This window comes from Parasteatoda tepidariorum, chromosome 5, assembly GCF_982258835.1.
Source record: "Parasteatoda tepidariorum strain Cologne lab strain chromosome 5, Ptep-v5.0, whole genome shotgun sequence".
Lineage (NCBI taxonomy): Eukaryota > Metazoa > Arthropoda > Arachnida > Araneae > Theridiidae > Parasteatoda > Parasteatoda tepidariorum.
In genome coordinates this window covers 36,970,553-37,042,641 of record NC_141759.1, presented here as the reverse complement: position 1 = coordinate 37,042,641, position 72,089 = coordinate 36,970,553, and the positions used below count along the sequence as shown (strand labels likewise).

Sequence of the window (72,089 nt, the reverse complement as noted above, 5' to 3'; positions counted from 1 at the left end):
GAACATACGAGAGACACCTCAAGTGACCACTTGCAAAGCGAGATAAACAAGTCTGCTGGCTTCTAGGTCCCTCAAAAAGCAAGGCACTTCCAGGTCGTTTTCTGAAATACCAACTATGCGGAAGAGGAACCCTCCAGAGGTCCATAAACATTTTTTTGCACTCTGAAAAGACCTCGTTGAAAGTGGAAGGTAGATCTGGCTGTAGAGGTTCCAAAGAAGCATCCTTAGCCAGTGAGTCCGCCATCTCGTTACCTTTGATTCCAACGTGTGATGGAATCCATTGGAAGTGTACTCCAAAGTCCGCAGAGAGCCTGAAGAGCATCCCCAAAATTGAAGCCGCAGCCCTGTCTCCAACATTCCTCCAGTTGCTAAGGTGTTGGATTGAAGATTTGCTATCCGTCAGTATCCATATATGCTTAAAGTCAGGCTCAGCAATATTCTCAACATGTCTTAGGCCATTTTCAATCGCAATAAGCTCAGATTTGAAAACTGAGCAAAATTCAGAATTTCTAATTTTGAGACTCAATGTGTACGTGGGTGTTTTAATAAAAACCCCACTACCTGAATGACCTTCGTCGCTCTTGCTGCCATCTGTGTATAGTTGTAAAGCATCTGATGATATTTGGCTAATAGTTTCAAGAGCCATTTGTTTCATAAATTCTGGGTTGTCTTTACTTTTATAGGCCGGGTACAACAGCTCCGTATGGAAATGGATACCTGAAAAATCAGTAACAGGGCTAAAACATGATCTCAAGGAGTGAGGCTCAATTCGGCAGGGATATTGCAAGTCTACAAGATGAATTGAAACAGCCAAAGAGAAGGGACTGTTTCTCTTCAGTCTATGGTTATTTTTCCAATTTTTGAGATAGTAAGAGGTTCTGTTCTGGTCACCAAAACTGATGAGCTTATTGTAGTATTTCTTGAGACTGGAGTTCCTTCTCATGTATAACGGTTGGAGGTCAGATTCAAACAGAACAATTTTATCTGGACAGCTACGCCTCAAACCTGTAATAATTTTTGCAGCACTAATTTGGACTCTTTCCAATCTATTCAGGTTTGTCTCTGAAGCACAGGAATAAATAGGTGCCCCATATTCCAGTATGGGTCTAATAAGTGCAGTGTATGTTAATTTCAAAGTTGTAGCATCTGCTCCCCAGTCTTGCCCAGAAATATATTTTAGGATACTTAACCTCTTTCTACACCTCGATTCCAGCAGTTCGATGTGCTTATTGCCAAGAATCTCTTGGTCCATAATAAAACCCAAATATTTTGCATTCTTTTCGTAAGGCAAATTTTGACCGTTAAAACAAATAGTAGGTTTATAATTGTATATGTGCCTATTGGTAGTATAAAAACTAACAACAGATTTAGATGAGTTAAAAACCAGTTTGTGTTTATGAGCAAAGTCACTCACATCTTTTAGAGTGAGGTTGATATTGTCTTCAATAGTCTTAATGTCAGCGCCAGAGTGCCAGAGGACGACATCATCGGTGAAAATACCAACATTACATCTCTTAGATATCACCTTTTCGATGCCAGCAAAAAATAGGCAAAAGAGCAGAGGCCCCAAGACGGAACCCTGGGGGACTCCCTGGCTGAGTCTAAAATTTCTTGAGAGGGTCTGATTGAATTTAATTCTGATGGTTCTGGCCCTTAAATAATCAGAAATCCAAGGGAGAGCGTTACCTCTAATTCTAAAGTCATCAAAAAGCTTGATTATTAGCTTATTTCGCCACACTCGGTCAAAAGCCTTTGTTAAATCCAAGAATGCAGCCACAGTATGATTAGTGGGCCGCATGTTCTGAGCGTCTCTTACACTCTGGCAAAAATATAAGATTTGGTCAATCGTACTATGGCCTTTTCTAAAACCGTACTGCTCTTTTGGGAGCAAGTCGTTTGTTTCGAGATAAAAAATAAGCCTATTTAATACCATTTTCTCCATTATTTTACACGGGATGCTAGTCAAGGAAATGGGACGATAACTCTCAGGAGATCCAGCATCTTTGTCCATCTTCCTTATTGGGATGACAATCGCCTTTTTCCAGTCAAGTGGTATACGACCTCTTTTCCATGACTGATTAATTATATCCAATAATTTGAGTTTGCTATTGGGTCCAAGATGCAGAATCATATGAGCATGTATATTATCGGGACCAGGGTTATTTCTTTGGATTGACATCACTCAAAACAGAGTCAAGTTCATGCATAGTAAAAGCAGTAATAAAGATCGAGGCTCCAAGGTTTGAACTGCGACATTTATGAACCTTATTTCTCGCATTTGTTTCAATTGGTTTATCATTTTCATTGAATGCCAATTTACTCACTTGCGTGTAGTAATCACCCAAACAGTCTGCAGCAGCCTTATCATTGAGGGGAACATAATCGACCTGGCTCACAATTGTATTGCATTTTTCTATTTGAGGATGCTGTTTACCCAGAGCCTTGGCAAGTTTCCACAGTTTTGTGCTGGGAGTTCTAGCATCAATTTTACTGCACATATCAATTCAAGTTTTCCTCTTATTGTGAGCATAGGCTCGTTTAATCTCAGCATTAGTTTTCTTGAGGCCAATTCTTAGTTCAGGTTTGTTAGAGTTTTTAAGCTCCCGAATCAACGAGTCCCTTTTTTCAAATAAGGCAGTAATCGTAGGAATATTAAAAGAGTGTAAGGTCCTGGGTCGTTTGAAGTTTCCCCTTGGTATACTTTGTTTAGCAGCATGGATAATAGAGTTTTTGAATGAATTCCAGTTATATTCGAGGTCGTCACTAAGGCTCTCATCACAAAATTTCCGTTTGGTTAACTCAGTAAAAGTATTCCAGTCAGCTTTACGAAAATTCCAAAAGTTCTCTCTAACAGTTGGAGTCGAAAGTTTGTCGTTAAATTCAATCAAGATTGGCAGATGATCACTGCCCACACTATTTAAAACAGTCCATTGGCACGATGCATACAACTCAGCACTAACAATAGAGATATCGAGAGCTTCAGCAGAGTTATAGCTGAATGAGTAATGTGTACAAGATCCATCATTAAGAAACATAAGGGATCTGTCATCCACGGCTTCTAGGAGATCATTTCCTCTGCTATTATTAGCTGAGCACCCCCATTGAGTGTGTTTAGCGTTAATGTCTCCCAAAAAGATACTTGGGAAGTTGACAGGATCTTGATCAAGGAAAATATCAGGCAGACAATTTGTGCTTGGTGGCTGGTAGAGATTAAAAATTTTTAACTTTCTGTTGTGCCAATTAATCAGAATACCCTGCATCTCAAGATCAGAATTCATTGAAGAGATATCTATATGCCTGTAGTTCACATTTCTAATTAACAGTGCTAGACCACCTCCGCCTCTATTGGGCCTGTCACATCTATAGGTGTGAAATCCCCTGATATTCAGTTGAGAAGACTCTCTAAGCCTTGTCTCCTGCAAGGCAATAATCTGCGCGTCATGGGATTCAGCCAAGTCCAGAATCTGGTTCAGCTTCACTCTCATGGCAACAGTAGTTAGGCCATTAATATTACATTGAATAATCTTAAGAGATTTTCCCTTAGAAGATAGAGACTGTAGTGTACTTGTCGAACCTGGCCCTCTGCTTAAACCAGGAACGCGCCTCTGATTAACCTGCGCGACAGGCGATGCAGTATGAGAACTGGATTGAACTAGACTCATGGTACAGGGTAAAGTGTTACAGCTTCTGTTGGCCGAAAGTGACCTGGAGCACCAAAGGTAGAAGACTGATTTAGCTCCATAGTTTCACCTGCTAGCATTAGCTGGGCATAATGGAATGGCCTTCACGCCTAGGGTGGCCCTACCAGGAGCTAAACTCCCGACGTACTTCGCCCATTCCGCCCAGTGGCACCCCCTCGCCACGGTGAGGCAGCTAGCAGGATTTGAGGGGGACTTACAAATGTACTTGATAGATTTCACCGAACTGCATAACTCAACGTTTATGTGTGCTTTATAGGCTTTGCACAGCAATGGTGAGTATGGAACCACCCAGCAATTATCGATGTCAACTCTTACACCGTTTGATAGACACAATTCATATGATTGACCGCCATTGTCTACATCTCTACGACGGTGAGATAGGATAACCATCGATATTGGTGATAGTGTCAGTTTGACATGGTTTAGGAAAACGTTTCGTACATTTTCCATTATCCATATTAGGCATTGGAAGCAATGAACCAATTAGGTGGTACACTTGACCTTGAATCTTAAATGTAGATTCAAAATTACGACCATCCTCATTATGAACAATTTTTGTTGCTCCAAATGATGTTATTTGAAAGCAAGAATTGAATTTATGAATTTCGATTGAGATGCGGTTCCAGCTAATAATGTTTTCAAAGGTTCCGGTGATGGATTTAACGGTGGAAGTGAAATTTTTCCAGATGCGCAACATAAACCAGCTGATTCACCTTTGTACTTTAAAGCATGACAATATTGACACTTGTTGTCCATACTACCGATTAAGAGTAATGCATGTGACGGTCATATTCAAACGCAAGACGATTAAGTGAGCTCGATTATCTTGCATACGCCATTGGTTACGCTCTCTGTTTTCGTTGGTCGCTTGTTGGCGTGTCTCTTGTTGTCTTAATGCATTTGCACGAAGACGTTGATTGTGTTGCTCTGAATTTTCGTTTTCACGTGAAGATGCAACTTGATTTCTTGAATTCACATTATCCGTCAAGTGCTCTTCAACTGTTCTATTCAATCGATGATCATGGACCAATTGTGCGTTTCGAGTACGTCGACCAATATTTCTTGCTCTTCCACGAAGACGTGGCATTTCTTTGTAAAACAAAATACTGTAAAATAGTACATAAAAAATATGAGTAATTTATTGAAAATGATATTTTAATTAAGTAACAGGACTAAAAAGATTTATTGTACCGAATTTTAGATAAAAAAATGCGTAATTTTATTTTTTTGCTTTTTTTTTATTTAATATTTCAAATAAGAAATGTTAAATAAAAACAATTGAAAAAGTTTTATATGAAATCAATTAGCTTCACAAATGAATTTATAGGTTAGAGTGGTTGTTAACCAACGCACGTATAAATTCAATCTAAAATTATACAAAATACTCACTTCAATTCCGCACTGAATCTACAAAATGTGTAGTTTTTTACATTTTTAAAATGCACACTTCAAAACTCTTCAAACACAATAATAACACGAAATTACAAATTCTATTCAACGACTCTTTTTCCTGCTCCCTGTTAAATTATATGTGTATCAAAACAAACTAAAAAAATATTTACAGAAAGACAAAAGTTTTATGACTTTTATTATTTTTATGCTAGTGAGAACCAAAACAATATGGAAATGAATGAGGGAAAACTGGATCGTGATTTCCCGGCCAATAAAAATGTAGCGTTAAACGTTTAACGCTTTCTTGTTGGAAGTCGCATAAGAAGTATAACTTTTAAGAAGTAAAATTTTTCCCACTCAATAAAAAATTAATTAAAAAAACAATTGAAATTGGACCGAATTGTGAATCTAAACCGTTCTCGAATCCTTCTGAAGGTATACAGAAAATTTCATTTAAATTTGTCCAGTCGTTTAGGAGGAGTTCAGTGACAAACACACGCACAGAAGAAATATATATATATATATATATATATATATATATATATATATATATATATATATATATATATATCCTATTGTGTGAAACAGAAAATAATAGATATATCACTGTACGTATACGTTGTATTTTAGTTCAATAATTATAAGACCAATACAGGATTATATATCTTGATACATAATCCGGTATCCATTATATATAATCCTGTAGGAAAATAAATAATTTCATAAATATTTTTTTGAAATATTTTTTTCAAGCAGTAGAGAATAAAAGAGAAGTTTTAATATGTTTTGAATTTTTGCTTCCCTTTTCCGATCTTGAATATAAATTTATATTTTGTAAATACATTTTTATTTATTTATTATGTAATGGTGGACAAAATATTTCTAATTCATTAACCGTTTACATGTCGGGCTCTTTATTTTGTAGTACCGGGTAAAGTGCCTTTATTAAAAAAAGTTATAGCTGGCTTTCATGTAAAATAAAATAGAAATTTTATACAATTAATGACTAATTTTGTAATAAACAGTGTTCCCATTGTCTGGAAAATGTCTTAAGTGAGAAATAATTAAATGGTTTAAGCTATCTATAAATGTTTAATTTAAAAGAAATATATATTGATGCAAAAAACATCTAGGAATTAATTCCGTAATTCAGAAATGAACAATGAATTTAAGCAGTTTTCAGCAGTCTTGAAATATCCCAGCTACCACTCATTTATTTTTCCAAGACGTGTGAACTCTGAATAAAACACAACTATTGATTCCAGAACGAAATAAATATCAAGATATATAATTTTTCATTATTATTATTACATCTTGGTTAATAGAAATGTTCAGCTTCTCCAAGTGTAAGCGCTAGGAATGAAAGATTTCAGTTAACAGGCTTAAATATTTTGAAAAAGTGGCTTGATCCAAAAATGTCATTTTGTGTTTAAACGGTTAAAATATTACTGCCTTATTTTTACTATCAATAGAAAAGAAATATTTTCTCTAAATGAGTTAGTCTCCGAAGAGGATAGTGATATGTAATTGTTACAATCTTACAAATATTCTCTTCGTTTTATTGCTCTTCTAAGATTTACACTCATATCTATAAATTAGGCATATTACCATCTCCAGCAAAACGAGTTTCAGGTACAGAACAAATGGGACTTATTCAGAAGCCCCATTTATTAAACAAAAGATAAATAACAAAAAATATGATGTATGTATCAAAAATCATAAAAACTATGATTTTTGCTGACTGGAATGCAAAATATCTCCTTTACAAATACTTAATATTACATGGTTGGAATGATGGTGAATAGAATGTTTGTCTTCCATACGATGAAATATAGTCCATAGAACGCCTAGGTATGGTGAGTATCAAATTATCGAGCTGATCTTGGGGAAGATTACTCCACTCAGCATGCATTGCTCTCCGAAGTTCGGGTACACATGTAGTAGGTGACTGATGGGCGGACACCCATCAGCCAAGCATGCCCCACACATGTTCCATTAGATTCAAGTCAGATGAAAAGGATAATCCTTCCAAGCGGATGATATCCTCAGTTTGAAGGCATCCGTTTACAACGATTACTTGGTTAGGACGAGTGTTGTCCTCCACATACTGAAATTTTACACGCACGTAAGTACTTGTTCCAAAAGGATCTCTCGATAAATTTGGCTTGTCATGATAGATCTTGCAGATCTGTTCTGGATCCCTGTATAATTCCTTCTCAAATTACCAATCCTACAAAACCGCAACTATGTTTTCCAATGTTGCCTTGGAAGAAAGGTTGAAAAATTTGTTTACTTCATAAGTTCAACATGAATCAGATTGCATGCTGACACTGGACTCGTCGGAAAAAATCACACAAGCCCGTTATGATGATTTCCATATTGCATGTTCGCTACTGCAGTTTAATCGCTGGTGTCAGTGAGTAGCCCTGAGCCATCGCCTCCTTCATCAGAAAGCCTCCACACGGTCTTTTGTAAGTAGTCCGCGCAGACTATTTCGAAAGTGAAACAGTTGTGCGCATGAACCCAAGACCTTTTATAAAAGTAATTGAGAGAAATTTATCATATATATTTGAGAATTGAATCTGTAGTGGTTGACAAGTGAAAAAGGCAAACGAATAATATTCATAAATAAATCAAATTTTTAGTCATATATTTGCTACCGCTTTCTTATTTTAACTAGATTTTGTTTTAAATGACGCGTTTGAAAGTGGATATCCTCCAAAGTGGTCTGATCGGACTACTAATTAAAAAAACCGTGTGGAGGCTTTCAATTAACGCCTCCTATAACTGAAAGCCTCCACACGTTTTTTTTTGTAGGTAGTCCGATCAGACCACTATGAAGGTTAATCAAGTAGTGAAAGAACCATTTAATATATCTATTAAAAATTAGAAAGTGGTAGCAAATATATTTCTAAAAATTTGTTTAATTTATGAATATAATTGGCTTGTTTTATTTACTTGTCAACCACAACAGATTCAACTGTCAAATATATATGACAAATTTCTCTCAAGTACTTTCAAAATAAATTGCCATTCTACATTAAATGTCAAATTAAAATGAAGAATAAATTAAGGAAACTTTATCAGAGAACTCTGGATCCAAACATTAAAAATCAGCTAAATAACTTTAGCAAAAGCATAAAGAAACAAATCGACGAATTTAAAAAAGAAACCTGGAACGAAAAAGTCGAGAGTCTTACCACTCTGGACAAAACCGCTTGGAACATGGTACGATCTCTAAAGGCGAATAACACCACTAACATGCCACTAAATGGCCCAAATGGCAAGACTTATTCCGATAGTGATAAATGCGAGATTTTCGCAGACACAATGGAAAGACAATTTTCGCTCAATAATGATCATATTGATGCAAATTCCGATGACATTATCAGCAAGGTCGTCAAAAATTTCTTAAAAAATGACTATCATTTAACATCAGATCTAGCCACTGTGGAAGAGATCACCAGTATTATCACCAATTTTCAGAATAAGAAAGCTCCCGGTGCTGATAATATAAATAACCTCATGATTAAAAACCTCCCTCCCAACATCATCGAGCAGCTGCTAAACATCATCAATGCTTGCCTGAAACTGAAATATTTCCCACCAAAATGGAAACATGCTCAGGTTGTGCTCTTCCCTAAGCAGGGGAAAAATCTTCTAAATCCTGAAAGCTACAGACCTATTAGTTTGCTGACCGTATTTTCAAAAATTTTTGAGAAGATAATCCTCAACAGACTAAAGCCCCATCTCAGTTTTATCCCGGATGAACAATTCGGTTTTCGAGAACATTTATCCACCACTAAACAACTAGTGAGAATCATTGAGAATATTAACCAAGGATTCTTCAAAAAAGAAACAACAGCGCTCCTGATGTTGGATGTGGCCAAAGCTTTTGACCGAGTCTGGCATCAGGGCCTCGTATACAAGCTCATAAATTTCAATATCCCCAAAGATCTAATACTACTAATTAATAATTATCTGACAAACAGAACTTTTCATATTAAGATCAATACAGCATTTTCTTCCGCTAGAAACATTAAAGCAGGAGTTCCGCAAGGTTCAATTCTCGGCCCTGTGCTCTACCTAATTTATTCAGCAGACTTTCCAAATTTTAATAATATGAGAAACATCACCTCAGCCTTCTACGCAGATGATACAGCACTTATGAGCAGATCAATAAATCCCAAGAAGTCTGTTACTAATCTCAGTAATATCATACCTCATATCGAAGCCTGGTGCACAAAATGGAAGGTAGCCATCAACACCACTAAATCTTCACTACTAATTATTAGGAAATCAAGTAAAAAGAAAGTCATTTATCCAAATATTACTCTTTTCAATGATGAAATACCACTAGTTCGAAAGGCCACCTACCTAGGCGTCACTCTTACTAGTTCTTTAAACTGGAATACCCATATTGAAAATATTATTAGCAAAGCGCAAGGAGCCTATAGATCTCTGAAACCAATATTAAACTATAATTCAAAACTATCTCTCAAAACAAAACGAACCCTATACCTCCAATGTATTCGACCGATCATCAGCTACGCAGCCCCTGCATGGAGCACAACCACTGTTAGTCAAAAAAAGAAACTGGAGATCACTCAAAATAAATTCCTCAGATATATCACAGGAGCCCCCAGATCCATGAGAATGAAAGATCTAAGACGAGAGTTAAAAATCAACAAAATAGATGAGCACATAGCTGAACTATGTGCAAGTTTCTTCAGAGATGCACTCTCTTGTCATACGTGCAATTACTTCAAAAATTTTGATTTTGAGCTCATCAAAGACAACATAAAATATAGCCCGGCAACCGCCTTTTTCCTATCCGACGGAGTTTTGTCCCGTAAATTTTGTAAATAGCTGTAAATACTTGTAAATAATTTTGCGCATTTATTATGTATTTCCCCTTTTCCCTGGGGCTATGTGGCTACTGTGCACCTGTGAAGCTCGGGGTAATACCTCGAAGGGAGGCGAGGCAGTCTGCCACAAAACCTCTTCTCTCTCTCTCAAACTTGTTTGTTCAATCTCACTACTTCATTTTAATTTTCTCTCAGTAAAAGATACTGAACCCCAACTTTCACCTCTCAGTTGCGCTTCGGCGATTTATTATTTATTTCCACTCAGATGAATTAGTTGGAGCCCCTAGCGGGGCTGATGCTAAGATAACCAACACATATGAGTAGACATATGAGTACTTTCAAAATAGAATTTGGGTTCATGCGAACAAGTGGTTCACTTTTTAAATGATCTGAGCAAATTACTTATAAGAAACCGTGTGGAGACTTTCTGATGTAGGCGGTGATGCCTGAGCGCGGCATATCTGACAGGCCTGCGAAAATATAGACCAATATTTCCCAAACGTTTTGCTTTGAAATTGTGGTATCCGTGACAGCAGACGAGTTGATAATCGTATATAGATCGAGTAAATTTCCCCGTCATGCGGGAATCGGCATTATGTGGTATCCGTGACAGCATACGAGTTGATAATCGTACATTGATCGAGTACATTTCCCCGTCATGCGGGAATCGGCATTATTTCCTTTGGCATACTCTCCGTTAAAAGAATGATTTAGAGAAATTGCAATCTTTTAAAAAAAAATTTCAAAGGATAAATTAAATTTATCAATCATGCATTTCTTGTTTGAAAATTTTTATCTTTTCTTGTTTAACCCTCTCGCACCGGTCGGGACATGTGCTGTCTCAGTCTGGTAAATTTTTGATATTACGGTTGGGACAACATATGTCCCAGTTACTGAAAAATATCTAGGACAGAAAATAACGCCCACTTTGGTCTCCGAACCGATTTTAAGGCCGTCTCATCGTTCTGAGTCCATGAATTTCCTACGTCAATCGTTCCAGGTCTAATCGAGCAAGCGACAACTTGCTCCGGACAGCGAATAAATATTTTAGAGTGGTAGTTCATAAATTGTGATTTTAGTTTTAATGAATTCAATTTATTAGGTTTTCAGCCACCACTATTTCTAAATAATTCGAAGGCTAGGCTCCTCCCTCTGATGAAGGGTCGAAATGAGTCGAAAGAGAATTTACCCTGATAACAAGTTGCGACAACTCGCTTACATTAGTGAGTCTTCTGAAACTGAAAACACTGAAGAGGAGACCGACAATGAAGTCGTTTCACCCAATCACAATGATTTGTTTGGTGATGAAGTTGAGCTCCAGAACCAGAATCCACCAGCATTTCCATGGTCCCATCCAACTAACTTTACACCACGAATGCCACTAGTTACTTACATCAAGGGTCAAACAAATTTCTCGATTGGCAACGAAGCCACCGAAGTAGATTATTTCTTCAAGATCTTTCCCAAAAGCTTATTAATTTACATTGCCCAATGTACGAACGAAAGTACAGAAATGAAAAGAAAAAACAATTGGAAATGCGAGCAAGGAAGTCAATAAGCAAAGGCCCTCTTTCTCCAAAACTATATCATCATCATCAACAACAGCGAGACTTTTCATTGTTGGAAACCGTTTCCCAATTGAGGAAAAAAACGCGTAGAAGATGTCCATGGTGCGCAAAAATGAATAAAGAGGCACGCTCGAAAATAGTGTGCATCTCTTGCAACGTAGCACTGTGCAAGAACTGTTTCCAGCCCTAACACATCCTCAAGAAACCCAGACTTTAGATACTGTTGTTCCTCCACTACTTTCAATTTTTTACCTTTCTTATTTTATAACTGTTAATTTCGAAAACTGTTTATAAATAAATATGTTAGTAAAAATGTTAACGCAAATGCACATGAAAATGTTAATAAAAAAAACGTTGCCTGAAATAATCGTCAAAATTTAAAGTAAAATGTCAATAAAAATGAGTTATTGACATTATTTTATAGAATTCTGGCCGGGACATACCCCGTCTCGGGGTTTAGATGCTTTGGGCTTACGGCGGGACATATGCTGCCCCATCAATGAAGCTTGTGAAATAATTTTTATTGATGGTGCGCTGTTATGGGGACGTTTATGCGTCTCCAAGACCTTCAACCTTTTAGGCATAAAAGTTATTTTATCTAGTAATAGCTTGGAGGAGAAATACCTGATCCCGGCAATGGGGCGCACTTGGACTGATTTTTCACCGTATTGAAGGGGTTAAAAGTTAAATACCTCCTGTGTTGTTTATTTTCGAGCTTAAACATATGTTATTCACATTTCATATGCTGGATTTTATTTTTGTTTCGACTCTGTTGTTATCTAGGCTAATATTATTTATCAAAAATATTTTTACATTTAATGTTTATCCATGTAAATTGATATATAAATAATATCATTATTGAATATATTGTTAAGCAACGTTTTATTTTTTATGGAATTTTTTTTCTATAATGTATTATTTGAAACGTTTATCATAAAAAGTGGACGAGGTGTGTTATTATTCTGTTTGTTTTCTAATTCTTTTTATTATATATTCATGAAATAAAATTTATAAAATATATTCGATGAAATACATAAAATATGTTTCATTGTTATGTGTAAATTCTAATATTTTCAAACATTAGAAAATAATAATAATGATAATTATTGAAGTTATACTTCTTATGCGACTTCCAACAAGGAAGCGTTAAACGTTTAACGTTACATTTTTATTGGCCGGGAAATCACGTGGTAGGATCCAGTTTTCCCTCATTCTTTTCCATATTATTTTGGTTCTCACTAGCATAAAAAAAATAAAAGTCATAAAAGTATTCGCGATCACAACGCTCGAGTACGCCGTCTAGCGGGAGCCTGTAAATATCAGACATTAATTTATCACGTTTTCATTTAGTTCCATCAAAATCATTGACTGAATCAGACGCCATTTTTAGCAGCAAATAAGAAACAAAATTTCCCTAAGGAAAAGGCCGAAGAACTTGAAAAAAATCTCCAGAATATTAGTAAATCTTTCAGGAACAGAACACGCCAAACATTTGAAGAAAAATTCCTCAATAATTTTTCACTTCTATTATCAACAAACTTGCAACTGATGACTTCCGATTTCGGATACTGTTACAGATGTGTGTATTAAGGTAAAATGCATTTCTTCTGTCTTCAATTCATTACGAATTAAAGTGAAGTCAACATTGCTTTCGTCATTCCAGTGAATAAATATGAATTCAGAACATACAGAATTGTAATAGTTATAGCATATTCTTCTTCGTTATGGAATAGTATATATTTCTGTATCCATATAATTCGGAAAACAACAATAAAAAATTATCCAAGTTACTTGAAATAGTGCCATTTGTGCTGATTCTTAATTAATTTTAATCGTTTTCCTGGTAAGTATTTTTTAGTTTTGAAAGAATAAGTTCAACTAGAATTCAGCTATTCTGTTTTTAGCTACATATTCAAATTCATATCAATTATAAAATTTTGCTGTGTAGAATGTTATCTAAAAGTAATGAAGGGATAAACTATGTATCTATTATTTGAGAATAAAGTTTTCAAACAAGGAACTTATCATTTTGGAATTCTCCGGGAATTATAAATCAGGTAAGTGCAATGATTTTTACAATAAAAAATTTGCTTGTAAATATTTTTTTTTTCATTTGATGATGGTTCTCTACAGAATGGTTTTTTACGTCTGATTAAGAACTATAAGAATAGTAAAAAAAAGGAACAATATGAAAGTTTTTATTTCAATGTAAAGAATTCTTAAAATCGTTTTTTTATCCTAAGAATTCTTTATTTTCCGTTCTTAGTTTATAATTTTTTGATAAAAAATTGTTCTCAAAATTATTTTTTTTGAAAAATTAAATGTTATAACATTATGTGTATATGTATACTTCTTGTATATTCCAATGTTTGAAGTAATATGATTCAGAAAAGTATGGAATAAAAATTCGGTATTTACGTATTAACGCCACCGCCGCTACAGATTTGGCGGTTTTTAAGTGCCGCCAATCTACACTTAAAATTTTTGCGACAATTCATAAAATAAAACACTTTATTTAAAATCAAAATAGTCAATCGGATTTCGGTGGAAAATGAGCCGATATAGAGTTTAGCATAGATTCAAAACAATAATATCGCCATATGAACTCTGATAAATAAGATTCCAAATGAAATAACATTTCCAAACCGTACGTTTACCAAGATAAAATTTCATGTTGTGGGAATCGGTACATTTTCGTTTTTTCGGTAAAATATTTCCCTCCTGAAAAAATAAAATTGCATCTTGTTTTGTTTTTGGCAAATCCCAAAGACGAATTTTCGTAGCACTAAAAATGGCGACAAAAAAGAATTGTTTTTTTGTTTTTGTTTTGTCAGCATTCTTTATTTTACGTTTCTTAGTTTCTAAATAATGATTTTCATTAAAACTTGAAATTTTTTGATAAAAATTGTTGTCAAAAAACTTAGTTTACAAAATTAAATTTCATTAAATTATGAGGCTTATGTATACTTTTTGTTCATTTTAATTTTTGAAGTAATATGATTCTTAAAACTATAGAATGTAAAGTTCAAATGGGCCTTTCATGTTATAAGTTAATAGTTGTTGCATTAAATTCAGTAAAATTATTTCTCGGGCATTAGGTTTTAAATCTTATAAGAATATACATATTTTTTTCTGTTAATGTACAAATATTTTTTCGATGTGTTCTGTATATTCCTTCTCTAATAAAAAGAGATACCATTTTGTTTTCGTTTGCATAAGAAAGAATATCAAGCATTTTTCTTTTTTAAATTTAATTAGCCACAATAAAGAAGGAACGTTGCAATGCTACGTGCTACATTAACGACGTCTCAAGAGTAACTGTATGACTGTTCATATAGAAATCGCAGGTATTAGTCTCATACAACAACGCCCCCTATAGTTCGTTGCGATCTCGAATAGGGGGCGTTGTTGTATGAGACTAATACCTGCGATTTCTATATGAACAGTCATTCAGTTACTCTAGAGACGTCGTTAATGTAGCACGTAGCATTGCAACGTTCCTTCTTTATTGTGGCTAATTAAATTTAAAAAAGAAAAATGCTTGACATTCTTTCTTATGCAAACGAAAACAAAATGGTATCTCTTTTTATTAGAGAAAGAATATCCAAAACACATCGGAAAAATATTCGTACATTAACAGAAAAAAATATGTATATTCTTATAAGAGTTAAAACCTAATGCCCGAGAAATAGTATTACTAAATTTAATGATATAACATGAAAGGCCCATTTAAACTTTACATTCTATAGTTTTAAGAATCATATTACTTCAAAAATTAAAATGAACAAAAAATATACATAAGCCTCATAATTTTATGAAATTTAATTTTGTAAACAAAGTTTTTTGACAACAATTTTTAGCAAAAAATTTCAAGTTTCAATAAAAATCATTATTTAGAAACTAAGAAACGTAAAATAAAGAATGCTGACGAAACAAAAACAAAACAAAAAAACAATTCTCTTTTGTCGCCATTTTTAGTGCTACGAAAATTCGTCTTTGGGATTTGCCAAGAACAAAACAAGATGCAATTTTATTTTTTCAGGAGGAAAATATTTTACCGAAAAAACGAAAATTTGCCAATTTTCACAACATAAAACTTTATCTTGGTAAACGTACGTTTTGGAAATGTTACTTCATTTGGAATCTTATTTATCAGGGCTCATATGGCGATATGATTGTTTTGAATCTATGCTAAACTCTATATCGGCTCATTTTCCACCGAAATCCGATTGACTATTTTGATTTTAAATAAAGTGTTTTATTTTATGAACTGTCGCAAAAATTTTAAGTGTAGATAAGCGGCACTTAAAAACCGCCAAATCTGTAGCGGCGGTGGCGTTAATATGTAAGTACCGAATTTTTATTCCATACTTTTCTGAATCATATTACTTCAAACATTGGAATATACAAGAAGTATACATAAACACATAATGTTATACCATTTAATTTTTCAAAAAAAGTATTTTGAGAACAATTCTTATCAAAAAATTATAAAGTAAAAAATGGAAAATAAAGAATTCTTAGGATAAAAAAACGATTTTAAGGATTCTTTACATTGAAATAAAAACTTTCATATTGTTTCTTTTTTTATTATTCTTATAGTTCTTAATCAGACGAAAAAAATCATTCTGTAGAGAACCATCATTAAATGAAAAAAAAATATTTACAAGCAAATTTTTTATTGTAAAAATCATTGCACTTACCTGATTTATAATTCCCGGAGAATTCCAAAATGATAAGTTCCTTGTTTGAAAACTTTATTCTCAAATAATAGATACATAGTTTATCCCTTCATTAGTTTTAGATAACATACTACACAGCAAAATTTTATAATTGATATGAATTTGAATATGTAGCTAAAAACAGAATAGCTGAATTCTAGTTGAACTTATTCTTTCAAAACTAAAAAATACTTACCAGGAAAACGATTAAAATTAATTAAGAATCAGCAGAAATGGCACTATTTCAAGTATCTTGGATAATTTTTTATTGTTGTTTTCCGAATTATATGGATACAGAAATATATACTATTCCATAACGAAGAAGAATATGCTATAACTATTACAATTCTGAATGTTCTGAATTCATATTTATTCACTGGAATGACGAAAGCAATGTTGACTTCACTTTAATTCGTAATGAATTGAAGACAGAAGAAATGCATTTTACCTTAATACACACACCTGTAACAGTATCCGAAATCGGAAGTCATCAGTCATCAGACACAAGTTTGTTGATAATAAAAATTAAAAATTATTGAGGAATTTTTCTTCAAATGTTTGGCGTGTTCTGTTCCTGAAAGATTTACTAATATTCTGGAGATTTTTTTCAAGTTCTTCGGCCTTTTCCTTAGGGAAATTTTGTTTCTTATTTGCTGCTAAAAAATGGCGTCTGATTCAGTCAATGATTTTGATGGAACTAAATGAAAACGTGATAAATTAATGTCTGATATTTACAGGCTCCCGCTAGACGGCGTACTCGAGCGTTGCGATCGCGAATTGTTTTTCTATAAATATTTTTGAAGTTATACTTCGTATGCGACTTCCAACAAGGAAGCGTTAAACGTTTAACGCTACATTTTTATTGGCCGGGAAATCACGTGGTAGGATCCAGTTTTCCCTCATTCATTTCCATATTGTTTTGGTTCTCACTAACATAAAAATAATAAAAGTCATAAATTTTTGTTTTTCTCTAAATATTTTTTTAGTTTGTTTTGATACACATATAATTTACTAGGGAGCAGGAAAAAGAGTCGTTGAATGGAACTAGTGATCCTTCTACGACTGCTGATTCTTCTACAATTAGCGTTGCAGGTTACGAAGTTTAACTTCTTCCGCACGGAGGGACTCCACGCACTTTTTTTTTTTTTTTGCACTTATTATGTAACTTCCTATGATTACAAAACCTATTTTCATTTTATCGAGTTTTAACTATAGAAACCTGTCCAAAGCAAAACTTTTACCCGTTAGGCTAAATTCGTGAATCCCCGCAGGATGGCGTATTGAAGCTCTAGAATAGTGCATAAACCTGCAGAATTTTTTTAAAACTTTTTATCTTAAAAGTATAACTTCTAACTTGAGTTTTCAATATTAATTATTAATTATAAGTTTGATCGAACAAAGGTCTCCACGACGCTAGTGCGGACACAAAAGTACTGCAATCATGTGTTCTCATGAAACTTATAGTGGTTGTTAATTTATATTAATGGGACTTTCTTTTTTTAAAATACCATTTGAAGAGTCAGAGCAGTTCTTTCCAAATTAACATTTAGTGCTGGTCACAAATGCATTAAAACTTTTTTTTTCATTTAAATCTCCGACGTCATATAAAATAATACATTTTGTGAATAAAAATATATATTAATAACTGCTGTGAATTTGCAACAGTTACTCAGGACTGTTAGTTCAAGTTCAGTCTGTCTAAAGACAGCGCTGTCTATGCTTATATACTTATTCTAAAAATGGCACAAAACGTTCATATTTAGAAAAGCCCCATTTTGGGGGAAATTAAAAGCGTGTGTACTCTAATTTAAGAAACTTACTGGATTGCTGCATTATCTGGGCTCATAAAAATATGCAATAAAAAAGGAGTAAGGTAATGATTTTGATAATTTTCATCTATGTGGAAAATATAAGTTAAATATATAATATAGAAGTTAAAATATAAGTTATTTACCCGTTCTTAAAGTTACCTGGGACCTTAAAAATTTGCAAAAGTTTTGAATTAATCATCAATTTTGCGTATAAGTGGAAATATCTCGCCAAATCAGCGACTTTTGGCGAACACATAATTTTGGAAGGGGGAAAATCTTATTTTGCGAAAGAAAATTCGAGTATGACAGAATTATAAATAAGCATGTAATTCTATAATTTCAATAAAAAAGTTTTGTCGCTAATATTTTCGCAATATATTTTTTTCCTCCGCTGAGGATCAAAACTGTGATGCGGATCATTCTCAGGAATGTTTCCCAGACTGTCGTTTATAGCTCTAGTAGAGCAACGGAAATAAATTGCTACTACTATTCCATCAATATAATGCTATTTTACAATTTTATACTTAGTTATTCTCGTCAAGGAGTCTGGAATGGTCAATGGGTAAGGCACTGAACAATTGTGAAGAGCTTGAGTTTGATCCCCAAAGTTAGCTTGAAGCCCACCGTGCTTCAGATCGATGGGTACCAGTTTGTCTGAAAAATCAAGAGTACCCGTACGCAACGCACGCCATAATCAGCTATCACCACATTGTAGAGTCTTAACATCCATGAATCATTTGGCACACAATGGGCTCTCATGGGAACTTTTATTCTAAGCAATAAATGAAAAAATTAACCATTTGAGGATTAATGAATTTAAACACTGTATATTTGGGTGCTATTAAACAGAATTATTTTCACGAGAAATGTTATTATCAATGGTCATTCAATACAGTAGCTTTGACATAGTTTCCCCCCCCCCATGCTTTATGCCTAATTTTTCTAGTCAATTAATTAAATAAATCCAGCATATAAACAGACGATAGAAAAATAATTATCTTAAAATTACTATTGATAATTCGAAGTTTGAACTAATCTGTACTTCTGCAAGGGCTTCCCCTCAATTTAATGAACACGTAATTTTTATCGTCTCAAAGCTCTTAATGTTTTCTCTTATAATCGCAAGCGAGCTCGAATTCTGTTCGGTAGTTCCCAAAAACTCTGATGCAGTTTCTTTTAAGCGAGCTTCTCAATTTTTTATTTAAAGCTTTATTTAAATTCTCAGTTTTTATACCTTGATGTTTCTTAAAGTTTATTTTACTTACATTAAAGGCTACGCCCTCTGCTAATTAATGCTCGCGAATTCTCGGAGCTTTACAATTTTATTTCTCCAAATAAATTAGAAACTTAATAATCTAATTCTAACTCTTCTAAACAGTTGAAATTGTAAAATTGTTTCTAACAACAGTTGAAATTCTAATCACAAGTTTAAATTTTCTTCCCCTTAAATCATTCAACACTGCTTTTCACCTTCCAAACTCTATTCAGTCATTCAAGTAGTCATTGTATGTTTTGAAAAGCTTTAAAAATCCAGTTAATGATTTTTCTGGAGTACCACCTTTTCCCAACATTCGGAAGTCCAACATTCATTTTCCCAACATTTGGAATTTTAATTAATTCTGTTGCACCCTTGTGTTCCAGCCAAGTCCCGTCACTCTTATTTCTTATCTCTATCTTTTTATTTATTTGTTCAAACTAGTTCTTCTGTCCTTACTGGTTAAACCAATATGCAAGTGCTTGCCTATTTACTTCTCAACCACCATTTGACGTTTAGACAAGGGGTAATTTATAGAACTGAAACTATAGTATCTCCATTTATATGTACTTTCATTTGTGCTTTATTCATGTTGTTTCTCGCTTTAAACTGCTATTAGTCTGTTCTAAAACTCATATAATTCTTTATATTAAGATAGTAGTTTAAAATGATAGCTTTGAACCCCATGTAAGGCACTCAAACCATCGCTTATTTTTATTTTTCTTGGCGAGAGAGTTTCGAAAAACACTGTTAAATGCCCTCATGTTAATACCCTTTATATTTATCTACGATACACTGATTCTATCTTCCTTTTAACACGTTGAGTGCCACGCTAATTTTACATGGCTTGCCCACCATAAATAACTACCACACCATAAATAATTGCCACAGTAAATAACTACAAACTAAATTCGCAAATATTAGACGAATTTTGCTATTTTTTTAGAAGGTTTATCATGATTTAACTGACAAAAGTTGTGAACTATATAAGCCTACGAATTATGTAGAAATAGTGGTGGATAAGAATCTATTAAATTGAATTTATTAAGCCAAGAATCACAATAATTAAGTAAATTTTGTATAAATTTCCAGCAATTCCATAAAAGAGTGCAAATTTTATAGTTCTATATCATGTTATACGCTGTCAGCCAGCTGTTTTTCGCTGCCTATGTTAAAGGTCTGCGCCAGCAAGCGGTGGTTGACGCAGCCTAAATGTAATTTCAGTGACAGCCACCGGTAGTTGACGCTGTCTAAATGTAATTTCAGTGTCAGCCACCGGTGGTTGACGCCGCCTAAATGTAATTTCAGTGTCAGCCACCGTTGGCTGACGCTGCGCTCAACGTGTTAAACAGCTATTTTCCTTTTTTATGCTGCTATCGTTGCTGTGTTTCCATAGCAGCCCACTTCTTATGTGAGAAGCAAAACATAAATTTAATTAACAATACATAAATTTAAAAATTCTTGATCAAAAATAAAACTTGCTTACAGTACATATTTTATTTTATTTTAATACAATTAAGAAGCATTTTGAAATACAATTAACGTTTTTTTTTATTTCTAATTCTAAATTGTGAAATTACAACAACCAAAAATTTCATGCATGCTCCAGAGAGAAATTCCATTTCCTTCTACTTCACTGTTTGTCCATTTCTACGGAAAGAAAAAAAAACAATATTGTTAATTACTAAATTCAGTAATAAAGAACATTTATTTAAGGACACATTAACAAGTTTCGAAAATGATCTTCGAAAATTCTATTAGAATAGAAAATAGGATTAGAATAGAAAATTAGAATAGAAAATTCTATTCAAGTTATTGAAATACTTGCAAAATAAATTTTTAAGTTAAAGATAACGCTATAAAAAGCTGATTTAATTATTTTCCTACATCTAGTTACCCGAAAATGATCGACAATTCGGCAAATCAGTTTAAGAAAACGAAGATGACAGAAATGTACGGTTTGCTGCATTCTCCTTAGGAAACGAGTTATATTTATTTCCGTCAAGTTTCAAAATTAGTTATTAAAATTGTCAACCGAAGAACTGCAAGCTGCTAACAGCCATGAATGATGCAATAACAGAATATTTCAGAGGGATTAGACTGACATGTATCACACATTTTCTTGTTAGCAGTGCCATCTGTCGACACATTTTATATCTTAATTTAAAAACCTTGTGAAAAAAATTAAAATTTCGAAATGTATGTGCTTACTTGTCTAAGAAAATGTTTGAAGTATATCATTTAAATAGATAGGAAAGACCAAATTGGTTAAAAAAGTTTTTTAATAAGCACCGTTTATTTATTTTTTTATTTGCGCTACATAATCAAAATTCTCATGGGTGTTAAAATTTTTGAAAAGCAAAGGTAACAATAAGAAAAAACGAATCTCGATCATTTAATATATTTGTGGCAAATGATATGAGTTATTCTTCCAGCAAAATGTTTAACTTCGTCTTTCTTGACCTCTAAATGCTTAAGGGGTAAATTTAAAAAAAAAAAAAAAAAAAAAAAAAAAAGAGGCAAATTTTCTGTTAGCAATAGCGTAATTTTTAGAATTTTTAAGCCCGTTTTAAACAACTCCAATTCTGGTCTGACAATATTTAAACATGATCTCCATATTTCCTATTGCAATTTTAAAATTAATGTTGTACTGGAAAAAAAATTATGTGCGTTTAATTACTACATAAATATTTCGCATGTATTTATTTTTAAATTTTTTTGCTATTTTTTGACTTATTTTACTCTTATCTCTGCTACTCTTTCTCTCTAACTTTGTCTATATACATATATACTTACTTTTGCCTAGTTTTTTAACTCCTAAAATAAAAATGTTTAAATAATAATTAATATGTCGCAATATCATATTTAGAATCAATTTGAATACAGAACTTTGAGCAATATGAAAACTAAATTCATCGTAATCAATTAATTTTAAAGCATTTTTTTTTACTATATTTAAATTATTTTAAATTCATCTAAACAATTTTTTAATTTTAAATAATATTTTAAATATTTCGAGTATAAATACAAGTATTAAAAGCATCATGTAAAAAATTAAGCCGAGAAATTAAACCGAGAGGCAACGTTAGCCTTTATCATCTTCCGTATATAAATTTAAAATTTAAATTGATCGCTTGATTGATTGGTTTTAAAAATACGAATTATACCAAGATGCTGCTTCATGAAAATATTGACTGCTTTAATATTTTCCATATTTCGAGTATGCATACAAATATGAAAAAATTCGTCTACATTAAAAAAAAAATTCAGCCGAAAAGCAGTTTTCAAATTTTACTTCATTTCATTATTTCTCATTAGTTCCTTTCCTTGCCTCCATATCCTAGTCATCAAGACTCAATTCTTTGTACGAAACATATAGTTTTAACATAACGCATTCGATAAATAACCTGCGTTTGCGAATCTAAAACATATGTTATGATTACATGGTTTACTAATTAATTGTGTTGCAACTGATGAAATTGTTCTCAATTTTTTCATAAATTTTTAAAGCATTTCAAAATCATAAATATTTTCCAATATTTTAAATAGTTATTGCACATAAATAAACATTACCTTTCATGGCTAAAAGGAAAATATAATGTAACAAATTAAAAAATTTATAAACGCATCCATAATTTATCATTTTTAAATAAAATCATATATTTTCAAATATATAATTTTATAAGCGATTTAAAAAAATTTCACTGTATTTAAGAAAATATTATAAAAGTTTCGTTAGCAGTTTGGAACAAATTGAGTTATTGGTAATTTGTAATTATCACGAACTTCCAACTACTTGTACTAAAACACGTAGATATACATCGAAGAGCCATTACATTATGGCTACTCTGCTAATAACATGTAGGACCACCTTTAGCCCTCAAAACTGCTAGCACCCGCTGTGGCATTGATTCCACAAGGTGCTGATAGTCTGAGGTATCTGGTACCAAGAGCTCACCAACTGGTCCTGCTAGGGGGTAGCGTGGCAGCGCGAATTTGGTTTTCCAAGTAGGACCACAAATGCTCTATTGGATTAAGGTCAGATGAATTTGGGGGCCAAGACATAACTTGAAAGTCACTGGAATGTTCCTCGATGATTCGACCCTTATGACATGGTGCATTATCCTGTTGGCAAACACCATCCCCCGCAGGAAAAACTGTTGCAGGAATATGTAAACCTGGTCTGCAACTATGCTCAAGTAGCTTACAGACGTCAAGGATTGTTCTATGAATATTATGGGTCCTAATGTGTCCCAAGAAAACATTGTTCCTGGGCGAGAAACCATGAAAATCTGGGCGAGCCCATTGTTATAGATGAAGGGTGGTCATAATGTAATGGCTCTTCGGTGAATTTCAATAAAATATTAGCAATGTTAGCATGAAAACTATGAGGTCCAAAGTTTTCCTGTTTAAAGTTTCAAATTACGATTCGCAATTTTCGTACAGCTTTTGTGAATTATTCATAAAACTAAAATTCTTCATTATCATGACATGGAAAATGTCATGAATTTTTTTTTATTAATTCTCTTTCAATTAAGCAAAATTTTATTCATCTTGAATCAAATAAGGAAATATAGAACATAATTAGCTGAAACAAATAATTTAAGCTAAATGAATTCAATTACTTTAGTCAAAATTAGAATAATTTTAGGTATTTTCAAAAGAGAAGAAAATAATTTTTAGATTATCAATAAATATCTAGTACATAAGATTTTTAAGAGCTCGGTGATTATTTTTTTACTTTTAGTATGAGGTCTATTTTAAATTTCACCGTATTTAAAAACATATTATAAAAGTTTCGTTAACAGTTTGGAAAAAATTGAGTTATAGGTAATATGTAATTATCTCGAACTTCCAACTACTTGTACTAAAACAAGTAAATATATTTCAATAAAATATTAGCAATGTTAGCACGAAAACCACGAGATCCGAAGCTTTTTTGTAAAAAACACATTAAAGTTTCAAATTAAGATTCGCAATTTTCGTACAGCTTTTGTGAATTATTCATAAAACTAAAATTCTTCATTATGATGACATGGAAAATATCATGAATTCTTTTTTAAATTCTCTTTCAATTAAACGAAATTTTATTCATCATAAATCAAATAATGAAATATCGAACACAATTAGCTGAAACAATTATTAAGCTAAATGAATTCAATTACTATAGTCAAAATTAGAATAATTTTAGGTATTTTCAAAAGAAAAGAAAATAATTTTTAGAATATCAATAAATATCCAGTACATAATATTTTCAAAAGCTCGGTGGTTATTTTTTTACTTTAAGTATGAGGTCTATTTTAAATTCCAAATATAAAGCCTAGCTCTAGTGTAAAAATTATTTTAATTTTTTCATACTTTGTATGACTTTGTATTTTCATAAAAAATAATTTTATAAATAAATATTGCTGCAAATATATCAGTTACATATAAAATGCAACCTTCTCTTTTAGCGTTCTAACTGAAAGACAGAAACAAATTTCTTAGCGTTTTAAAAATTCAAAAATTTTTGAATTTCTTTAGAAATTGAAATTCTGAACAAAAACTTTCCAAAATAAATGTACTAAAATTGCAAAAAATAATTTTATTTTCATCAAAGTTTGTTTAAAAAATTATAACTGTCAAGCATTTCAACAGTTAATTGTTAATGTGAAGAAGAAAAAAACTTAATAATAAGAAATAATTGAAATAATTAAGAACAATAATTTGTACATAAAATCGAATTAAAAGTTCTGTTAATAAAACTGATTATGTATCTTACCTCCTTTTCTGGCAGCTGTAAATAAAATGAATTAAATGTAAGCAACAAATTAAAATATAAAAATATATCAGTAAATCTTCTAAATTTAAATTTTTTTTTAAATAAAACTAAATCTCATTACCGCTTAATACGTCGATAATATAAAATATATACTTATTGTTTGCAGATTATATATGATCAATCCGAACAAATATTTGCTTGATTGTTTTTAATTATAATCTTGAAATTAAACTTTCTAAAAAATTTATAGTCCGGGATAGCCCAACACCTCCTATAACTGAAAGAAATTTAGTTAAAATAGGAAAGTGGCAGCAAATACATGACTAAAAATTTGTTTTACATATGAATATTATTAGTTTGCCTTATTCACTTGTCAACCACTACAGATTCAATTCTCAAATATATACGATAAATTTCTCTCAATTACTTTTATAAAAGGTTTTGGGTTCATGCGCACAACTGGTTTACTTTTTAAGCAGTCTGCGCGGACTACTTATAAAAGACCGTATGGAGGCTTTTTGATGTAGGAGGTGATAGATAGCCTGGTCGGTAGAGAGCTGGGCCCATGTCCGAGAGTTCGCGGGTTCGAACCCCGCCGACCGAAGACTCCCCGTGTAGTTGGTGACTGATGTACGTTAAAATTCTGTCGAGTCGTAAAGGGCCTCCATGTTCCCATAGCAAATCCAAACCTCTGGAGGTACTGGATTGGAGACCGATCGTTCTCTCATTCAGGTCAAAATTACGATCTGTAGATGAATGAATGGATCCGCCTTATAAGCAGGTGGGACGTATGATGTGGCAGAAGTCGAATTCTTGGCCATAGATGGCGCCACTGAAAAACAAGTATCGCACACTTTGCCTTAAATTTGCTCGGTTTCACCAAGCAGGCTTACCCGTGTGGCAAGTGGCATTAGAACCAACCAACCAAAAAATTTATTCTTACAATTAATTTTAAAACAGTCAGTTTTAATCTTACAATTAATTATTAAAAAAAATACAATAGCACGTGTTTTTTCTTTGTCTATCTGTTTATGAGTAAAAACTATTACCATTATTTTAATAAAAATACCATTATTTTAATGTCAATATAACGTTAAAAAAATATTTTATAAACCACTAAAAAACCAAAAGTAATTTCTCAAATAATCAGTGAATTTACTCTTACTGGCGAGATTATGCGCATTATGCGCGCACACTATCATCTTTTATGTTTATGCAATAATCACAAAGTAAATGGGATGTCCTTGTAAAATAATATTTATATGATTCTTGCAACGTCCCAGTAACGTTAAAAAGTGCTAAAATTTGATTATGTAAAATTGGCGTTAACATTGCTTTTCAAGGTCAGTGTTCATTGTCAGAAATGTCTATGTTACCGGCAAAGTATGAAATCCGGCATTATATATAATGCCTAAAACTAGCCGGCAAAGTATGAAATGATTCATATTTCACACATTGCCTAAACATTATATTTAATGCCGGATGCTATCTGGGCAAAGTATGAAATAAACGTCCAGATGAGGTTATAATGTAAATGATGAGGTTTCTTAAGATCAAGTGCCATTGCCTGGTATACATTTGCCCGGTATACCCTACACTGATGTTTTTTTAAGGTTCAGTGCCACTGCCCGGTATACTTTTGCCCGATACTCCAAACACTCATGTTTCTTCTAATCTATCGTCAGTAAGTATTAAAATATCGAATAAATGTAATTATATCCATGAATAAATTAATATCAAATCGGATGTAATAAATATTTCGGACATTCACCAAAGCGACTATGAGATTGTCAACATTCACCGGTGAAAGTCAACAACCACCGATTTCGGTCATTCACAGTAACATGCACATCATTTACATAATAACCTCATCAGGGAGTTTATTTCATACTTTGCCTAAATAGCATCCGGCATTATATATAATGCCTAGGCAAAGTATGTAATACTTCTCATATTTCATACTTTGCCTAAAAACGTCAGGCATTATATATAATGTCGGCATTTCATACTTTGCCGGTCACATCTACAACAACTGCTTTCAACTTAAAGTTAATACTTTTTCGAATATCATTTTTTTGTAACCTTTCTCAACTTGTATGGCAATGACTTAACTAATTAAGAAGTTTCTTCTCTGTTTCCAGCTTTCTATTCTGACACAATCATTTTTTCAGTTATTCCAGTCAAATATTTCATTCTCTCTGATTCTCCGTTCGAGTAAGTCATAAAAATGCTCTTTTGTATTAAGTTTGGAGGCAGGAGTGATTTACGGAGTTGGATTGGTTAATTAAAAAAGGACCATAGTTGTGTGCTTGGTATCGTTGTCCTTTAAAAACATAAATAGTAGCTCAACTAAAGATAAACCACAATTTTCACAAGTTTAAGTAATGAGTTTTGTTCATTTTTGAATCTATATTCTTCATATTATCACCCACACCTCAGATCTTAACACCACCTTTTCTATACTTAGAAGTAGGAAAGATAGCATCTAATTTAAGCTCTCTTCTTTCATCCTAACGTGCCAAAAAATACAAAATATAATTGCATCCAAAAAATAAGGTTGGCCACAAACAATTAGAAAAAAAAATTTTGATTTTTCAAGATAGATTTTATAAAATTTTTCTGATTTTCGTAAAAATTTGCATAAATTTTATTAATAATTTTTAAAATATGTCCTATTCTTATACATACTATATGTAACAAAACACGTATATTGAATTAAAAATGAACAATTCGTTTAAAAGAAATGTTATAAAACCAGATTTTTTGGTGAAAAAATATTGGAGTTTTAAAACTTCAAGTGATTTTTTTTTTGGTATCTTGGATTATTTTAATTATATCATCTGACTCTTCCCTGTTCACTCAAGAACTCAGTTAAAACTTAAAGTATATTTCCGACTGTTAAACATAGAATGTTATTTTCTTGAGATTCATTTAGGATAAGTTGAGTTAGTAATCTGGAATTTATTGACTTAAAAAAAGAGCAAAACTGATTACTTAAACAAGCTGGGGAAAAAATCTTGTGCCTAGGGTCGAGTAGTTTTACAAGCCTAAGCAAACGATATACATTGTGAGGCTACGGATGATTTTTGTATAAGCCATAGCATCCACTCGATACACCATCAGAGCAAAGAAAGCGTGTAACCGTACGGCAACTTTGCGCCGGAATTTTCTTTTTGTTATCACGAAAATGTATGTTCTAAAAACCTTTTTTCAATAAAGAAAAAATGTTGCCGTTTCCAATTTTTCATCCTCAATGGATTAAAACTTATTTTTTAAAGCTTTTTTAAGAAGTATTATTGTTGTTGACGTATGCCTGTTTAGGCAGAGGGGGTGCGATTGTTCTTGTTTTCCAGTGGCGCCATCTATGGCCAAGAAAGAAGTATTGTTACTTAGGTAAAATGGTCACTCAGGTCCATAATGACGTTTTAGCTAACGTCACACTAGCAATAGGACCAAATTGCATTGTCCATTAAAATTTCACGACAAGTTGGATTTTAGCTCAGCATGCAAAACTTTACGAAAAGAAACTTTATAATTATCTAGATTTAAGATTATTTTCACCTTGAGACTAGTTTTATTTAAGGATTTTTTCGCGCTTGAAAGCACTAAATCGACCTCGATTTAAGGTTTTTATATAGAAGGTTGTTTTCCAAGGTTTTGGATGAGGGTAATGTGCGTAGAATAGAGAAGATTGTCACAGATCTAGCTTTAAGGTTAGAAGGTTTATACGCAAACCGCTTTACAAACCTTTTTAGGTTTACATTAAAAGGTTTTTGCTGAATGGAAATAAACCTTATTTTGCTATCTGAGGAGTATCTTTCATCCAACAAAAAATTTTGTGGGATTTGCTTGAACGGAGAATCACGGAATATAAAATAACCATTGGAAAATAGTTAAATGTGCTATACTTAAGGACTGGAATGAAATAGTCTCAGAAGATAAATTAGTAAAATCAATGTCCATTAGGCAAATTAAAATATACCTAATTAGTGAATATATTTGATGTCACCCCTTCAGACCATTAATATTGAGTCCTAGAAAGTGAAAATCCTATCATTATATCAAAAGTTATTCAAGGTGGTCTGCTCTTTTTCGAAATTATTTATCCTATGAGCACATATATGAGTATTTAGTGCATATAAATGTATAGATTAATCCCAATTTTTTTATTCTTCCTGTTTCAGATGATAAATTTCAATTTAAATTAGATTGATTTTTTGACTATTTGATTTTGAAACTAATTTAAACACAACAAAAAAGTAGTAGTTTCAATTGTTTGCAGATCTAAAATCTAAACGAGTGAGATTTAGTGTCATTTAAAGAATTTCAATATTGACTTTACTTACCTTTAAAAACGATTCGAACTGAAATAAAAGTAAGTAATGTTAGAAAAATTAAAAATGTTCATTTTCTAAGTATTTCTATACAATGTAAGAACTCGTAATTCTTAAAACTGCTCAGAGAAGTAAGAAAAATGTTTTAAAAAATGCTTATGTTCATTATAAATCATATAATCATTATAAACAATTTTTTATTTCTAAATCTGAATTAAAAGTTCAATCATAAATACTGCTAAATATACTACGCGAGTGGAAAACCTAACTTTAACTCAAATAAAAGTAATTATGATTAGGAAAATTAAACACTTGCGTTTTCTGCTTCTATATTTATTTCCATGATACAAAATTTCGTATTGTTTGCTCAGTACTTTAATGTTAAAAAAGGTACCTCTTCAACAACAAAAAATAAGAAGAAATCAGCAGTAAAGCAACCAAACTATAAGTACTTATTAATATATATTTTGCTGAGTTATTTCGGTGAACACAAATGCGATTCTTAAGTATAAGTAAATTGAAAAAAATGCTATTAATTTACAAATGTTTGTCTTTTTGAAAAATGAACGAGATCTTTGAACGATTTTTGAGTGAGAATTTTTGGCAACAGACGGGTTAAAATGAAATTTTTATCAACTAATTAGCAATAATGCAGCCATTTTTAATACAGGTGTAACTAAAACTTTTTTTTCCACAATTTAAACAGTTAAAAATAATTTATTTTATGCATAGACAATGCATTATTAAATCTATATTAATGATGCAAATTTAATAATGCATGCTTGATTTTATAGAAAATAATTTATGGAAAATAGTTTAGTCTTATATGATTCGGTAAAAAAAATATCAAACTTACCTCTTTCTTTCAAATCTGTAAAAAAAGTACCAAACACAATTAGGGATAGAATCATCATATTTAATAATCACACTTTAAGTGACAACAGAAAGAAAGACTTAGTTATAACCATAAAATTTAAATAAGACAAAAAAAAATATTGATAGTCCAGTATCAAAACCGGAAAACGTACAGGTTGACAATTTTTGAGCTGCATGAAATAAAAGTTAAAAACTTCAACAGCAACTGCGTACAGCTTAAAAAATAAATTATGAAAGTCTAAAAAGTGAATTATAGTTTTTAGGATCAGTTTTATGACATACAATCTAGGCAAAAGCATCCGGACTGCCCGTAGTACAAACTCAGAGTGTCCTGAGTCATATATCAATATGATATTGATCCCCCTTTTGCATCGATAACTGCCTGCACACGTATGAGGGTGACTTTCCACCACTTTTTAATATGCAGTCATACGAATTAAGAGTCATCGTTTTGAACTCCAGACAATAAATGATTGTCCTATTTTTCGATTATCTAGATTCCTTTTTTATTGATAACGCAGAAATTTTGTAAAAGCTTAAAAAGTAACTTATAGTTATCAGGATCAATTTTATGATATACAATCTAGCCAAAAGTATCTAGACCCTCAGTGGTACTGCGTGATTGCTTTATTCTTGTCTAGCTTGATCTTCTTAAAACGAAGTAGGTTATGGAAAATTAACATTAAGCAGATTTGAGATCCTAAAGAAAGTGTCTATTCCCTGTAGAAAAAGTCATCGTTTAAGGTCGAGGAGGACCATTTCTCTAAACGTTAAATATTTTTATGTTTAAAAAGATTTATCTAAAAAAAAAGTTCGGTTTCGTATAAACTATTAAAATCACATTTTGCTATGTAATATGCAACCATCTATGTTCAAATTGGAGTTTTCCTTGTCGAGTTAGAAGAGTTTAAATTTGTAAAGATCTATGAATTAGGTCTATGTATTCTGTCTGTAATAAAATTTGCCCATTATGCAAGGATGCAAAGAGTGCCTTTAAAAATATGTACCATCGAATTTACTGAAAAAGTCCCATCGAAACCAAAAAGGTCCATGTTAAACCATGGAATTTGTTGAAAAGGTCCTGAAAATTTCAGTGAATGATAAAAAACTTGGATAAATGCATCTTAGAGGAGAGATATCGGAGTTTTCGATTACGTCCTTAATGGCAGTTTTCAGCTCAAAGATTGCTCAGAGATTTTCAGCCGAGAGATTTGAGTCGTATCCGAACCTGACCAACAAAAAGGAGTCATAATTTTTGAGATCAAGAGAAAATGAGACTTAGACGATCGATATACGCTCAGATAAACTGTATTTTAAAATTTTCACCGATAACTGAACAGAAATAAGAGTGAGTGTGTTCAAAATATCCTTGAAGTCAAATACCACGTCTTAACCCTTTAAAGGGCCGTTTATTTCTAATAAAGGTAAATTAAAGTATTTTTGGAATTGAAATTGTTTTAAGAACAGTAATTGATATAAAAAAAAACTCATTTAGTTTATAAAAATGCCATTTTTTCGGTGGTAAATATATTTACCATGACCTATTAGGAACTTACTGACTTTTATTTTTCTTTATTTATAAAATAAATTTCTTAAATTATGTATTTCCAAAGGAATTATGTATTTTATAACTTTTATACGTTTTTCAAAAATGACAAATGGTTACCAATTTTATTCAAACTCACTTCAAGAAATCTGAAGTTATTGAAAATTGGAAACCTAAATTAAAAGTGGTAAAACGTGGTGGTAAGCATACTTACCACGGCCTTCAAAAGGGTTAACTGTAGCACCACCTTTTAACTATGTCTTTTTATCAATATTTTAAAAGTTATAAAGTTTTTTTTTTCAATTTAGCCCAATAATTAAAAGCACAAATTTATAAAAAAAAATTATTTTAAACAAATCCTCTTAGTTTCTTTTTAACTACAAAGACATAATATTCATTTACTTACCGTTAATAGCAGTAACCACTGTAAAAGGAAGAAGAAAAAAAAACAATTTTACCATGAGTATTTATTTATTTACTGCTATCTATTTCATTTAACTTTGAATAATATTTCTTCCAGCATTCTTCATTTGACATAGCAACGTTTAAGTGAATCATAAAAAAATTTGCGCAGTTTTACGTAAACAACATTTGCGTAGTAAATTCGCATAACAACGCATCAGCTAACTATTCAAATGATCGAAAACTTCAATAAACTAAATACTTTATAAATAGCAATTAACAGCTGTGGATTTAAATTAGGGCAGGAAAAAAGGAAAGCGTGTATTAAAGCCAGTTCATATCATTCTTGTTATCGGAAGGAGTAAAATATCCCTAAATACCAAGCCTAAGCCGTGATGGTGGTTCAGGGGATAGAGCGTCCGCCAACCAATGAATTGAGGTTCAAATCTCAGAGGTGACCTCGGCTCGCTCTGGCCACAGTACTGACACAATATATCCACAACAGTAGACGGTTTATGTGTTAGAATTCCCTTACCGTCGAACTAACCATTCGAGTGTTTCGTAGTTTTCCTCTTAATTTAACGCAAATTCCGTTTAGTTATATCAAAAAGTCCCCCACGGAGGCTTGTTTCTCCTAATGCTTGATCCAGGAGTTCCCTTGTCCTTTGGGTTGAGTTCAAAATTACAAGGCTATAGAATTGAAAATTCATAGTCGTAAACTCAGAATCGGGCGGGTCGGCTGCTCAACACGGATTATATATATATATAAATAAATAAATAAAAAGACCTATATAGATTAATTAAAAGTTAAAACGTTTAGACCGGATTGTTTCTTGTCTGAGAAAAAGTAAATAGTGAGCCATAGTAGCGAACAGTTTTAAGAATTCTACTTAAGAGATAAAATTTCTGCCAGTATCTTCACTTTTATAGATACAACAACCCTGTTTTATTCGTGAGTTTCATTGTCGACAATGCGTTTTGTACAAAGTGTAAAAGAGATTAAACAACACCAAAAATACTTTTAAAAGTTAAATATACATTATCGTCAGGTTGATTGCTATCAGTATTTATATATAAAACTGATTTATCACTTAGTTTCACAAAGTTGCTTCGAAAATTCTTCATTTTAAAACTTTTTCGTAATCGACAATTACGAAACATAGGTAATATTTGTAACAATGCTGCAGATAATATTTCAAATAACCATTGATATTTTAAAAGCTATAACTAATGAGTTAATTTTGAGAAACACTATTTAGTAAAGATCTAAAAAACTGTTATATAAAGTTAAAATTACTTTTAAAACCTAAATATACTTTGCAAATAAGGTGTAGAAAAACATACGTTTATAGAAGTAAAAACTACTAATTATAATTATTTTAATAATAAAAAGAACAAATTATTGAATCAGTTCCATAACACGAGGCTTTTAGAGCCAGCGTTTTCAGAGGTTAATCGATCAACGGTTGAGTATTTTCGATTTATTCAATTCATAATTTTTACGTGACATCATTATTCTTTATTAATGATAATTCTTGTATCAATATTTTAAAAATTTATGTCAGAAAATGTAACTAAAATTAAAAGCAAAAATCTTAAAGAATAATACTTCACGATTTTTGCAAACAATAGTAATATTCCAACGGAAAGTGGTTTGATCGTCTGACTTAAAATGCACCAATCAAATTCTCAATATCTGAATGCATATTTAGTATAAATTTTTATTTTAATGAAAAAAAATGACAGGAAATATTGTCGGTTCAAATATTTAGTATTTAAATGAAAAGTTTATTTTAAAAACATATGAATTCTTCAAAAAATCATTTATTTATTGCAAAAAAAAGAGTTAACAATATCTCCGCTTTTCTCTAATAGATAAAAACTGATTAAACTTCTGAATTTATATTCTAACTGCATCGCAAAGCAGCTTGAAGCGGGCTCCAGAACCTGCGAGTCATGGGACTGACCATCGCCTCCACACGGTTTTTATAAGTAGTCTGATCAGACCACTATGAAGGATATCCACCTCCATACGAACGAGTCATTTAATACAAAATTTAGTTAAAATAAGAAAGTGGTAGCAAATATATGACTAAAAATTTGTTTTATTTATGAATATAATCGGCTTGCCTTATTCACTTGTCAACCACTACGGATTCCATTCTCAAATATATATAACAAATTTCTCTCAATTACTTTTATAAAAGGTTTTGGGTTCATACGCACAACTGGTTCACATTTTAAATAGTCTGCGCGGACTACTTATAAAAGACCGCGTGGAGGCTTTTTGGTGTAGGAGTTGATGGACTGACACATTAATAATGATTATTTTAATGTAGTGTGCTCAAGTATAAGGTGCTCATTTTTGAACAAAATATGCATCGAATTCCATGATTTGCTTATAATTTAAAACTGAATTAAACAAAAAGTATATCACCATCAGGGATAAAAAAAAATACATATTTTTATTGTTTGCTAAATAAGTATGACCTATACTATCCAGCATTATAATTCTATGAAAGTAATTAAATATAAAACATGTAAGGAATTATTAAAAAAAAGAGATATTCCTGGGAATTTAATTATCAATGATATAACTATTATCAAAATTTGGGTTTCATTTACAAGTTATCAGTACACGTAAAGTTTTTGTCAATGTAAAAAAAAAAGACGAAATTGAATAAGTTACTAAAAATATTACTTACATTCAGAATCAACGGCTAAAAAAGAACAAAATAACCATAGAGTTAATATTTTGCGTGTATTCAGACACAAAAGTTCTTATTCATTATAAAGAAAAATTTTATGATTTTATTAAAATTTCAATTTTATATGAGGACATAAAAGCCAAGTGCTACGCCTCTTTACGAAAGCTTGCAAAATTCTCTCGTACTTTGCCAATATTTTAAACCTTTTTTGCATCATGTTGGTAATTTCCATCATAACATTTAGTGAACAAAAGATTGTACTCAAAAGAGGTGTAATGTAAAATTTGTCGTTACTGGCAACTTTTTTCACTACTATTTTTCACACTATTCACTACTACATAATAAGGAATATAGCTGTCAAAAAAGAATCTAATTTCGCAATCCTTGCAGCTGGTTTGACCATGGCTTGCAGGGGTTTCCAACTTACATGAGGCCGAGGGCCACAATTAAAAACACAAATCAAATGGCTGGCCGCCACTTTATTAAAATTTTATGTAGGACTCTTTTATGTTTGAAGGAACATTAAATATTACTGTCAGATTTCTACCAAGTTGCACAAACAAAAAGTATTGAATTACAAATTAAAATAAGAAGTAGATTTTTAAAAATATTTAATTGCATATTAAAAAATTCGGGCTACAATAACTTTAATGTGCACCTATGTATTAAACAATTAATGTGCAACAGATATCTAATTGATAAGATATGAAACTTTAAAAAGGTTGGTATTAAAACTTGCTTATTAGCACAAAATGTTCAATGAGAAAATTGAAGTTTGTCTGTTGCAACTACCAGAGAATAGATATTTACTTTTAAAATTTACAAATGTGTGTGTAAATATTTTTGTCCAAAATGAGTGGTTTCAAAAAGTTAAATCGGAGAATTTCTTCGAGAAAATTTCTGATACACGCATGCTAAATTCTATTCACAAAACACAAAAAAAATGAAATAAAAAAGAGCAACACACACGATTATTTTTTTATTTGAATAAATATTTTCTTGGATGCAAAACCTGAGAAATAAATTTGTTTGCCCCGTTGGTGTGTTAAATTTCACAGAAACGAAGAAATTAGGTCTTTATTAACAAGAAAAGTATTTTAAACCCATACAGATTTTTTACGAAAATTATCCGCAAAAAAATGACAACTAATATATTTTAGTTCGCTGGCTACTAAAAAAGCTTCGCGAGCCGGATGCGTCCCCCGGGCCGCCTGTTGGAAACCACTGGCTTATAGCATGGCTTGGCATGTAGTTTAGTACATAGAAGGTACTAACTTTGATATGGACAAAAAAATATAATAATTGAGATTTGCTTTACTGTTGCACTAATCTGATATTCATGATGTAAACATACCTGCCAACTTTTAATCCCTTCCATTATCTTTTTTCCCAGTGGTATTAAAATGGAATTAAAACTTCAATTTTAAGCAAACAAATACGTTGTATATGAGCAAACTTAAGTTGACAACCATGATAGTAACGCATATTCATATATGTGCTTAATTTTTGCAAGAATAGTGGTGAACAAAATCATTTAAAAATGAAGTTTATAAAAGAAAAAATAGTATATATTTACTACCACTTTAAATATGAAACCAAAATCTTCCAGAAAATCCGGAAGAGTTGGCAGGTATGATGTAAAGAATGTTTTCGTTATAAATATCAATAATTGGCAACTTAAATCATGGTGGTAATTACGATTGAGTAATTATATAGATTAAAAAAAATAATAATGAATTGATTTTCTACCACTCTCTTACATTTTTAGTCACTAATACATACCTACCAACTTTTAATCCCTTCCATTATCATTTTTCCCAGGGGTATTAAAATGGAATTAAAACTTCAATTTTAAGCAAACAAATACGTTGTATATGAGCAAACTTAAGTTGACAACCATGATAGTAACGCATATTCATATATGTGCTTAATTTTTGCAAGAATAGTGGTGAACAAAATCATTTAAAAATTAAGTTTATAAAAGAAAAAATAGTATATATTTACTACCACTTTAAATATGAAACCAAAATCTTCCAGAAAATCCGGAAGAGTTGGCAGGTATGATGTAAAGAATGTTTTCGTTATAAATATCAATAATTGGCAACTTAAATCATGGTGGTAATTACGATTGAGTAATTATATAGATTAAAAAAAATAATAATGAATTGATTTTCTACCACTCTCTTACATTTTTAGTCACTAATACATACCTACCAACTTTTAATCCCTTCCATTATCATTTTTCCCAGTGGTATTAAAATGGAATTAAAACTTCAATTTTAAGCAAGCAAATACGTTGCATTTGAAAATACTTAAATGGACAACCATGATAGTTACGCATATTAATATATGTGCTCAATTTTTGTAAGAATAGTGGTGATCAAAATCATTTAAAAATTAAGTTTATAAAAGAAAAAATAGTATATATTTACTACCACTTTAAATATGAAAATAAAATCTTCCGGAAAATCCGGAAGAGTTGGCAGGTATGCTGTTACATTCCTGAAATATTCACTTCCTACGCATTAATATGCACCACCACTTTTTATATATAGCTATTCACAACATTTACGGAGCACTTTTTGTGGTAGAGCAATAATTGGTTTAAAAAAAAAGAAAATTCAAAATTCAGTAAAAAAGAGAAGAAAAAAAACAATTATAAAGAGGGCTTAATAAAAAATTTCCTAAATTAAAGATTTTAAAATAATATAGAAGTTACCTTGAACAACTGGGTTTCCTAAAAATGAGATTGACAACGATAAGGACATTTGAAAGAGAAATATATATATATATATAGTAACATTACTAAAGTATCTATAAGTTATACTAACAGAGATGCCAACTGCTCCGGACACGTCAAAATAATTAAAAAAACGGTAAATAACTACAAAGAAAATTTTGCAAATATTAGGCTATTTTTTCTTGCTTTTTTAGAGGTACAGCATGACATACGAACTAATAAGGGGTGAATTTTATAAGCCTACGAATTATTTAGAAATAGTGGTGGATTAAAATCTACTAAATTGAATTTATTAAACCGAGGATCACAATTGATAAACTACCACTTTAAAATATATATTTGCTGTCCGTAGCAAGTTGGCATCTCTGTACTAATACTAAATGAAGCATCTAATTCGAAATATAAATAATATTAAGGTTTGGAACGTTACAAACTAGGATGAGTTGAAATGTTTTAAATCTGTTAGTGATAGTGTAGTAGAGTTGACAGCCGTTATCTTAAACAAGGAAAAATTTAATAGCACTAATTTGATATCTTCTGCCGCCTCTGTGAGCCAGAAATCTTTTAAAATAAAATGGCAACACACCATTTAACCAACATTGTCCGGAGCAAGTTGGCATCTCTGTACTAATACTAAATGAAGCATCTAATTCGAAATATAAATAATATTAAGGTTTGGAACGTTACAAACTAGGATGAGTTGAAATGTTTTAAATCTGTTAGTGATAGTGTAGTAGAGTTGACAGCCGTTATCTTAAACAAGGAAAAATTTAATAGCACTAATTTGATATCTTCTGCCGCCTCTGTGAGCCAGAAATCTTTTAAAATAAAATGGCAACACACCATTTAACCAACATTGTCCGGAGCAAGTTGGCATCTCTGTACTAATACTAAATGAAGCATCTAATTCGAAATATAAATAATATTAAGGTTTGGAACGTTACAAACTAGGATGAGTTGAAATGTTTTAAATCTGTTAGTGATAGTGTAGTAGAGTTGACAGCCGTTATCTTAAACAAGGAAAAATTTAATAGCACTAATTTGATATCTTCTGCCGCCTCTGTGAGCCAGAAATCTTTTAAAATAAAATGGCAACACACCATTTAACCAACATTGTCCGGAGCAAGTTGGCATCTCTGTACTAATACTAAATGAAGCATCTAATTCGAAATATAAATAATATTAAGGTTTGGAACGTTACAAACTAGGATGAGTTGAAATGTTTTAAATCTGTTAGTGATAGTGTAGTAGAGTTGACAACCGTTATCTTAAACAAGGAAAAATTTAATAGCACTAATTTGATATCTTCTGCCGCCTCTGTGAGCCAGAAATCTTTTAAAATAAAATGGCAACACACCATTTAACCAACATTGTCCGGAGCAAGTTGGCATCTCTGTACTAATACTAAATGAAGCATCTAATTCGAAATATAAATAATATTAAGGTTTGGAACGTTACAAACTAGGATGAGTTGAAATGTTTTAAATCTGTTAGTGATAGTGTAGTAGAGTTGACAACCGTTATCTTAAACAAGGAAAAATTTAATAGCACTAATTTGATATCTTCTGCCGCCTCTGTGAGCCAGAAATCTTTTAAAATAAAATGGCAACACACACAAAAAAAAGCTTTTTTTTTAACCAAATTATTTTTTGAATATTTTACATTTTGCATTTTTAATTATATAACATTTAACAAATAATTCAGAGATCTCATAACTAAAACCATTGGATATGGAATGCTGAATAGAAGAGTTAAATAAAAACTTGTAAAATTTGACGGTCGATTAATGCTCAAATTTCAACATTTTTATCAAAAAATAAGAGTGCGGATACTTCCTTAATTGTCCTGTATTTAACCACCAAGTTTTAAATGAATATCTGTAAAGGTTTCTTTCGTAACTACCACTATAAATATTAAATATCAATCTGGTATTATATAAAACAAGTCAGATTATAAAATTCGTTTGGTGCCGTTTAATCGAATCTATTATATGATTCCTTTCGAAGGCTAGAAGCAGTTTATATGTCTTATACACTCGTGCAGTGATTCTTAACCTTTTTTTTGTTGCGGCACACTTTTAACGATTTCGAAATTTGACGGCACACAATGAAAAAAATTAGATTAAAAGTTTTTTAATTAGATTGTGATAATAATTTTGAATGTGAAATAAAATAATATGTACTACAAAAGCAAATTTATTAACCCTTTCGCGCCGACTGTCACAAATACGTGCCAGCATAAAACCGTTTCAATCAGGGTAAAAAGATAAAACTGGTAATCAAAATATTTCTTTAGCAGTTTATTTGTGGGCGGAGTTATAATTGTTTGATTTACTTAATTCACCATTACTTTGTTCAAAATAAAAATATTTAGTTATACTTTGAATTAACATTGATTATATATATGATTAAACTAACAATAATTAAAGTAAAAGAAAAGTAAGTCTGTCAAATTAGCAACGACTGCATTTAAGTTACCGTTTTTTATTTAATTACAACTTGATTCTGATTTTGTACGAATGCTTTTCTAAATCACCCGTCCCCAAGGGGTTAAGGGATTAATTATTTCTTTCGACCCATTTATTATTAGTTAGTAACAGATATTTATTTTTTAGCTAGTTATTAATTGTTAGCTTGTTTTCTATAGTTATTTCCACCTAGATAATAATTGTCAAAATCATTGCCTTATTCTCAGTTTTTGAAAATTTTTATGAACCCCTTATAATGCAGTATTGGAGCGTGTTTTTAAAAGTTAAAAATTTCGATCACTAACGCTTTTCATTTCCACAAAACTGTAGTTTTTCTCCAAATTGAAGTTTTGCTCCATTTCAGAATAAGCATACAGAGTGCTGACTTTAGATACGCTAAGCTTGTCCTAACAATACCGAGTTATTGTTGCAAACTTGAAAATAGCATATTATTCGCAAAAAAACTTCATTTCATATGACGACGAAACCTTCAAAAAACAACTTTTTTAAAGCTATCAATTTTCTTCCCACATTACTCAATAGCTATGTCCCGTTTGCAAATGTTATTTTTGATATATTCTCTTAAAATTAAGTTAATTTTTGTGAGTGCCTTTCCTTTAATTTTGACAAAATAAACATTCATTCAATAGATTTTCTTTCCTTTCCACATTCCAATTACAAATGGTTGAACTTTCGCTTTTAATTTTAATATTTTGAATAGTAGAATATCTTTTCTTATTCAAACTCACCTGCTTCACTGCCGCCTGTAAAAATAAGAAACTTAAATTTTATATATATCAAAAAATAAACAAACTTTTTGGTATACATTAATATAATAGTTTAGATCTAGGCCTTATCATGATCTACGGCGGAATGATCAAGTCTTGGTAACTTCCTGGCAGTGGCCAGCGAGAAACTAAAGAAAAAAAGCATCACAGAAAGAGACCAACTCGAGAGGTATAACTCGAAGCCACCCCCGGGCAAACATCTACATGTTTTTTTTTTTAATTGTGAGTTTAATATCTATTTCGTTCCTTGGCGATTGAAGTTGGCGCTACAGATTACGATACGGATCTAATGCGTCTTAATCTATGCGTCGTTAAAAACTCCTCTGCCCGCTTTTATATTTTGAATTGTGGAAGATCAAATTCAATCACAAAGTTAAGAAGCCTGAATATTTTTATTTTGGTTATAATATTTTTATTATGGTATAGCTTATTTTCATATTGTCCTTATGGTTTCGTTTCATTATGCCTGGGTGCAAAAATACTCAAATCTAAACCTAGGACCGTTGATTTAAATCATGATTTGAACCGGGTGAATTTTAAAAATAAAATATTTGATTTAAATGGAATGAGTTTTTGCTTAATTATCGATTACGCAATTCAAATTTACAAAGCATTTTAAAATAACACTTTTAAAATCATTGAAAGTTATAAATAAAAATTTTACTTTTGAGTGATTTTTCAGAGTTTTGAAAGTTATTGTTGTGTTAATTGCTGTGCTACTAAATTTCAATTAGCGAAATTACATAAGTATTACAATGTAATAAAATACAGCATTTGTTAAATGTCATTTTAATACTCTGAACTTTCTTTTGAATATTTCAGAAGGTAAAATAAATAAAAAATGTAACGTAGTTTTTTTTATATAAATATTTATTTATCTTTAAAATTAAGTTATAGATTATCTTGCAAGAAACATGAATCCTACCAAATCCTAATTTTAAGACAAATACTCAAAACCATGTTTTATTTTAATATTTCAATTATAATATATAGAAGTACTCGCCATATAAAAAGGTAGTTATCATGTTATAGCATAAAAAGGTAATCAACATGATATAGCAAAAGGTAGTATCATGTATAGATAAAGGTAGTTATCATTATATAACTGTTCAAAAATATACAGGTTTGGATAAATTATCGAGACACTTCTAAATTAACTCTATGTAAACAAACTTTCTGTTAACAGCAAAAGTTTTGGAAGATTTGGCACGGCAAATCTGGCACAGTTTAAAAGATCATCATCTCTGATTCTGAAGATTTGAAATAAAAAAGATTTGAATTTGAAATAAATATTTTGTATATTCTAATGGATTCGTGGAGCTGGACCAACGCCTCCTATAACTGAAAGCCTCCACACCATACCTGCCAACTCTTCCGGAAGATTTTATTTTCATATTTAAAGTGGTGGTAAAACTCAGGTTATTCCAATTAACTTTTTGAATTATAATGATAATTATAAATGAGTTTGACCACCACTACATAGAAATAATTATAATCAATATATCAAAGCATGATTATTCTTGCGCACGCGAATTTCAACGGGATCAAAATATAAATATATTTTTGAGTCAGATTGTCTTTCGTTTATTGTTTTACAACCACTCTGAAAATCCCTTCTTGGAAAGAGTGAAAGTTGGCAGGTATGGAGGTATGCCACACGGTTTTTTATAGGTAGTCCGATCAGACCACTGTGAAGGATATCCACTTTCCGAACGAGTCATTTAATACAAAATTTAGTTAAAATAAGAAAGAGGTAGTAAATATATGACTAAAAATTTGTTTTATTTATTAATATTATTGGTTTGCCTTATTCACTTGTCAACCACTACAGATTCAATTCCTAAATATATATGATAAATCTCTCTCAATTACTTTTATAAAAGGTTTTGGGTTCATGCGCACAACTGGTTCACTTTTTAAATAGTCTGTGCGGACTACTTATAAAAGACCGTGTGGAGGCTTTTTCATGTAGGAGGTGATGGCTGGACTGTCAGGATAACGACCAGTCAGGATAAGCAACAACAGATCATATTTAAAAGCTTTTAGAAATTGTCTTTTTTTCTCTTTGCAAAACTCAAATCGACCAAAATGTGACGTGTTAGTAACTTTCTACTAACTTCAATACCACAAAATTTTTAATTGTTTTATACGAATGCCATTTTCATACAAAAAATACTTTTTAACTATAGTAGTATTGAACAAAGAAAAAAAAGCTTTAAAAAATGCTACTCTGATTTCGGTCAATTCGAGCTTTGCATGAGTAAAAAAGACACCATTTCTAAGAGATTTAAGCATGATATTTTAAATTTAGCTAACAGTTTTGCCACGCAAAATCTTGTAAAACTTTTGTTGCTAAAAGAAAGATTGTTTCCATAGAGTTAGATCAGAAGTGTTTCTATAATTTTTACGCATTGTCTTGTAGTGCATTTTTTGATTAAAGGATTAGTTATTCCATAAAGAAAGATTTGAAAACTTGCTGTTAAGTTAAGGTATACACCCCTTATATTGTGGTTTTATAAAATTTTAAAAAAAAATTATATCAAGCATTTGCTTGCATCATACGTAGCTATGAAACAATTTTAATGCAATGATGCAATTTAAAATGTATTGTTACTATTTATTTTTAAAAATATTTCAACAATAATAATTTTGATAAAGTTGATTTAAACATAAATTTAAGTTTGTAAAGTATCTTTGAAAAATAAAAAAACGTCTTATTTAAAACAAATTATTTGGATTATTTAAAAAATAAAATCAGATGATGAACTCTGATCTAAATTATCATCAGTAAACTGAACTAGAATTTATAAACACAGATTTCAATTAATATAAACCAAAATAATTTTCACTTAAACATTATCTTACCTGGGAATCCCAAAATTTCTTGAACTGTAAAAATTAAAATAATTTTTAACTACAGTATTAATTAAGAAAAATCAATTTTTCCCTCTTGTTAGTCAATTTCAACTTTATAATTTTTATTTAAATAAAGTCTTTATCTTTAAATAAACTGAAATTTTCCGTTATGAAATGATACCTACAATTACTTGTTGGGCAATTAGAACCTCATAATTTGTATTCAGATAAGCTTTTTATCTGTAAATAAACTGAAAATTTTCATGATGGAAAAAAGCTTACAGTATCTTTGTTAGTCAGTTATAACTTGTAAGTTATAACTTCATACAGTATCTATGTTGTCAGTTATAGCTTGTGTTTACACTAACTTTATACTGCGCCACCTAGCTTTACATAGTTTTAAATAAATTTAAAATTTGTATATATTTATATACGAAATTCACAAGTATTAAAAATTTGTAAAATTAAAACTATTTTTTTAACTTTTATTAAAAATTAAACTATAAAAAATTATAAATTATCTTAAAATAATTATATTTTGCATGAAGTTAGCATAAAAGGTTTCCACAATTATGAAAAAAATTGATTTATAAATCACTTAAATAATTTCAGGGAAATAGTGAAATATCCAATATAACCTATATCCAAGAAGTTCAAATTTTCCATCGCAATTCTGCCTAAACTGTTGAGACCATATATTTTTAGATTGTGGTCACTCTTTTCTTATTTTGAGGATCTAAAATCCGTATACCTAACCGTAAAAATGGTATTCCTTCAGCGATAAAACATTTTTTTGACTGATCTCATAACTTGAGATGTCATCCGCATTAATTAATTAGTATACTATTGTTAGATCTTCAAATTATTAAATTGTACTTAAGGCTTATATGATTAGATCAAGAGTTATTAGGTGACACTCTTTTTTTTATTTTGCCAAACCTGCACGAAACTTCTTAAACTGGTGTAATGAAATTAAGAAAAGAAAAATAATATTTAGAGTTGGGCAGGAAATGTATTTATTTATAATTAAGTGAGAACAATGTTTAAATCAAAAAATAATATATTAAAACCAAAACTCGTCTTGATTACACCGGAATAGGATATAGAAAATTTATTATTGACGAAAATAGAATGAGATATTAGAAACAAAATATCCACTGCATACCAAAATCTAAATATTTAATGAATATAATACACCGGAATTCCAACGAAAAAAATCGATCGACATTATTGACGATATTTGAAAGAAATGCTAAAACCTAAATGCGATTTATAATGGAAATTAAAAATTTTATGAATGAAATGCACCGGAATAGGATATATAAAATTAATTATTGAGAAAATTATAATGATATTCTAGAACTTAAATAAAATTTATACCGAAATTCAAACATTTAATGAAGAGAATACTCCCGAATCGAATATGACAATATCAATCGACATTATTGACGAAATTAGAATGAAGCACTAGAACCTAAATGCGGCTAATACATGGAAATTAAAAAATTTCATGAATGAAATGCCCCGGAATAGGACATATAAAATTAATTATTGACGAAATTGGAATAAATTATTAGTGAATGCAATACACCGGAATGGAATATAACAAAATGAATCGTGATTATTGACGAAATTAGAATGAAATGCTAGAACCTAAATGGCTGTTTATAGTATTTTGAAATATGCTCAGATGGATAATAAGACCGAAATGCTTCAGTGAAATTTTTGGTTGAGTAATTATATTATGCCGCGAAGCCAGGTCAAGCTTTCGAAATTCAAATGAATGCACATTCACCCTACAGTGCAGATCTTTCTCCGTGTAACTTAAATACCTTCTATGAGCTTATTAAGTCACACTGGATTCTGGTGACATAATTTTCAAACGGAAGACTTATTTACTGAGTATACCTTACAACAATAATAGAAAAGTATAAAAATTAATAATATAAAAATTTTATATTTACTTTTTTTCAATTTTTCTGTAAAAGAAAACGAAAACGTGAGTATTATGCGCAGACTATAATAAATATTACTAACATTCTCAAACTAAAACATGTTTTCCTCAATGTTTTTCAATTCGCTTTATAAATAGGGTAAAATCTTATTTTTAACTTATTCGTACAGATGCATTTTTTGTATGGATCACAAAAGTGCTTTGGATGAAAAACATGATGATTAATACATTAATCTGCAAACTACAACGCTTTTTTCAAAATATATTGATAGAATAGTTGATGCTTAAAAATTAAACGATTTCAGAATTTTCGTTGCTTTTGCCAACCTTACCACCAGATAACTGTAACGAAGTAGCGTTTTATATGAATTAATAACCACTGCATACCTGCCAACTTTTACGCATTTGGCGAGAAATTTAATTTTTATATTTAAAACTGTAGTAAAATATGTGCTTTCTAAATATTCCTTATATTTATAAACTTAATTTATAATCCTTTTGACCACCATTTCTAAAAAAATTAATCATATAAACTAATATCTAATATTAACGTGTTAGTTGGAAAAGCATTTCCCAAATGAAGATTATGTTTCTGCCTAAAATTTTAATTCAAATTCTATTTCTCTACGGATAATCATCCTCGAACGGATTAAAAACTGGCAGGTATGACACAGACATCTAGTGATGTAGAAGATGAAAATTAAGGTCAGACAGAACATTGGCAAATGCTACCTTATAAGACAATTATTTCTTAGTGGCGTACTATAGCTCTCTTTTTTTAAAGAATAGTGGTTGCTTAACGTTTAAAAGCAATTTGTTTTGCATTTCTAGTGGTTTGTAACTTTTATTTTGAAAATAATTAGAAGCCCGCCATAAAGTAACTGAATTCAAGTGGAACTTTAATGTTTTCATAATTTGTAGGTAGTGGTGGACAAAATCACTTTTAACAAGATTTTTCAAAGCTCTTTTGCAAAAAAAAATAAAAATGCCACAGTTTAAGTGCCTTTCACATGTAGCATAGCTATAATTTTAAACTGCATCTGCCGTACTGCTGTGAAGAATTAGCTGGACTTTAGAACTGAAAAATAACTAAAATATTTTTTTAAATTATTTAACTTTTTTTAAAAAAATTACCCACTTGGCAATATTTTTCGACCCTGATGAAAATTATCAAAATCAATGCCTTGTTTCCATTTTTAGTTAAGTTTTTTGAACAGTTATGATATTATTTCTTTTTCATATTTGACAAAAAAAGCGGATTTTAATTAATTATTTTTAAAAACGGAAAGTAAATTATTTTTCAAATGTTAATTATTGTCACTGTCTAAGTTTGTATAATAAATGCTATCACATAATTAAACATACTTACCGCTTAGCATGTTAGAGACTGAAATGAAAGAATAAACAAATTTATTCATTTGCAAATTTATAAATTTTATTTAGCTCATATTTAATTTCGTTTTATTTTATACAAATCGGAAGGTAAATATGAAATGTCGGAAAGTGTTTTGTTTTCGCTTGAATATAGTTGTTTTAAATATAGCAGAGCTATTGTATGTCACGTATGTGCCTGTCTACAGTCATCATGTAATCAATACATTAATGGAAGACAAGAGAATCAAATTTAGAAACGTCAGCTTAAGAAGAAAAAAAACTTCTTTAGAATGGAAATGTGAAAAAAATGGATGTTTTGCCAACTTCAATGTGCATATTCAGATTCAACGCTTAAATAATTGTTGTACAAAAATATTTATTCAATTTTCAAATAATTAAAAAAAAACTGTACTAACTTTTAAAAACAGTTTTGGTGCATATTGGTTCAAAATAATTTGATCCCTAAGAAAAAATTCATGTGTTAAGGGAAAAACAGACCCGTGGTGTTTTTTGTAACTCTTGATAACGATTTTCTGTCTATATTGAAAATTATTTTTTAAAAGTATACGGTCGTAAATTGAGAATACTATGACTTACTTTTCACTTTAATTTTCCATGGTGTAAATTCCCAGCAAATATTCTTTTTCGGGCGAGGTTACACTTATTTTTAAAAATGTCGAATACGCCTTGTATTCTTAAGGAATAAATAACACACTGATTGATCGAACGACTATTTATTGATTTTACACCAATATTCGAACAAATAATTGTATTTTTCGCGTATTGGAATAAATAATTGTACTTTATGTATTTGTATATAGACTTTCTTAATATACGAGTACATGATATGTTCTCATTGGTGTTCCTTGTACATTGACTCGTACTTGATTTCATTAGTTACAACAAAAAAACAAGGTGGTTTTATTTCAGTCGAATAAGCCTTATATTCTTATGGAATAAATGGCACACTAATTGATCGATCGAATATATTTTAATTTTACACCAATATTAGAGCAAATAGTTGTATTTTTCGTGTATTTGAACAAATAATTGTATTTTATGTATTTGTATATAGACTTTCTTAATATACATGATTTGTTTTCATTGTGTTCAATGTACATTGACTCTCACTTGATTTCATTAGTTACAACACAAAAACAAGGTGGTTTTATTTCTGTCGAATAAGCCTTATATTCTTAAGGAATAAATGGCACACTAATTGATCGATCGACTATATTTTAATTTTACACCAATATTAGAGCAAATAGTTGTATTTTTCGTGTATTTGAACAAATAATTGTATTTTATGTATTTGTATATAGACTTTCTTAATATACATGATTTGTTTTCATTGTGTTCAATGTACATTGACTCGTACTTGATTTCATTAGTTACAACAAAAAAACAAGGTGGTTTTATTTCAGTCGAATAAGCCTTATATTCTTATGGAATAAATGGCACACTAATTGATCGATCGACTATATTTTAATTTTACACCAATATTAGAGCAAATAGTTGTATTTTTCGTGTATTTGAACAAATAATTGTATTTTATGTATTTGTATATAGACTTTCTTAATATACATGATTTGTTTTCATTGTGTTCAATGTACATTTACTCTTACTTGATTTCATTAGTTACAACACAAAAACAAGGTGGTTTTATTTCTGTCGAATAAGCCTTATATTCTTAAGGAATAAATGGCACACTAATTGATCGATCGACTATATTTTAATTTTACACCAATATTAGAGCAAATAGTTGTATTTTTCGTGTATTTGAACAAATAATTGTATTTTATGTATTTGTATATAGACTTTCTTAATATACATGATTTGTTTTCATTGTGTTCAATGTACATTGACTCTTACTTGATTTCATTAGTTACAACACAAAAACAAGGTGGTTTTATTTCTGTCGAATAAGCCTTATATTCTTAAGGAATAAATGGCACACTAATTGATCGATCTACTATATTTTAATTTTACACCAATATTAGAGCAAATAGTTGTATTCTTCGTGTATTTGAACAAATAATTGTATTTTATGTATTTGTATATAGACTTTCTTAATATACATGATTTGTTTTCATTGTGTTCAATGTACATTGACTCTTACTTGATTTCATTAGTTACAACACAAAAACAAGGTGGTTTTATTTCAGTCGAATAAGCCCTATATTCTTAAGGAATAAATAGCACACTAATTGATCGATCGACTATATTTTAATTTTACACCAATATTAGAACAAATAATTGTATTTTTCGTGTATTTGAACAAATAATTGTATTTTATGTATTTGTATATAGACCTTCTTAATATACATGATTTGTTCTCATCTGTGTTCTTTATGCATTGATTCGTACCTGATCTCATTTGTCACAATGTTAAATAAAGGTGGTTTTATTTCAGTCAAATACAGTAAAAGTATGTTAATTTAGATAAATCAAAATGTTATTCATATGTTTATTATGTAAATTAGAATGTAATTCTTTTCTTATATACTTAAGGAAGGAATAACAAACTAATTAATCGGACGACTGTTTTTTTTTACTATAACATAGGAACAAATAATTGTATTTTTCGCCAGTTTTACCATAAACATTGCAATGTCAGATATAAATTAATTAAAATTATTATTATGTTTTATAGTCTATTCCCTTTTTATAAAATCTATAGGGCAAACAAAATGTATCCACAATAATTTTGAATAAAGTTAAAATCTTTTAAGACAAAAGTAACTCTTGAGCAATTTATGGTCAGTTCTTTCAACATTACAGTTTTAAATTATGTTTAAGAGTTTTAAGTTGATTTATTATGTTTCAGTAAGAAATTTATTTAGTACTTAAAATGAAATAACTAACTTAAATTTTAGATTTTAATATTTCGCATGTCATTAAATGTTTTCAGATCATTCATTGTATTCAGATCAATCGTAAACGGATGTTTTTTTTTCCGAGTCATTTTGTCCTTTTCAGTGAAGTAAAACAAGGATATCTAAATAACAATCAACATTTCTAAACGAAATATTTCATAAAGAATATAAAATAAAACTTATTTTTTTATCTAATAATTCAAGGATTTATTTGATTTCATTATTCAAAGATGTCTAAACAACAGTCTGTATTTGAAAATGAACTTTTTTTGTCATGAAATTAATTTTAAAAAGAATTATTTTCATGCATACTATTCAAGAATGTCAGAAAAACAGTTTACTTTTTTGTCAAAAAATTAAATTTAAAAAAGAATTATTTTCAACCTTACTACTCAAGAATGTCAGAATAACAGTTTACTTTTTTTGTCAAGAAATTAAACTTAAAAAAGAATTATTTTCAACCTTACTATTCAAGAATGTCAGAGTAACAGTTTACTTTTTTGTCAAGAAATTAAATTTAAAAAAGAATTATTTTCAACCTTACTAATCAGGAATGTCAGAATAACAGTTTACTTTTTTTTGTCAAGAAGTCAAATTTAAAAAAAGAATCGTCGAGATTCGAGCATCCGGGGAAGTCGAGATTCTGAATTGAAATAATTCCTTTCAGATATTTTATTCAATGATATCTAAACAACAGTCAATATTTGAAAACGAACGTATGTCAAGAATTAAAATAAAACCATTTAAAGTCATTTTATTCAAGGATGTCTAAATAACGTTATGCAAAAATCTCTAAATAACAAAGTGTCTTTGAAAACGAAGGCATTTTGTGTCAGAAGTTTAAATTAAATCGCTTCTTTTTAATCATATTAAAGAATATCAAAACAGCAGTCTATGTCTGAAAACTGATACATTGTGTCATGAAGATAGATTAAAAACAATTTTCTCTAAATATATTTTAATATGCACTTACTTGTTTCTCCAGTTCCTACAAAAATAAATTTTTGCTTAATAATATTGTAGTAAAATATATAAATCCACAAAAAAGATATGCTTCATTTGTTTAAAATTCAAACATTAATAAAATATTTATAATAAACTTTCAATTTATGAGAATTATGGAATTTCAGTCTATGACGAGTGTTGCTATCTGTTAAAAGTTAAAAGCATTTTCTTTTTCTTAGTATTTAGTTCAAACTACCATTCCAAGAATTAAAAAGATATTTTTTTGTACACTTTCATCCCTTTTCCTCCTTTAAATTTTCTCGGTAAAAAATTAATTTTCGAATTTTAATTAATTTTTATTAAATTGTCTCTATGTGCATGCATAAAAGTTTTAAATTATGAAAATTTGAAAGCATTTTATACTCTATTTAAATAAAATTTTAAAAAATCGTCTAAAAATATATCGCAAAAAGCGTATATTAACAAATCAAAGTTTACAACAGATTTTTTTAAGCAGATTCTATTGTGTTGAGCTACAATTGAGATCTTGATCGAGTTAAGCGCAATCTATGATGTTTTTCTTTTCCTTTTCATTTTTCAAAAGTAGTAATAGTCAGTTTTTTTATTCCCTATTTAAGAATTTGTGTATTACGTTTTGAGAAATAAAATTTTAGAACTCATGTTTCATTTTTTGCTTATAAGAACTTATATAGTATTAAAAAATATTGCATTCCTCATTAAACAACTTTGTTTATCATTGTTAAATAAATAATTTTGAACTTATTTTTTGCATGAAAATAATAGAAGGTTTTGTTAATAGTAATAATTTTTTCATACAATTAGCTCTTAAGAGTTATGAGCTTTGGCACTAAATTGCAAATCTTTAAAACCAAGTAAAAAAAATCCCAATTTTAAATTAAAGTTATTCAAGGAAAAAGTTTGTTTTATTTTCCGTACTGTATTATGAAAAATTTCATAAAATGAGAACTGAGCGGTGTTTATATATTGAAATTTAAATCCAAAATATGATCAATTTAAAAAAAAAAGAAAGCAAGTAAAATCTTACCTGATAAAATCTCTTTCACTGAAATAAAATATATAAAATTTAGTAAAATTTTTATGAAATATCTGACCTAAATAAAATTAAACATTGTTTCTTTTATTTCTATACAACTGAAATCAAAAGACTCTGCATAGACAATCTTTCTTTGAGCAGCAAATGTTTTGGAAGATTTCATATAGCAAAACTGATGGCACAATTCAGAAGATCGTACTTAACCCTTTCGCGCCGACTGTCACAAATACGTGCCAGCATAAAACCGTATCAACCAGGGTTAAAAGATAAAACTGGTAATCAAAGTAATTCTTTAGCAGTTAATTTGTGGGGGGAGTTATAATTGTTTGATTTATTTAATTCACCATTACTTTGTTCAAAATAAAATTATTTAGTTATACTTTGAATTAACGTTGATTATATATACAAGTATGATTAAACTAACAATAATTAAAGTAAAAGCAAAGTAAGTCTGTCAAATTAGCAACGACTACACTTAAGTTACCGTTTTTTATTTAATTAGATCCTGATTCTGATTTTGTACGAATGCTTCGCTGAATCACCCGTCCCCAGGGGGTTAAAGCATTTGGAAATTGTGTAATATTTACCCGTGCAAAATTTGCTTCAACCAAAATGGATGTAGGAAGTTAAAAGTCTTTTTTTTTCTACTACTATAATTCTAAAAGCATACTTATATTAATATCACAATCCAATGGAATGATTTCAAAATTAGTAGCTCAAAGGAAGTTATCAGCTTCCTCCTCACATTTTGGCCGATACAAGTTTTGCATGAGTAAAAAGGATACCATTTCTGAAAGCTTCAAGTTCAATCTTCATTTTTGATATGGAAATTCTTCCAAAACATTTGCTTCTCAAAGAAATGCTGCTTACTTAAAGTTAATATAGAAGTGGTCGCATTATTTTGTCATCCATTTCTAAGATATATAAATTAGGCAATCATGATTTTTAAAGGGTTGACGAAACAGCTTATTCTTTAGAAAATGTTTACTATTCTTAAAATATTAGTTTACTATTTTTCCAAATACTGTACAATTCGGCAGCCGTTGACATCAGAATGCTAAACGATAATAAAATTAAAGCTAAACGACTATAGAAGTGAGTGAAGATGTGCTTAAGTTATATTTCAATTATTTTAGAAATATAATCTTAAAAACATTATGTATCAACAGCTGGAAGCGATATACGCTAATAAAATACTCCTTATATGGACGGAGAATCATATGAAACTAAGCAAAGAGGGCGTAAGCAGTTAGAAGTTTAAACAAGACTTCAGGGTTACTATTTCAATTAATTTTTACGTCTAAACTATACAAATACGCCATCTTAAATTATTGCACTTTTATGTTTACAATATGACATTTGATATTTATCAATCAATTTTCTTAAATCCATTTAACACGAGACATAAAAAACAGAAGATAGCATTTAGACGTGGCAAATTTCACGCTTTATTTATGACGTGATCTAAATTTCCTAAATTGATATGGCTCAAGGGATAGTGTGTTCGCCTTTCAGTGAGATGACCCAAGTTCGAATCTCAGCGATGGCGGGTCGATACGGATTCCGCATCCGGCTTGCACCGACCACAGTGCTTATGTAAAATATCCTCAACTGTAGACGGATCATGTATTAGAGCCCCCTTACAGGGTACAATTACCTTGTTTTCAAGTATTTTAAAATTCTTATATTACAGTCTCTTAGAGAGAGCCTCATACCATGCATGTAGCAACTCTGATCTTTTTACCTTATAATGTTTCGCATCCATTATGTTCTTAATTACTGTCATCTATTGTAACTTTCTTCAAAATTTTGTTTTTCCTATGTATTAGGCAATTGTGCTTGTGATGCAGTGATGTATTATGTGATTGTTTGCCTATGTATTGTACATTGTGCGAGCTAGACCGGTGGCCAGGCGTGGACTATACGGTTAAGGGTTTTGCAAACCTAGGTACGTGTCCACGTCTGGAAGAAAAGAAAAAAAAATCCATTATGGTCTCTCGTATGAAAAATCGACTTCGTTCCACTACTTATAGGACTTGAAATATCCAACCATTTTGTAGAATGAATCGCATAGATTTATTTTGTTGTGGCCTTTTTGATGTAGTTGCAGTTGTAACTCCACCTTTTGACGAACAATCTAATTACTTTCGCTGTAGCTTGTTATACTGGTTGGTTGTTCGAAAAGAGAAAGGAAAAAGGACAAGAAAAAAATTTAACTTATGATTCTGACGCAAGGAGCTACTTACCAAAACAATATATTCCGATTGAAAATTTAGTCAGACCGGACATATGCGCGCTCTTAATCAGTACTTTTCAGAATGAATTGAAAAATAGTTTTAACCGTTAAAGGTTATTAGTTTTACATTTATAGTAGTTTGTCACATTTGTTGAATAAGTGTTTCCTGTGTGGCTACAATACAGTGAAAAGGGTTAATTCTTTTCCATTGTATTTTAAACGCTTACTTATTAGTTCAAAGTTAAAAGTGTGCACATTTGCTTACCTTTATCAACTTTTTCCTCTAAAAAGTAAAAAGACACAAGATTAAAATCTAAATAATTGCTCAATTCATTTTTTTATATCTCCCATTGCTTATAAATATATCATAAAAATATATGGCAGTTATGGGTGGCATGTGTTGGCTACTGCTTTACCAAGTTATCGATAGCACATGGGAACAATAGTACAATACTGAGCTCCAAATGTTTGTCCATATTCCCGCCTAAACTGTGGACCACATTTTCCAGATTGTGGTCGGCCCTATATTTTTAGGGTCACGTAGCCAAATCCATCAAAAAAACCATGTTTATGAAATTACGTTTTTTGCATCCGATTTCGTAACTTAAAATATCGTCAGCACGAATTATTAAACATACTTAAGGTTATTCCTTTGATACATTAAAATTGCATTTTAGTATGAGAAAACAAAATTAAATAGATCAAAAGTACTCAAGATGGTTTCTTTTATTTTTATTTTGGGCACTGCGAGTTAATATTATTAATGAAGGTAAAAGTGGCACGCATTATGGCGTCAGGATTCTGTAGCGAAACATGTCTCCTCACAAATTAAGGTAAGAGGAAAGTACAACATTTAAAGTGAATGTAAAGTCGTACTAAGTTGGGTGCGCCCAGCATAGAACAACGCTAAATATGATATTTTTTGATAGGACTATTTATTGGGAGCCTTATCCAGGACGAATTACAATGAACAAATGATCGAAATGTTTCTCTGAGTAGCATACATAGGGTTCCCATGCGTCTTGAAAATTTTCTTGACCTTCATTTCGAATTCGAGGAGTCATAGATTAGAACATAGATTTGCCTGACTAATTTTTAAAGTACAATTTTCTGAAGAAATCTGAAATTGTGGAATAAGAATCAGTATTTTAAAAGAAGTAGTAAGTAACAGAACCACTAAGGAAATTTTTTGTTTTTTGCTTGAGATTTTTGTTTTGTCAACGGTAGACATATTGCCTAAGATCGACAAATCTAGACATCTTTGTAAATCCATACTTGTCAACTTATACGTTTTGAAAAGAAAATTCTTAATGGTAGAGAAAAGCCAAATCAATAGAGATTATAAGCTGATATTTCATTAAAATGTAGCCAACACTTTGAAACATAATGAGAGAATTAACAGGTCTAGCATGTGTATGGTTATATTATCTAAATGTAATGGTTGCCAAAATCCTTTCATTAGCATTTATTCAAACAAGAATAAAATGAGAATAAATGAGTTTCGCATTAAATGTAAAAATAAAATTTTATGTAAAATTTAAAATAGTTGACAAAAACGTATTGTCAACAATTAAAAGTTGGAGAAAACTTGGGCCACAACTTCATAGTTCAAACCATAGCTGCAACTTCAATTTTAAAAAAACAATTAATGGCGACTGATTGTAGTACTGATTACATATATACTGAATCGTTTATGTTCAGGAAAATCATGAATGGATAGTTTTTTTGAAAAACAGAGCAAAAACGGAGTAGTTCTACTAACATTTCTTTAACTTTTCTGTGATCGCAGAAATTTCGGAAACGTACTTTCACGGGACCCCCCTGCAATGTGTTAATCACGCCATTTAGAAGCATTTCAATTTCTGTTTCAGTGCTTGATTCTTGATTAAATAGATGCCATTTAAATTAATTTTGATCAGCACGACCCTTAAATAATTGAAACAGAATATGAGACATTTAAATCATACATTGATTTGCTTATCTGCTATGAAGTTAAAAAATTATTTGTTATTTCACTATCAAACTTTCCACCAAAAACTTATAAGTTAACGTACTTTTACACCATTAAACGTACTTTTTAATGTAAACGTACTCTTACGCGACCACCCTGCAATGTGTTAATCACGCCATTTAGAAGCATTTCAATTTCTGTTTCAATGCTTGATTCTTGATTAAATAGATGACATTTAAATTAATTTTGATCAGCACGACCTTTAAATATAACATATAACAAAAAAGTTATAAGTTGTCCATGAGGAAAGATCAGTGGTAAACAAAGTGAAATTAACAAACATTTAAAGTTGTAATTAATATAAGCTACACAAACTTTTTTTTGCATAAAACTTAAAGTAACTATTTCTCTAACACTTAATACTTACGACCATATGCTTTGACAACTGAAAAAATAATATATTTTATTATAAATGTGTGTGAACAATGAATGAAAAATTAATTTTGTAGCAAACTTTTACCGGTTGAATTGTTTTATACCTAATCTAAATTATTGCAACCACGCAAATTTGAAAATGAAAATCACAGTATTTTATATTTTTATTAAATGCTAGATACTGAACATGACATTACTCGGAAAAAGTCAAGATAAAATAACTAGAAGATGTGTTTAGCTGCTGAACATAACCTTACTCATATAAAATAACTAGAGGTGACTAATTTAGCTGAACTCAGCCCTACTCAGATTTCAAGTCAAGATAAAATAACTAGAAGATGTGTTTAGCTGCTAAACATAACTTTACTCATATAAAATAACTAGAGGTGACTAATTTAGCTGAACTCAGCACTACTCAGATTTCAAGTCAAGATAAAATAACTAGATGATGTGTTTAGCTGCTGAACATAACCTTACTCATATAAAAATAACTAAAGGTGACTAATTTAGCTGAACTCAGCACTTTCTCAGATTTCAAGTCAAGATAAAATAACTAGAAGATGTGTTTAGCTGCTGAACAGAACCTTACTCATATAAAATAACTAGAGGTGACTAATTTAGCTGAACTCAGCACTACTCAGATTTCAAGTCAAGATAAAATAACTAGAAGATGTGTTTAGCTGCTAAACATAACTTTACTCATATAAAATAACTAGAGGTGACTAATTTAGCTGAACTCAGCACTACTCAGATTTCAAGTCAAGATAAAATAACTAGATGATGTGTTTAGCTGCTGAACATAACCTTACTCATATAAAAATAACTAAAGGTGACTAATTTAGCTGAACTCAGCACTTTCTCAGATTTCAAGTCAAGATAAAATAACTAGAAGATGTGTTTAGCTGCTGAACAGAACCTTACTCATATAAAATAACTAGAGGTGACTAATTTAACTGAACTCAGCATTACTCTTAAAAGTCGAGGAAAAATTACTAAAGGATGTGTTTAGCTGCTGAATACGGCATTAACTGCATTTTTGTCTGTTGAACTTACAACACATACCACTTCTTCGCCCTTCAACAAATTTTTTGGCTGAACTGGTACTTAATACGTAACTACAATTTTTGTTCCTCCCAATACTTTTAAATCACTAGATTTCTTTAAAAAAAAATTAAAAAAAAGAACGCATGATTACTCATAACTTAGTCAAAACTACTTCATAAAGTCAAGATTTGTCACAATCACAATCATTATTTTAAAAAATAGTTATTAACAAAGCTAATTTTTTAAAACTTTTTTTAGCTATCTAAACGTCACCATACTTATAAAACACTTTTAGATCTGATTAAAATTGTTCCGTGCAATTAGGACTGGGATAATTAGAGAAACAATGTATTTTTAATGACTTTCAGTTGACTTTACATCAATATATTTTTAAAAACGCGTTTCGAAAAGGTAATAATCAATTAAAAAAACGCGTAGTTCTTCATAGCTCACACAATCCTTACTTCGTAAAGGTCTAGATTTATCACAATCATAATTGTTATTTCCAAGGGAGATACCTAATGGAACCAATATTTAAAAACCAATTTCAGCCTTTCTATGCGTCACCATACTTGCAAATCTCTTTTAGTCCAGATGCAAATTTTATCGTGAAATCAGTACAGGGATAGTTATTAAAACAAACTATTTTTAATAAAAAGCAAATATGTCGTTTAAAATTTAAATTTCTTTTAAATTAATTTCTTTTTAATGATCTAGCAGTAAAAACTGAGAGCTATTCTCATGATTCACAAATCTTACTAGACTACAGTGGATGGACAACATTCATGTGGTGGACGGTCCGTCCACCATAAGAAGATGACTGACCTTAATTTCGGTTAATTTTTTTTAAATTTTTGTTCATTCTGATTGACCTATATCTATGTCTCAAAGAGAGGGTGTCATTATCTTCCTACGTTTTGAATTTCTATGAAACTCCTGATTTAACTAACCAGTCCTTTAATCGTCTTATTAAGGAACAAAAGCAGTTAACCAGTCCACAAATATATTCTCATCTGAATTTCATGATGTTTTATTTTCAAATGAATTAAAAGACATCTTTCCTCACTGCCAAAGTGATATTATGAGGACGACAAAACTTGATAGCACTGTCTCATAGAGGAAAACCCAAATTGATTTGCAAACTCCTTCATGCTCAAGTTGCTTAACACGTTGAATGCCACGCTAATTTTACATGTCTTGCTCGTCTGGCCACACGGTAAATAACTACAAACTAAATTTGCAAATATAGACAGATTTTGCTAGTTTATAAAAGATTTAGCATGACTTATGTGAAAAAAGTGGTGAATTATATATGCCTACGAATTGTTTAAAAATAGTGGTGGATGAAAATCTACTAAATTGAATTTATTACACCAAGAATCACAATAATTAAGTAAATTTTGAATAAATTTTCTGCAATTCGATAAAAGAGTGTAAATTTTATAGTTCTATATCATGTTATACACTGTCAGTCAGCTGTTTTTCGTGGCCCATGTGAAAGGTCAGTGTCAGTAAGCGGTGGCAGACGCAGCCTAAATGTAATTTCAGTCTCAGCCACCGGTGGTTGACGTGGCCTAAATGGAAAGTCCAGTGTCAGCCACCGATGACTGACGCGGTGCTCAACGTGTTAATAATAGAAGCAGCAATGTTTTGGCCGTTAACCTTAACAAAAATGTATACCTAAACGACATTATAATTTGTTATTTACTATTGTTACTGAATTCAGTATTGATGTTTTTGACTAGTAATGGAAAAAATTTGAGAATTAAAGATGAATGTTACTGACTAATAGAAAAATTTTAGAGCATTGAAGCAGTTTTATCAACGCTACTTATAAACTTACTGCTAATTGTAAGAACTGATGATTTTAGCAATTCTTAAAGTAAAAATAAAAGGTAATGAATTAAACGACCTTGTGAACTATTAGTCACTTCTTCAAATTTTTTTCCTGACATCTGCAATAATCTTCTCACAGTACTGATTTTCTATTTTTAAAAATGTTAAGAGTGGTAGCTTCTACTATTTTGAACTAATTATTGACGTTTTTGCACTAACATTTGCGCATTGTTGGTGGATATTCTGTATTTTTTAAACATTATTTGATTTTTGTACTATTTTTCTGCAGTTTGTTAGATGCTTTGTACCATTTAGCGTTTGGTGCTGGAATGTTTGTACCCTATCTATTATTTGCTGGAGTTTTTTTACTATTTATCTATTACTTGGTGAAATTTGGTGACATAAATCCGTTTGTGCTGAGTTACTTTTATGCAGCATAGGATTTTAATTAAGAGCAAAAAAAAATATTACAATACCATATCAAAATTAAAAAGAAAATCAAAAAACAAAATTCTTACGTTTGGTACTTATATCTGAAAATAACAGAAAATTATTACTTTAGGATAAATCCAGTCTTAAAAAACATCTTATGGATGACAGCGTTTCCGTTTTTTTATTCTTCTTTTTCCTCGAAAATTTTTGTATTTAAACTATACAATAATGAAATATTGTATAAATCCTTTCACATTTCATTCCTGACTTAAATCATTAGATTTCAAAATATTTTTACAATTTTTATATATAAGTAGTTTAAACATTTGGTTAAGACAGTCATTTGAATTGAATTTGAGATACTGATGAAAATTGATGCATTCCCGGAATACATTCAAGATTTTGGCAAAAATATGGAAACAATTCTATACTTACTCTATTTAAACAATTTTCTTTTAGCAGAAAATGTTTGTAAAGATTTTCATAGCAAAACAGTTGAATAGAACTTGAAAAATCATGCTTTAGAAATTTTTGCTTAGTGTCTATGCAAATTTTCCATGGTTAAAGACACATCATTTCACAAAGCTTCAAGCATAGTCTATCGAAGTGTGCCAATAGTTTTGTTATATAAAATATTTCAAATCATTTTCTGCTAAAGGATAAATGATTTATTTAGAGATAGTATAGAAACGTTTCCATATTTTTGCCCAATTCTTATGTTTGCAAGTAATGAATTTTTATCTAGAGACTATGAATTACAATTACAATGCATAGCTTCTAATTCCTTCGGAAGGTTTATTTTACATATATTCAAACTTGAAGAAAAGCTTACGCTTTTCTATCTTATTTTTGGATTTGTAAATTTAATTTTGAATAATTTTAACCCCCACTACAGATAAATATAAATGCCCACTACAGATGTATAAATGCTTGATTATTGAATTATGGTGTGAGGTAATTTGTCTTCTTTTTCGATGTATTACTGAATAATTAACAAATAATTAACAATTAATTGATTCGTTCACTTCGTACTAATAATGTCTCTTTTGCGCAGGACCAGTGTGAATTTATATATTTAATAAATTAAACATTTAAGTAACTAAAAAATTTTTAAAACTGTTCTCGATGATATTCGATTCTCAAAAATTCCTTAACGATGTCGATTATCAGTCGGGTTGGCGAACAACAGCATTAAGTTTTTTTTTTATTATTAAAAAAAATCTTGTTAGTTTAAAACAACCAGGTAAAAATCTATTAGCAACTGATAATAATAATTTTTATGAATTATCGGTGAATTAGCAGTGAATAATAATAATTTTTATGAATTCATTCAACGTCACAAAACAACTAAGCATTGAAGAAACAACAATGCTAAACATTGTATAATTGCAGCAAATTTAAATGCTCTAGATTCGAGGATACTTCTCAAATGTTCTACGTGCCATAGCATATTGTTATGTGGGTTTCCTTTCACGATACAAAATATTAATTCACGAAAAATTATTTATTATGATTTATTCTAATAATATTTTAATTGTAGTAAACGAAAATTAAATTAATTGTTTCTGTTTAAATATGTCTTCAACTGCCATATTATAAGAAAGAGAAGCTGTGTAATATTTTTCTAACCGATATTCGACATATTTTTTCTAGCACTACTTGATTCATGAGTTCCGTTATCTTCTGGACTAGGCTCAAAATTACAAGGCTATGCAATTGAACATTGGTAATCGTAAACCCAAGATTGAGTCGACTGTTCAACGGTGGTTAAAAAATAAAATAGAAACACTTTATAAACGATTGAGTAAAACCAAACTTACCATCTACAGCTTTTCTCACTAGAGTGGAAAGAGATTTGCATGAAACAATCATGTTAACATTAATTATGCATACAGATCACTAATACCGGAGGACAATACAACTTGCCTATATTTTAGAAATTAAAATTTCGATCCGATCTATATTTTTAAACTAATATTATTCAATATGAAAACTTTGTTGTACCTTTAAAAAAAAGGTTTTCTTCTTTATTTAGTTCAATATTGTATTATAATATATTATAAATATAATAGTATTTGCATACAATTTCATAACATAAGATGCAAAATACAAACTGCTACATTTTGAAATAATTCCAAAAATATGCTATCAACTTTTGAATTTTCCGAGCTTTAAGATAAAATTTGTATGAAATATTGTTGAAATATTCTTTTTTCAGATTGGAATTTGAATTAAATAGTTTTTATTACATTAAAAACAATTTAAAAATGGATTGTTTTGTTTTTCCAAAATTTATTTAATAAGTAAATAACTTTCGGAAATAAAGCTGAAACTTCCGAATTAAAAAATAAAATTTAAATTTTTTCAAATCATAATTCTCCATCGTTACAAAATTTATATATAAATTATATTATAAAATTACACTATAAAATATTTCTTTCGAATTATATTCTTATAAAAATTGCTTTTATAACAGTTGAACGAAAAAAAACATCACTAATGATAAATTTAAACTTTTAACCCTTTCCGGTCGCCAGTCTGGCAATAATAAGCAGACAAATGTTACAAATTACTAGAAATGTAAGACTAATTATATTCAAACGCTTAGCAACCTCTATTCTTTAAACAACTTATAAGAGTATGTGTCACTTCAATTAGAATGCAGTGTTCAAAGTCGCATTTGCTAATATTCTTCTTGATTAAACATTTCAATGAAAATTCGTTATTCCGGAAAGGGTTAAGCATTAACAAAAACATCCGAACTCCTAACTCTATATAAAGCAATGGACAACGCACTATTCAATTTTAAACTATCGATAATGGAATTTACATATTTCCTTGATTACTATTGTTTGAAAAGTTCGGATGCTTTGAACTCAAGCATTTTATTAAAATATTTCATTCTTTAATGACCTGAATTTCAAACACTTTAATGACTTACCTTCTTCTAATGGATCAGTTGCATTTGCTGTAAAAAATGAATAAATAAAATTAATATCATCATAATGAAATTTCAAATGTAATAATCATTTGCATTCAAATGTGAAATATCAAAGGATGTTAAGGTAAACATACTTTAAGAAAGCGAGCAGTTCAGTTATAAAATATGAATTGCAATATTATAAAGATAAACTAAAAAGTAAATATTAATATTCAACCACTCTAATGAATAAACCTGAAAACTTCATGTTTTTGGATAATAATAAATTAATATCACATGTTTTTAACCCAGATATTTTCTTTTACTTTTCTTTTTATCAATACGCACGTAACGATAACCACAAGCTTCTTTCTTCAAATCGTTGGATTGATCTAAAACTTAGGCTTCAACAAATCAGAGAGCACAACAAGGTACTAAAATCGGACACTGGACACTCTTCTTTTACGTCATGTAATAACTTTAACTTAATTCTGAATCTTGATTCATAAATAGTATAGATTAGTTTTTTTTTCTTCAAGGTTTTATTTGTTTTGAACTTATCTCAATTTACTTCACATTAAGCTTATTTTCTTCGACTTCGTTCCAACCCTTGCGCAAAAAACACTATCCTTTATTGCTTGTTAGTAAATTCCTCCAACTAGTACAGAACCCGTTATCCGGAAATCAGAAAACCGGAAAACCAAAAAACCGGAACGAAATTCGATAAATTTTCCCGCCATTTTTTGAAAAAAATGTTTTTTTCCTCATAAGATTTTATGATTTTTCTTTCTTTTTTTAAAGATGTTTACCTTACCATCATTTTGGAAATAATTATTAGTGTATTACTTCATCGTTTTTTCTTCTTTTTAAGATTATTTCCAAATATTTTTTTAGTTGGGTTTAACAATAAAAAAACGGCTTTTTGTAGCGATTCAGAAAACCGGAAAAATCAGTTATCCGGAATAGCGATGGTCCCGATCGTTCCGGATAATCGGTTCCCTACTGTATTTTTTTATGATAGTGTAACTTTGTTTCTTTAATACACTTAAGAAAAAGTTTTGCTTGAAAATGGGCCACGTTGTATACGTCATTTAAAACAGGTTCTTTAAGTTCTGTACATAATCCGATTGATTTAAAACCCCAATTGAATCATATACAGTGCGCAGTAAAACATAGCTCCTTACATTTGGAATTGGTTCTTTATGTAATCCGATTGCTTTGAACCCACTAAAACACAATATGCAGGGTGTCCGGAAAATATTGAGAAGGTCCAGTGTTTCAAGAAAAATGCTTTGGATCAAAAAATAAAAATACTGGAGTGAAGTATTTTCTAAGAATGCTTTCATTAAAACCAAATTCGAACTTTCAACTTGGGAGACATCCCACGATAACCCCTATCGTAGGATGTCTCCCAAGTTTAAAGTTCGAATTTGGTTTTAATGAAAGCATTCTTAGAAAATACTTCCGTAGGGCCGAGTTTGCTCTTATAAGGTTTACAAAATTTCAAACACGCAGAGCTGTTTACCCTAAAGCTCTAGCTCTCCATATTACTTAAGAGGCCTCAACTCTCGCCATCTTGGATTTTAGGAAAACATTTTGATTGGAGATTTCTTGATATTTTTGTATTTAACTTTTGATGATATAATATTATTCGGTAGCATAATACCTTTTACAAATGTAGAAAATGAAGGGATTGCTCTATTAGATTAGGAGAAATAACACTTGATAAATTTTGGTACTAACAATGATTTTTTCTTATAACTTTGAAGTAAAGAAATTATACGACTTACGTTTTCAAGTCAGTAATTTAAAACTATACATATGTCACTATTTAAACTTTTTAAATGTTTCGATTTATCACAGTGTAAACGGATGAAAACGCAATTTGATATTGCTAAAGAATTATTTTCACATTAAATGCAGAAAAACAAAGCAACTTGTCAAAAATCTATATGCAACTGTTTACTATTTAGCCACATTATTTATATGCCACAGTAAAATTTGGCGAGTATATTATCGAAAGATGCTACCGCGTATAGTAAATAGTCGCTAATATTAAGAAAAAACCGTAAAAAGCATGTTTAGAAATTTCCGTCATCGTCTCCACACCTTCCACAGTTGAGTTTGATCGAGAAGAGAGAGTCCTCTTAAAGTGATAATTAAATAATCAAAAGTTATTACACTTTTGCCATCAACTAAAGACAATACTGATTGCTTTTTTGAACGTTTTATTCATATTTATACATTGTAGTAATCAAAATCTTTTTAAGTCATATGTTGGGACAGAAATTCTGCTACAACTTTAAATATTCGGGAGGAAAATTTTCGACCAAAGACAGGATGAGTTGGCAGGTCTGAACAAGGCCTAAACACGGTCTGAACCCGGCCTGTTGGCAAGAAACATTTAAATACTTATGATCGGCATATAACTCGCGAGTTAGCTTCTTTTTCAACTGCACTTCCTTTTTCTTGCAATTATAGTGCCATCTATTATCTGAAATGTAAACAATTGTTCAAGTTACCTCCACCCCACAGCATATCGTGATGAGGTTTGAGAATTGTGTCTGAGATTTCAAAGCTTTTTCGCTGAGGAAAATAAAAAAATTAGTCGCAGGTTAAGTAGCTTACCCTTGAAGTAAAGCTATAATTTTAAACTATATATATGATCTTGGCGTCAAGAATTATCTGGGCTTCAGAACAGAAAAATGACTTAAAAGTTATTAAACTTTTTTTTTTTAAAAAATCACCAATTTGGCGATATTTTCCACCTAGATTAAAATCGCAAATTTTTTGCGAACCCAAATAATGCAGCATTGGAGTAAATTTTTAAGTATTGAAATTTCAGACCACAAACGCATTTTATTTTCATAAAACTGCTGCTTTTCATCATATTGACGTTGTGCGCCCTTTTCGGAAAAAGCATAGAAAGCGCTGGCTATCGATTGGCTAAACTTAACCTAATAGTCGTTGCAAACTTACAGCAGTTATGGAAATAGCATATTATTTGCAAAAAAAGAATCATTTCATATAACGACGGATCACTCGAATAATAGCCTTAAGCCTGATTTGCATTTCCTGAGATATTTGACCATTTACACAATTTTCTGCGACCCTGAAGAGTCTGCAGAAGTCGGAAATTTAAACACTTTAAAAATAAAAAAATTAAATATGACATTCAAAGCCTGCAAAACAGCTAAATATGTAACGTTATAAGACATTTAACAAATGATATTACCTAAGAAAATGGCAGCAGCAATGGTAATTAAAAATATGGCTCGGCTGGAAGTCATTTTGGATTTATCAGCAAATGGATGTATCTCTATTACTGAATGAGTTGTTACTGGAAAAATCGTTGTATTCCATTCAATTTATAGTGTTTCAGATTTCCTTGTCTTCAGTAAACACAATTAAGTCATAAAATTATTTATTAACTCCTGAAATATCTTAAAGCCGTAAAGTTGGTCGTAAATATATAATAGTCGTATACCCAGAGTAGCAGTGAATAAGATGAAAAAAAATATATTATAACAGATTGTTATTAATGATAAGTAGAGGCAGTTAAAGAAATTGCATAATCCCTTTGAATTTTGAAGCTAAAAAATAAATGATAGCTGTAAATCACACTTTAAACAATCGAAATAAGATCTAACAATATATTTATTACAATTATGTTCAATAATTTAAAACCATGAAACTACTGAATAAATTTAACAAAAATGACTAAATACACTGTTAATAAAGTTTAAGACCACTAGTGGGGGCCGGATATTCTGGTTGGTAGAACATTGGGTCCATGTTCAAGTTGTCGTGAGCTCGATTCCCTCAGACTGGAGTGTAGAATTTGTTGCAGGTGCACGTTAAATCTGTTGGATCACGAAGTCCTCCTTGTTCTCATAACAAACCATACCTCTGGGGGTACTGAATTGAAGATTGGTCGTTCTCTAGTTCAGGTCAAAATTGCGATATGTGGAAGAATAAGTTGAGGTATGAATGGGTCCTCCGTATAAACAGACAGTGGCTAAAGTCGTATTTTTGTCCACAGAGGGCGACAACAAGAACAAGAAACGCAGCTCTACTTTAAATTGACTTGTTTCACCAAGCAGGCTTGCTGGTATTGGCAAGTCGTATTAAACAAAGACAAGACCACTAGCCAAAAAAACAACGAAAATATAAAAATGAATATGATATGCACCCAATTTTCTTATTACTTCAAACAGTCTGTTTTCTATAAAAATGGTGTTATGGGTAAGTATAATTTTGGTGTAATTGTTTTATTCTTGTGGGACAGCTAACTGAGGGCCACTATTTCTTAACATCATAAGCCTTATGGCATAATACAAAGTTTAATCAAAATGATGGAAACACTTCTATGCTAATTCTATGTAAACAATCTTTCTTTCAACTGCAAGTGCTTTTTAAGAATTTGCGTGACAAAACAGCCGGTTCCTTTGCTTGTAGCTTTTGAAAGGATGGCATTTTAACCTATGTAAAATTTGTATAGACCAAGATGAGAAAAGGGAGTTGGCTCGTTGCGGAGCAAAAAATTTCAATCAAGAAATTTTAAGTCAAGGAAAAATTTAAGTCAAGGAAATGCAAGAAAATTGTTGTCATCACGTGCACAGTCATTACCTCCTACAATAAGAAGCCTCCACACGGTCTTTTATAAGTAGTCCGCGCAGACTATTTAAAAAGTGAACCAGTTGTGCGCGTGAACCCAAAACCTTTTATAAGAGTAATTGAGAGAAATTTATCATATATATTTGAGAATTGAATCTGTAGTGGTTGACTAGTGAATAAGGTAAACCGATTATATTCATAAATAAAACAAATTTTTAGTCATATATTTGCTACCACTTTCTTATTTTAACTAGATTTTGTATTAAGTTCAGGAAGTGGATATCTTCATTGTGATCTGATCGGATTACCTATAAAAAACCGTGTGGAGGCTTTCAATTACAGGAGACGTTGGTACAGTGCTCCAAAACAAATAAAAGGACCACCTTGAATATCTTTTTATCTAATTATTTATTACTGCAGTCGATCTTTTAAAGTTACGAAATCAGATACAAGACCATACTTTATCTGAATAAACATAACTTTTTTTACGTAGATTTGGATTTCTCATCCCAAAAATATGGGGGGGGGTAGCCACAATCTGGATCCCAATAGTTTGGTCAGGAGAGCGATCCAAAGTTTGGATCCCATAATGTTAATTTTATTTTTGGCGTGTTTCACCACATTTTGAAAACTTTTTAAGTGAATTGAAAAAAATTTTCACACAGTTGTAAAATTCGTTTATTCAAAGATAATTCGATGCGAAAAATAAATTTTAGTAGAAATTTATTATTTTTTTTATTCAGTATTATTTAATTTAATAATAGTCAAAAATATTTTGAGTTGTAAGGTATACAATTTTTATATCATTTTAAGATATGTAATTTTGCACAGCAAAACATAAAATTCGGGTGAAATTGGTTGAATACATATTACGAAATCTAATTTTATTGAAAGGAGCATGTTGATCTGTGTTTTTTTTTTTCTTTTCTTTTTGCCCACTTTGCATCTCTTAAAATAAAAAGTGGATGACTAAAGACAACGTTGTTAAATAGTTAGAACTATTATAATTTTACTGAGTTATATTGTCAGAAAAAAAGTTATATATACTGTTTTCTGCCTATGGCCAATGAAAGAGTTAAAACATATTTTTGGCCTCAATACCGGTGAATTAGATTTTATTTTAAACTATTGAGATAGTTACATAAGATTACTTTTTTATTTAAAGCGGCATTAAAAAAGGAAATCAGCTTTTAACGTCCTACACTCTATTTAGTCTATGCAAACACTTCGGCAGGTAGAAGAGGACACCATTTCTAAAAACTTCAAAAATGATGTTTCAAGTTGAGCCAACAGATTAGACAGTTAAAATCTTACAAAACATTTCCTTGCTAAATAAAAATAGTTTACTTAGAATTAGTATAGAAGTACCTCTTTTATTTTGATTAACTCCTGTATACCTTAAGGGTTTTCCATGAAGCTCATGTAGCGACTTCGACTTATCTATGGCATTTTTGATGCATAGCAAGAAGTATTTTTGTGGAGATATATCAGGATGGGACCACCTAATACGAGACGAAATTGTATTGGATTACTGGTGTACGGGCCAAAATATTTCATTTATAGCTGTTTTTCCAGAGGCGTAAAACTATTCTCAACTATAAGGTATTTATTACTATTTACTTACACTAAGACAAAAAAGCAGTCATACACACAAATATATATATATATATATATATATATATATATATATATATATATATATATATATATATATATATATATATATATATATATATATATATATATATATATATATATATATATATATATATATATATATATATATATATATATATATATATATATATATATATATATATATATATATATATATATATATATATATATATATATATATATATATATATATACAGAGATGCCAACTGCTCCGGACACGCCAAAATAATTAAAGAAACGGTAAATAATTACAAACTAAATTTTGCAAACATTTGACTATTTTTGCTTTCTTTTTAAAAGGTATAGCATGACATATCTAATGGAAGTGGTGAATTATACAGGGTGTCTCAGTTAAGCGTTTCAGAACTTTCAAGAGGGGTAGGGGGCATCCTGACGACTCGAAATCATATAGCAATGTGGGGTCGGAAAGGCTTTCCTGAAGCGGTGACATACACAGACGCACCATAAAGAAAAGAGACTGTAAGTGAAAAATCGCTATAATAATACATTGAAAAAATTATATGGCCTCCTCGGTCACCCGACCTATCATGTTTTGACTTCTGGAGTCATATGAAAACACTGGTTTATGACACCCCTGTTGATAATGCTGGTAGCAAGAATCGCAGTAGCTGCCTGCGAGATATGCCTGGAGTATTGCAGAATGTTCGAATGTCCATGCGCCGGAGATGTGAGGTGTGCATTGTAGCCGGGGGCAGAAACTTCGAACACTTACTTTGGCCCATGTACCATATAATTTTTTCAATGTATTATTATAGCGATTTTTCACTTACGGTCTCTTTTCTTTATGGTGCGTCTGTGTACGTCACCGCTTCAGGAAAGCATTTTCGACCCCACATTGCTATATGATTTCGAGTCGTCAGGATGCCCCCTACCCCTCTTAGAAGTTCTGAAACGCTTAACTGAGACACCCTGTATAAGCTTACTAATTATTTGGAAATAGAGGTGGATAAAAATCCACTAAATAGAATTTATTAAACCAGGAATCACAAATGATAAACTACCATTTAAAATATTTATTTGCTGTTTGGAACAAGTTGGCATCTCTATGCTTTTTATTCCCAAAAACTAGCTAGAATGAAATGTATTTTTTACCAGTTTTACTTCTCTCTATTGATATATATAGACTTTCAACTTCTTGATTGATGCTGTGTAGAGTCCATATGTAGAGAAGCCAACTTGTTCCGTTTTATAAAAAATTATTTTCTAATGGTAACTAAATTTAAGTTATATTTAGTCTAGTATTTTTCATTTTAAGTAATTTTTCCAACACTATAGATACCAAACTCGAAATATCAGACGAAATGCAATTTTATTTCTTTTATTTAGTGGTGACTCTTAGAAGAGTGTGAGTAATTATCGTTATGCTACAAATTTTACTAGTTAACACGTTGAGCACGGCGTCAACCACCGGTGGCTGATACTGAAATTACATTTAGGCTGCGTCTGCCACCGCTTGCTGACACTGACCTTTCACATAGGCCGCGAAAAACAGCTGGCTGTATAACATGATATAGAACTATAAAATTCACACTATTTTATGGAATTGCAGAAAATGTATTCAAAATTTACTTATTTTTTGTGATTCTTGGTTTAATAAATTAAATTTAGTAGATTTTCCTCCACCACTATTTTAAACAATTCGTATTCTTATATAATTTACCAATTTTCTGATATGTCATGCTAAACTTTTAAAACTAGTAAAATCTGTCAAATATTTACATTTTAATTTGTAGTTAATTATAGTTTGGCCAGACGGGCATGCCATTTAAAATTAGCACGGCGTTCAACGTGTTAACCCTTTCTAAAGCCGTGATATACTTACCATCTAGTTTAAAAGTCCATGGTAATTTGTCTACCACTTTTAATTTAGGTTTCCATTTGCTAATAACATTAGCTTTCTTGACGTGCGTTTGGCCACTTCGGGGGGTCGACATGGGTGAAAGCCCTTATATAGCAAGACGGAAAAGGGAAAAACCTGGTACGTAAAACATTTCATTCCAGCATTTTTTTTTCGAAAAAAATGAAATATCTGTAACTATCAAGATTTCTTTCATAATTCTGGAATATATATAAAACTGCTTCTTTTCCAAGATAATGTAGATATTGTTGAAAAATTTAAAAAAAGAATAAGTAAACTCCTCCCCAAAACTAGCTATAACTGAAATGGTTTTACTACCAGGATTTCCTCTTTTCCGTCTCGCTTTCACCCCTGGACGACGAGTGCGTTTGAATAAAATTGGCAACCATTTTTTAGTAAAAGAAAACGCATGAAAGTTATAAAATGGATAATTCCTTCTGAAGTTTATAACATTTATAAAATTTATTTCATAAATAACGAAAAATTTGAAGTCAATAAGTTCCTAATAGGTCTTGGTTAATATACTTACCACCAAAAAAATGGTATTAAAATTTAAATTAATTTAAATATGCTGAACGAAAGTGATAACTTAGACTGAGGGTAAATACTGAATAAGTGCCCGCGAAGCGCGAACTCCACTCTTTCATCTATGACTGAGCCCTTAGGCAGCTAGAAAAATGCCAGTATAAGTGGCCAGCGTGAGAGAAAGAACAGAAGCTATAGCAGACTTCACTTTATATTGTTGTCTTACTTTTATTTAGGTTAAGAAGAAGCTATAGATCTGTTTGGTCTAGCTGGGCTCCTGGGGTCAATAATGGCCCTTTTCCCATTCATCCGGTAATGCAAACCTAAGCAAAAACAATAGACGGATTACATAAAATGCAACAAATAATGGCACATGTTAAGGTAGGGAAAAAGAATGGCACTTTGCCATGGTAAAAAGTAACAAATAATTGAATGTACAGAAAAGATCAAGACATATTTACAAGTAGAGAAACGAAAATTACACGAAGGAAAATTATTTACAAAAGAGGGGAAGAATTA

General features: G+C 30.6%; 2 long non-coding RNA genes across 2 annotated transcripts; both read right to left on the bottom strand.

Annotated features, from left to right (window-relative positions):
• Positions 1-20,798: 20,798 nt before the first annotated feature.
• On the bottom strand, positions 20,799-46,426 carry LOC147808922 (uncharacterized). The gene is made up of 12 exons (XR_015433538.1): positions 46,377-46,426; positions 45,759-45,811; positions 43,804-43,827; positions 40,900-40,914; positions 37,663-37,680; positions 34,941-34,955; positions 32,240-32,257; positions 30,268-30,282; positions 29,424-29,441; positions 25,078-25,092; positions 22,113-22,898; positions 20,799-20,966 (listed from the first exon to the last, which is right to left on the bottom strand). It is a non-coding gene; the product is annotated as an uncharacterized LOC147808922 (long non-coding RNA).
• On the bottom strand, positions 46,257-66,266 carry LOC107452449 (uncharacterized). Its single transcript, XR_011637611.2, has 9 exons — positions 66,108-66,266; positions 62,894-62,920; positions 61,773-61,790; positions 60,039-60,053; positions 56,633-56,650; positions 54,520-54,537; positions 52,010-52,027; positions 50,972-50,986; positions 46,257-47,135 (listed from the first exon to the last, which is right to left on the bottom strand). It is a non-coding gene; the product is annotated as an uncharacterized LOC107452449 (long non-coding RNA).
• Positions 66,267-72,089: the final 5,823 nt, after the last annotated feature.